This window comes from Silene latifolia, chromosome Y (assembly GCF_048544455.1).
Source record: "Silene latifolia isolate original U9 population chromosome Y, ASM4854445v1, whole genome shotgun sequence".
In the NCBI taxonomy this organism is placed as follows: Eukaryota; Viridiplantae; Streptophyta; class Magnoliopsida; order Caryophyllales; family Caryophyllaceae; genus Silene; species Silene latifolia.
This window is the reverse complement of record NC_133538.1, coordinates 342,186,478-342,258,566: the sequence shown is the minus strand read 5'-3', so window position 1 is coordinate 342,258,566 and position 72,089 is coordinate 342,186,478.

Here is a 72,089-nt window from a genome sequence, read left to right as displayed (position 1 = left end):
AATCTTATGTTGATAAGATTCTTCGACGGTTCAGCATGGACAAATCAAAAAGGGGTTTGGTACCTATGGTAACTGGGACTATATTGAGCAAGACTCAATCTCCCTCCAAACCCCATGATGTTGAACGCATGAAGTCGATCCCTTATGCTTCCGCTGTCGGATCAATCATGTACGCCATGATATGCACACATCCTGATGTCTCGTATGTCTTGAGTATGACGAGTAGATATCAAGGAAATCCAGGAGAGAGTCACTGGATAGCCGTCAAGAACATCCTTAAGTACTTGAGAATAACTAAGGATTCTATCTTAGTGTTTGGAGGAGACACTGAGCTACGTGTTAATGGATACACGGACTCGAGTTTTCAAACAGATAGAGATGACATGAAATCACAAGCTGGTTTCGTTTTCATGCTAAATGGTGGTGCCGTTAGCTGGAGAAGCTTCAAGGAAGCTGTAACCGCGGATTCAACAACGGAGGCTGAGTACATTGCAGCATCAGAAGGTGTCAAGGAAGCTGTGTGGATCAGGCAATTCACGGAAGGTCTAAAAGTAGTACCTACCGCCAATGATCCCATCACTCTCTATTGTGATAATAGTGGGACGATTTTCCAAGCTAAGGAGCCAAAGTCTAGTAATAGATCTAGACATGTACTTAGAAAATATCATGTAATTAGAGATTTCATTGAAAGAAAGAAAATTGCTATTTGTAAGGTTGGGACGGATGACAACATAGCCGATCCGCTCACCAAGCCTTTATCGCAGGCTAAGCATGATGGACATGTTGCGTCCATGGGACTTAAACGTGTACCAAGTTTATGTTAGATTTTGAAATGAAATAAAAGTGTTGTTTTTGTTCATGTTCATAATCGAATTTGTCTTTTATCTTTTCATTATACATTGTTACATCCAGACGGATTGTGGAGACAATTGAACCCCGTTAAAGTGAACGCGGATTAACATTGTATTTGCCCATACTCACTTGTATGAGGTGACGTCTCGAAGTGACTAGAGTGTGATGCGATTGATGGCAAGTTCAAGTGCCATACAGTCATGTGAGATGACTAGTCGATCATATAGGCAGGCTGTTAGGAACATTTTGTCGGGCCTTATGACCGGTTATAGAGTTCTGGAAAATTTATATAGCCTGGTCGTGGCGAGAGCTACTATAGTTTTCGAATGAGTCGATTCTTTTGACTAAAGACTATTCGCCTAAGATAGCACAGTTTCAGATTAACCTTGATTTGTGTTACTACGACCTTCGTAAATGGGGTCAAATGGGCATATTTTGGGTTATGATGGCTGTGGCTAGTCGAAGGGAATGAGTGCGATAGGAATTTTCCACCCCTAGTCAAGGTTATAACAATATCTCAGGGCCACTCGAGGAGTAATGAACTGGAAATGTGTGGCCACACTCGGAATGAATCCATGGTGGATAAATCCGGTCAATCAGTTATTCTCCAGATCGAGGAAACCACTCCCGATATGATCACTTGCAAGTACGACCTGAAAGACACCTTGCATTGAGTGGGAGATAGTAATAGGACAAGAGAATTGGTGACGCACACTTGTCGAGGACAAGTGGGAGATTGTTGGAATATGTGTCCTCCGACAATAATGCGATCACAACTGTTGATCATAATGATAACATGTTTAAGTCTCATTTTAAAGAATACAATTGGGATGTAATATTTTTTGTCAATGGTCCACACATATCGGTAATGATTGGTCGACTAGAGTTTGACATTATTTGTCATGAGACGGTGGTGACAGATTGATCCCTTAGGTCATACCTAAAGGGTAACACTCTTAATTGATCATTTAATTGATCGTATGACGATACGGGTCAATTAAATTACTTAAAATTGACGGACGATTTTGGAAGTAATATTTACGTGTCTCATTGTAATTTGATTAAATAAGATACGGTCTAAGTAATCGAATTGTTTTATTACTTAGATGAAATTATTGTTTAAGGAAACAATTGCATTTGAATGAATAAATTAATTATAAATACAAGATATTGTGATTTATAATTGGTAAAATATTTTGGTACAATTAATTATGAATTACCAAGTCGATTTTGTATATAACGTATTTTTATTAATGCGTTGATTTTTAATATGTTAAAAATACATAACAATTTTATGTGACATGTGACATGTGACAAATTGACAAATTTGACAAAGATAAAATGGAATCCATTTTATCTATTATGACCGAAATATTGGAGAGGATTAGGAAAATATAAGGTTAATTATATTAGTGGTAAACATAATCATGTTTGCCTAATACTAGCCTTGCATGCCTACTTGTTCTTGTGAAGGCAACCTTGTGCATGCATTGGCTCCCTCTTTTTCCCCCTCTTCCACCCGGTTTTTGAGAAGAAAACCACCTTGATTTTTCTTCTTATTTTACCTAATATACACTATCATATACTCTAGTGTATTATTCATTCACTATCATCTAAAATTAGAGTTTTAGAAAGATAAAAACTTCCTTCTACTCCTTCTCTCTTGACCGAAATAATAGAGAGACCAAATAATATTTTTGGGTTAATTTTTATTTAAAATTAGTATTATTCTAGTAATAATAATATTAATTTTATTAAGTTGTTATCTTGGGTATAATAATTTTGGGAGGGATTCTCTTCTTGAATCCTTGTTCATCCACTAAGGAAAGCTCAAGAACAAGAGAGTAGGAGAACTCTCTTGTGCCCATATAAACCGAAATATCAATGTGAGATGATGATTTCTTCTTTATTTATATTATTGTTTGCATGCATAAGATCACCTTTTAATTTTATGACTAAATTAAAATTATAACATATATGAATATGTTGAGTATAGAGATCTAGATATCCAACACAAACATGTTGTTTTCCTCACACTCCCCTTTTGACATGTCTTTCTTGTCCTTTTCATTCTCATCTTCACATATTTCAACTTTTTTTTTTCATCATTGTTCACATCCTTTTTATCATTAGACATTTTGTTTTCCTCACACTCCTCTTTTGACACCTCTTTCTTGTCCTTTTCATTGCCATGTTCACCTATTTCAACTTTGTTTTTATCATTCTTTCCATATTCAACTTCCTCAACTTTAACTTCTTTTTTGAATGGACGAGCCTTCTGAAATAGTCGAAATAAAAAAAATTAAAGTACAATTAATGGATAAACATATTTAGCTTTCTATATGTATAAAAAATCCTTCCCATTACATTAATATTAAAATTAAACATATTTAGCTTTCTACATGGATAAACAAATTAAAGAACATGTTCACCAATTAGGCCTTGGGTTGAATTAACATCCCATACAATTTTAATGTACATACTTAATAGATCAGATGCACATTAAATGGAGAAATTAGGCCATGGCATGAATGAACGTATTTACCTTTCTATATGTATGAAAAATCCTCTTCTTCAATGACATCCTTTCAAAAGGGATACTATTTTTGGAAGTTATGTTTACATTCTTCAAACTTCAACAACCAAAGGATGATTGCTAAGATCAGTCTCTGCAGAACCATCTGCGATATCAGTAACATCACTACCAGCAGAACTCTCACTATCAGTGGAGCTGTTATAATTTGGTAAATTGAGAAAACTAAATGCATGATCACAAAGCTTCTTAGCAGTCTTGCTCTTCTTAATTACTGATGCTCCATTTTCTATCTTAGCCTTGACTTATGATATGCTCTGATCTAAATTAGTTATACATTTCACAAGATCAATAATATAATCCTCAACATACTCCTTTTTTGTCCCATACACTGAGTTCACAACTGTGTTGTCAACCACCTCCTTTATTGGTTCATTCAACTTACCATTTCTAAACATACTACTTTTCATCTCGTCCTTCTCTCTGGTTGAGTGCAAACTACTAGTCAAACCTACGAGGGTATAATAGTCTCTTTCAACTTTTCATTCCATATGAACAGCACGATCAACATAAACAAGCACCAAAAACAACAGAGGACCGCCAAAGTGAGTCTCTTTTTCCTGCCACTCAATCTTGCTTTTCTGCAGACTTTTTAACAAAAAGGCACACCAATTATAATCTTTTATTTCTTCAACATTCATCAACTATTTCAACACATGATAATTAACCAAAGGCTTTTCGGTGTTTCTCATTAGCAAAGAAAGAGCTAAGACAACAAAGTTAACCTTAAATTCATCACCACCATCATCGTGATTATCATCCAATTCTCAAGCGTCTTGAGTGGAACTTGTCCATCTTTTATACCAAATTATTGTTTCCATTTGCGATAAAACTCTTGAAACTCTTCTGATTCAGTGTGAGTTCTAGACATCTCAACAGTTTTATGGCCCATTGGAAATCCAAACGTTGATCTAACATCAGAAACCTTCAGGAACAAATTTTCACCCTCAGGAAGAGTAAGGCAGTTTTGGTATGGGTTATACTACTTAAGTAACCAGTAGCCAAGCTTTAAGGGAATGAACCGAACCCTTAACTAAAATAGTCCACTAAATCCTATCTCTTCTAGTGCGTACCATTGTTCATATGATAGATGTTCAATAACCTCTACCATTCCCATAGGTGACATCCTAGTATATGCACTCTTAAATGAAGAGAAATCAAACTTGTGGTTACCCTTTTCACGACTTTTTTCCTTCACATCAAAAGTTTTTTTAATGTCATCAATTTCATCATTCATCTTCTTGCAAGAAGCTAATATAGATTTGGATTTAGTGCAAGATGGCTCCGTGATGTGACTCGTATTTATGCACATTTAGTTCCCTAACTAGCCTCGTTCCTATACTTTCTAGCATCCATTAGGGTCGTTTCTTATCTTTAGCTTTCTATTATGTGTATTCTATGAGGTTTTGTGCCCTTAGTAGGAGACGAGTGCTAGCCTTGCTAAAACGGAGCAAAACGGAGCTAAATTAATCGCATCTAACGACAAAGCAACAAGGAGGAGACCAATACTAAAGGCCTAAGTCAGTAAATCAAGTAAATGGGCAATGATGAAGGACCCCCACGACCTCTGAAGGACACCCATGAGTTAGGGGGCAGCCAAATGAAACAAGAAGGAAAACTGCATTTCAGCACGTGCGTCCTAGAGCGAGGACGGGCATCCCAATGCTAAGAACGGGCGCCCCAAGCTTAGCCCGAGCGTCCCCAAGGCAGGACGGGCGTCCCTCATTGCACGATGAGCGTCCATAAGAATGAGGTCGTGCGTTCCAGGCAAGGACTTGCAAGGCGTTGGACTTCAGTTAAGGAGCTTAGTCGTCATTTAAGCCCTTAGTTAACCTAATACTTGTACTTAGTATAAATACTTCGTTGTAAGAAGTAGATTAAACAAGTAGATTAGAGGAGACATTAGAGATTAATTAGAAATCTATTGACTTAATTACACTTTAATCCTTCCTTAATTATTGTTCAAGATTTCTTAGATCTAGTTGGGTAATTGAAGATTATTTGGGTTTTATTGGAGGATTGACAACTCTTCATCATCAATCAAAGTTTTCTTCTGTTATTATTTCCTTTCCATTTGCTCGTCTTAAGATTTTTATCATTTCTTTACTCCTTACTTAATTATTGATTATTGATTTACTCTTCCATCATGTTTGTACTTGCTAAGATGATTGACATCATTCTTAACATGCTTTCCATGATAATGAGTGACTATTTCCATAACTAGGGTTAGTGGGTGATTAGGGTAGTAAATCATGGGGTAGATCTATACTTAATAAATTGATATGAATGCTTGTTTGTTGTAATTTCAACTTATGCACATGTTATGCTTGATAAAATGCTTGAATGACAACCTTGCATGATTCTCTTATCCTTTCAACAAGGCTTGTAAGACATAAACTAACTCAAGGCTTGTTAGACCATGCATATAGTTGAATAGGGAGAACCAAGTCGATGTAGGTGTTGTAAATTTGTGACCAACTCGGCTCCGAGATCTAAGTCTCCCTAGGAATTGTAAGATATAAACTAACTCGATTCTATTACAACAATAATTACTTACATCTATGTAACTTATTTATGTGATCTCATCATAATTCCCCTATGAACCCATGACACCCTAATAGTTTTAATCAATTGTTTACATCCCCATTTACTTGCCTTGCTTTGCTTTCCATTTGTTTACTTGCATTTGATATCTTTATCCAATACCCATCCCTTGGGATCCGACCTCTACTTGTTGCTCTACTACGAGTAGTTTGTTGAGATTATAAATATTATTTTAGAGTATAGACGACACGCTCATCAAAATGGCGCCGTTGCCAGGGATGGTGTTCAATTGAATTGTTATCAATCATTGTTTTTAGTTGTTTCTTTCTTTGCCTTGGGGAAAAACATTTCCTCAAGGTACTTCTCACCTTTTTTTCTTAGTTTACATTGCAAGATGGACTTTATAGATTGTCGTGTAGAGGACCATGTGAGCTCTACTCTCATCAAAGAGCCTTTGGAAGCATTGGAGGCCTTGGAAGTAAGTGAGGCCAAAGATAAACATTGGGCATTGGATGTAGATCTCGTTGAAGCTGCTCTAGCCAACAAAGAGCTCACCTATAAGCAATCCATGAGGATAGATAGCCTTCTCAATAAGCCATCACAATCCATCAAGGTGGAACAAGCAATGAGGTTGGAAAGTGTAATAGAGGGGGAAAGTGTTCCCAATGAACCATCAAAGGTAGAAATTGAGGTACAAATCCCATCTTTAAAAACTCTTCCCCTAAATTTGAAGTATGCTTACCTTGATGAGTCTAAAACCAAACCCGTGATTGTCAATGAAAAACTTGATGAATGTCAATTAGAGAATTTGCTTGATGTGATAAAGAAACATGAAACGGCTTTAGGTTATAGTCTAGATGATCTTAAGTGAATAAGCCCCGAATTTTGCATGCATAGGATACATTTAGAAGATGATCATATGCCTACCATTCAAGGCCAAAGGAGACTAAATCCCCATATGCAAGTGATTGTAAAAGCGGAGGTTATAAAATTACTTGATGCGGGAATCATTTACCCTATATCAGGTTCATTGTGGGTTAGCCCCAATCAAGTGGTACCCAAGAAAAAAGGTACCACATTGGTGAAAAATGACAAGAACGAGCTAATATCCACAAGGAAGATCACCGGTTGGCGAATGTGTATTTATTATCGTAAGTTGAATTCCGCAACAAGAAAAGATCATTTCCCTCTCTCAGTCATTGATCAAATTCTTGAGAAGCTAGCCTCTAATAAGTTCTTTTGCTACCTTGACGGTTATTCGGGATTCTTTCAAATCCTGATACACCCGGATGACCAACACAAGACCACTTTCACATGTCTCTATGATACCTTTGCCTATAAGATAATTCCCTTCGGGCTATGCAATGCTCCCGCCATATTTCAATGTTGCATGATGAGTGTCTCTTTCGAATACATAGAAACAATAATGGAAGTATTTATGGATGATTTTAGTGTCTATGGGAAAGATTTTGAGTCATGTTTGCATAATTTGTCACTTGTCTTGCAAAAATGTGAGGTTGTTAGCCTTGTTTTAAATTGGGATAAGTGTCACTTCATGGTCAATAAAGGCATTGTCTTGGTTCATTTGATTTCGGAAAAGGCGGTAACCAAGCTCTTAAGGAAAGTGATCTTTCCATGGTTTGGAGTACCTAGGGCTATCATTAGTGATGGTGGAACACACTTCCATGAGAAGAAACTTGCATCTCTCTTGACAAAATATGGAGTTCAACATAGAATCAGCTTGGGATATCATTGTTGGAATATGTGTCCTCCGATAGTAATGCGATCATAATTGTTGATCATAATGATCACATGTTTAAATCTCATTTTAAGAATACATGTGGGATGTAATATTTTACAGTCAACTGGTCAACACATATCGGTAATGATTGGCTGACTAGAGTTTGACATTACTGTCGTGCGACGGTGGTGATCAGTTGATCCCCTTAGGTCATACCTATAGGTAAATACTCTTAATTGATTATTTAATTAATCGTATGCCGATTCAAGTAAATTAAATTGCTTAAAAATTGACGAATGATTTTGTGAGTAAAATTAACGTGTCTTATTGTAATTCGATTATAGATACGGTCTAAGTAATTGAATTGTTTTATTACTTAGATAAAATTATTGTTTACGAAACAATTTGGAATTGAAATTGAATGAATAATTTATTATAAATACAAGACGTTGTAATTTATAATTTGATAAACCGTTTTGGTACAAGTAATTACGAATTACTAGTCGATTTTGTAAATGACATATTTTATGAGTATGTTGATTTTTAATATGTTAAAAATACATTACAAATTCACATGTCAAGTAACATGTCACATATGTCACAATTGACAAATGACAAAATAAAATGGACCTTCCATTTTATTTTGTATGTACCGAAAATTGGAGGGAGTATTAGTGGAAAAATTATGTTGATTATTTTAATAAGAGAAAACATAATTATTAAAGCCTATTCTCTAGCCATGCAACCCAACAAGCTTTTGAGAAGAGCAAAAATAAAATGCATTGGGCATGCTACCCAAGGCCAATAGTTTCGGCCACCATAGGGGAAAAGAAAAGAGTTTTTCTTTTCATTTTATTCATTCATCATTTTACATATAATTTTTCTAGTGTAAGAAAAATGCACTCTCTACAATTCGTGAAAATTCTAGAGAAATAAACTCCAAATAATTCCTCCTCTCCACCGAAATAGTAGAGAGACAAATTAATATTTTGTGTCAATTTTTAAGTTAGACTTTTATTATTACTAGATCATAATAATATTTGTTATTGAGAGGTTTCCTTGGGTATTCACTTTTGGGAGAGATTCTATACTTGAATCTTTGTTCATCCATTATTTGGAATGCTCAAGAACTAACAAGAAGGAGATTTTATTGGTGCCCTTTTAATCCGAAATTATAATAAGGAAAATGATTTCTTCACTTATCTATTTTAGTTTGCATGCATAAGATTTGTATTTAATTTTATGACTAAATTAAAATGTAACATATATGAATATGTTGTATTATGAGATATAGATTTCTAACAAGCGGTATCATGAGCCTTAGGTTGTTTGCATGCAAATCGGTTATACTTTTTCCGAGTTATACGATTAACATATAAAACTTATAAATTTGTGTTATTATGATATATCACGAAATAAATTATGCATGTTAAAGTTTCTGGTCCTAAAATGTATTTAGGATTTTTTGGTTAATTTATGGATTTTTATTGTTCATTTTATATAATAATGGCATTAAAATGTGATTTTATGATAAAAATGTAATGTTCGGACTAAAAATAGCTAAACTTCGAATTGTCCAGTTGTTTTTGGATATGTTTTCACATATATTATTTTTAGATGACCTGTAAATTTTCAGAATTTTTGGAGCTTTTATGCTCGAAATATGGATTTTTCATGATAAAAATCGAATTTAAATGAAAAATAGGTTAATATGAGAAATATTTCGAATCTGGTCATAGAAATTTGGTATGTTGTCACAAGCAATTTTAAAATATGTGTGTAAAATAATAAGCTATAATGAAGTCTTTATGCATGATTTATGAATTTTTGATGAAAAATAGCATAAATAGTGACTTTAATTGGTGAATAATTGCTAAAACATACTTCATGACTAAGGAAAAACGTCACATGTTTCATTTTATTACCTATTTCAGATCTAAAATTGAAAAGTTGATAAATATGATTTTTCTCATGTTTTTATGATTATTATTGATAAATCCGATAAACAACAACATTGTTTTTCCGATAAATTTTCGAAATTTTAACCTAAGTTTTTGAATATTATGAGTGTCATGGTATTTTTCCAGAATGTTCATGAGTTTAAATTTCAAATTTTGAATTTATTTGAAATTTTTATGATTTATTTGGAGTTTTTGGTTTTTTATTGTAATTTTGAGTCCATTAATGAACAAATTTTAAGAAATAAACTTAATTATTGTCAATATGTTAGTGGAGACTAATTTTGAGTCCTAAGTTGGTTAGGGTAATTAACTTGTGCATAAATATGATTTTATGTAATTTATTGTGATTTTTAAAAGGTTGAATCACGCAAATCCGTAAAAACCGTTTAATATACGATATTGGATCCTTAAAGGCGATTTAGCATAAAATTGGGCATGTTCATACATATTATAATGCTGCATTTTATTTATGACTGTCATAATTTTATTTTATGTAATTTTGAATTATGTAATTTTACTTAGTATGGCCTTAGTTTTTTAATTGGTATTACCCGAAATGTATGGGAATATCGATTCGGTTGTAATTTATTGTGATCTCGTATCACCGTTTTGTAATTTAATAGATTTATTTTTATTTTAATTACAAATGTATAATAGGAAATTATGTAATTTGTTATGTATTTTAATTATTCCGGAGATCCTTGAAGACGGTGTCACTCGAAAAGGAAATCCATTAAAGACGGTGTTACCTCGAGGATGCGTGCCTTAACCGAAGTTCAAGGGACCAATGGAGTTGGTTTCCGAATATGTAATAGTTAATTAGATTTTCTATTTTAGGAAGGCCATACTAGGATTTATTTTTATGCTTTGCATTTTATTTATATGTCGCATGCATCGCTAAATCGCCATAACTAAAACATGCATTTTCTTTTTAATCGAGTTTATCGACCGTGTCAATTACAATTATCGTAGTTCACCGCTTTAGTTCACTTAAAACGTGATAGATAATAAATTGACATGACCTCTCGCTAAAAATAAACAATTGAGACTTAGCCTTACCAAAAAGTAGAAACCATAAAAACCTATTTCGTGAGGGAGTGCACTCGGCCACACCGGGGTACAAATCTTGTTACATAGGGGAAGTGGGTGATAAATGTCTATCCACCGAATTCATGTTGATGAGGGTTTCATCGGCCACACCGTGCCCAAGTTAATGTGGGTTTGGATCATGGACACATTTATTCGAAATTTGGATTGAACTCAACAAAAGTTTTTGATAAGGGTTTTATCGGCAACACCGTGCCCTTGTCGGATGTGTTTTGGGCTAAAGATAAATGTTAATGTAATTTTATCGACCAAGAGTTCTAAAAGTATAATCGATTAAAGAGTTAATCCACCGAGTTATATTGATAAGGGATTCATCGGCTACACCGTGCCGAAGTTAATATGAATTTGGATCTTGGAATCATTTATCATAGTTGGGTAGAGGTCAATATGTAAATGCTTTATTTGTCATTTACAAGTATTAATAAAACGATAAATGTTAAGTTTTCCACTATTCCGTTATTATATTGTTCTATTTCTTTACCACAATTCATATACGATATCATTTCGATTTTAATTCAAATCTCCATTAAAACATCGTAACTAAAGACAAATATGAATTTTCTTCTAAAACCTCATATGAACCATTGCTAAGGATCTCTTGTGAAGAGTATAGATAAAAGTTATTCATTATCAAACAGGTTTTTAATTCTTGACTAACACATCTAATTACAATGGATTGTTTTTCATATACTTAATTGAATTAAGTACCTTGAAGCGATAAATTGTTTTGGTAATTAGAATTGTCGAAAATCGTAATAGACCAAAATACCGCAACCACTTCAATAAAATTTTTAAGACTAAACAAACGAATGAAGAGTAGTCTTCATGAATATAATTTTGCTTCTCAAAGCAAAGACTCATTGAAATGAGTGGGAGCATTCTCTTAAACCGTTAAGAAAAGGATAAGATTTTAAAGAAGTAAAATTAGAATGGAATTGATACAAGGTAATGTTAAAAGTAACGTTATTGAGAATAACAATACTAAACCTATCAATCCCGACCGATAAAGTTTTCATTGTCTTAATTGTTGGACGCTAGAAAGGAAACTATCCCAAATTATTGAAAAATCAACAAGTTAGTTGTGGGACATCTAATCGGACCTTCTTCTTTAAATGTTTATTTGATTGACATAAATTTTGCTAGTACTACTTCGTCAATATTAGAAACCGGTGGTGGTTTTCATCATTGTACTTGATACATAGGATGATTAGAATATGACGACTAGCAACAATGATGTTGAGAGGTAGAGTCATTTTGTACTCAATCTAGTTTTGGGTTTAGAGTTGTACTTAATTGTTACTATTAAGTGCATAAACTCTAAATAAGAATATAAACTTGTTAAGATACAAAAGAGGTTTCACTTTTGTGACCCTATACACCACGATTTGATGTATTGCTAGCCCATTTTCAAGGTGAATATATTCTAAACCATACTAGAATGATATATCATGTAGATGATGCAAGACTCAAATTGGTAACCCAAGATTAAACCTTAGATTCTGGAATGATGAACGCAAAGAGTTATCGAGTACTCTTGAAACCATTAGATCTTATGGTATATGCGTATCTTGTATTCAAAGCAAGATATCTCGTGCCTTTTGGTTGAAAAGGAGATCGAGGTTGTAAATCTTTGATCCAAAATAGGTTGATCATTTTCTTTTACCAACGATTTAAGTTGACGCTAATGTTTTCACTTAATAAGGTAAATAGAGAAATCTTTAAAGATGTTCAAAGAGTTCGAGAAATCACGATTTAGTCGTGATGGGATTATCAAAGTGAAGACTTTGATATAAGCCAAAGGATATGTGATATAGTATCACAAAATTAATCTCTCTCAGCACACATTATGGGATAATGTGTGGTTGGATAAGAAATCAAACGCTATTCGATATGGTTTGGACTTCAATCAAGTTTACTTTGAGTTACTTGATCCTTTTGGGGATTTTATCATTTTGTCTAAATTATTTTTCCACTAAATCTAAAACGAATCATATGAGATGAAATGATAGGGTACCATGTTTGTAAGCTTACAAAAGAAACAAATGCTCATTTTTCCCTTTCAATTATCACGAGTACAATGGGTTTGTGGCTCGTAAAGCTGTCTTCCTAAAATACAAGTTTATTTCTAGAAGACAGAGTGGGAGAAATTATTCAAGAAATATTTCAAGAGCCACACAGAATGTTATGTCGCAAGAAACTGGTCTTTCTTGGCTACATGAGACGTTTTGTGTAAGACGTTGTTTCTTCAAAACCTAGGAGGTTAAAGTCGTCACTTGTTGAAGATGATGAATTCATGTTACTTTAAGAAAGTAAAGAGCTTACAACTTACAATGAAATTGTTTGATTCAAGTTGATTACTTCTGGAAAGTAATGAACACATGACTTACATGAGAGTGTTTAAGTCACAACTCAATACAAGGCTTAGAGCCATGAAAATCCGAAATAAAGGCTTGATTAGTGACAAAGGGTTTTGCACTAATAAAGAGAGATTTCAAAGCTTGATTGGTTGCAAAGGGTTTTGCACTAGTTGAAATGCTTAAGTCTATTTGGATTTTCTTAGGAACTGTGTTTTATTATGAGATATATATAGCGAGTGAATCTAAAACCCACTTCTTCATAGAAGAAATATATTCGATACATGTTATGAGTTTTGTAGATTCTTACAATCCTAAGATAATGTGAAACTTAAGAGAGGGTCTTAAGTAGGACATCAATGAGTTAGAATCAATGTTTTAATCATGTTATAAAACCTTTCTCGATAAGTCGAGAAGTTGTGTTTATACATAAGGTTTAGTGGGAGTTACGGAAATTTTAATTAGTCTTATATGTGGATGACATATTAATCATTGAGAATGATTTAAAACTTTTGGAGTATTATAATACATCTTAATATCCGGATTTATGGAGATAAATCCACATAATATTAGTGTCAAATAAGAAGTCTTATGTTGATAAGATTCATGACTAGTTCAATCAAGTTGAACACATTTGATTGATTCCATTTGCTTCCGCTGCCGAATCAATTAAATAGGAAATGATGTATAACACTTCATATACTTTGAGTATGATGAATTGTTTCAAACCGAATTTAAGTAATAGTTACCAAGTAAGCCATAAAGATTACCCTTAAGTGCTTGCAGAAGCATTAAGGATGTAATGCAAAGTGTTTTTGATGCAAAATTTTGTGTAAGGGTGTTACATAAGTGACAATTCACAATTGAGATTGCGCATGGTTTATGACAAAACCATAATCAAAACACATTAGGATGGTTAAGATACCATTGTGGCTATATTATTTAAGGAATAGATTATTCTATAATTGTTCTAGGCAATAAAGAACAATGAGAAATGTTTACAACGGAAATTGAGTACACTTGTAATCATGGGATGTGCAAGAGGGATGAGTCCCGCACACTGTGAAAACAGTGGGAGCTATATTTAAGGCATGAAAGCCTATGTCTTGATTGGATCTCGACACGTACACAGAAAGTTTTGTAATGCAAATGTATACATTACAAAGGAAAATGAGTATGTAGTAAGGTTGAGTAAGGTACAAGAAGTTGATATAACCTACTAACCAAAGCCTTCTCATAGGCTTAACATGATGAGTCATGTCATTTCAATTGAATTGAGATGAACAACTACATTCAAGATCAAACTGGATTATAGAATATGAAGTAGTACTCAAGTATTGACTACTCATATGATAATCACATTTATCGTTCGAGTTTTTAAATCTGAAAACTCCTTTATACTTTGTTACATCCAAACGGGTTGTAGAGACAATATTGAACTCCGTTAAAGTGAACCCGGATTAACATGGTATTTGCCCATAGTCACTTGTATGAGGTGACGTCACGAAGTGACTAGAGTGTGATGCGATTGATGGCAAGTTCAAGTGCCATGGAGTCATATGAGAATGACTAGTCGATCACATAGGCAGACTGTTAAGAACACTTTGTCGGGCCTTATGACCTCTTATAGAGTTCTGGCAAATTTATATAGCCTGGTCGTGGCGAGAGCTACTATAGTATTCTAATGAGTCGATTCTTTTGACTAAAGACTGTTCGCCTAAGATGGCACAGTTTCAGATTAACTTTGATTTGTGTTACTACGACCTTCGTAAATGGGGTCAAATGAGCATATTTTGGGTTATGATGGCTGTGGCTAGTCGAAGGGAATAAGTGCGATCGGAATTGTCCACCCCTTGTCAGGGTTATAACAATATCTCAGGGTCACTCGAGGAGTAATTAACTGGAAATGTGTGGCCACGCTCGGAAGATATCTATGGTAGATAAATCCGGTCAATCAGTTATTCTCCAGATCGAGGAAACCACTCTCGATATGATCACTTGCAAGTACGACCTGGAAGACACCTGGCATTGAGTTGAAGATAGTAATAGGACAAGAGAATTGGTGACGCACACTTGTCGAGGACAAGTGGGAGATTGTTGGAATATGTGTCCTCCGACAATAATGTGATCACAACTGTTGATCATAATGATCACATGATTAAATCTCAATTTAAGAATACATGTGGGATGTAATATTTTACAGTCAACTGGTCCACACATATCGGTAATGATTGGCTGACTAAAGTTTGACATTACTGTCGTGCAACGGTGGTGATCAGTTGATCCCCTTAGGTCATACCTATAGGGAAATACTCTTAATTGATTATTTAATTAATCGTATGCCGATACGAGTTAATTAAATTGCTTAAAAATTGACGGATGATTTTGTGGATAAAATTAACGTGTCTTATTGTAATTCGATTATATTAGATACGGTCTAAGTAATTGAATTGTTTTATTACTTAGATAAAATTATTGTTTACGAAACAATTTGGAATTGAAATTGAATGAATAATTTATTACAAATAAAAGACGTTGTAATTTATAATTTGATAAACCGTTTTGGTACAAGTAATTACGAATTACTAGTCGATTTTGTAAATGACATATTTTATGAGTATGTTGATTTTTAATATGTTAAAAATACATTACAAATTCACATGTCAAGTAACATGTCACATATGTCACAATTGACAAATGACAAAATAAAATGGACCTTCCATTTTATTTTGTATGTACCGAAAATTGGAGGGAGTATTAGTGGAAAAATTATGTTGATTATTTTAATAAGAGAAAACATAATTATTAAAGCCTAATCTCTAGCCATGCAACCCTACAAGCTTTTGAGAAGAGCAAAAATAAAAGGCATTGGGCATGCTACCCAAGGCCAATAATTTCGGCCACCATAGGGGAAAAGAAAAGAGTTTTTCTTTTCATTTTATTCATTCATCATTTTACATATAATTTTTCTAGTGTAAGAAAAATGCATACTTACTACAATTTGTGAAAATTCTAGAGAAATAAACTTCAAATAATTCCTCCTCTCCACCGAAATAGTAGAGAGACAAATTAATATTTTGTGTCAATTTTTAAGTTAGACTTTTATTATTACTAGATCATAATAATATTTGTTATTGAGAGGTTTCCTTGGGTATTCACTTTTGGGAGAGATTCTATACTTGAATCTTTGTTCATCCATTATTTGGAATGCTCAAGAACTAACAAGAAGGAGATCTTGTTGGTGCCCTTTTAATCCGAAATTATAGTAAGGAAAACGATTTCTTCACTTATCTATTTTACTTTGCATGCATAAGATTTGTATTTAATTTTATGACTAAATTAAAATGTAACATATATGAATATGTTGTATTATGAGATATAGATTTCTAACAATCATCCCCAAACAAGTGGCCAAGTCGATGATTCCAATAGAGAGATCAAGAAAATTCTTGAGAAAGTAGTTAACAAGACTCGTAAGGACTGGAGCATGAAACTTGATGACACTCTTTGGGCTTATAGGACGGCCTATAAGACCCCCATATGAGCTTCCCCTTACAAGTTAGTCTATGGAAAGACTTGTCACTTGCCAATTGAGTTGGAATACAAGGCCTTTTGGGAAATCAAGGCTCTCAATCTTGATCTCAAGCTAAGTGGAGAAAAGTGGATATTATAAATCCAAGAGTTGGAGGAATTTTGACTTCACTCATATGAGAATGCAAAGATCTACAAAGAACGCACTAAAATGCTCCATGACAAGAGGATTAAGAAAAAAAGCATTGCACAAGGGAGATAAAGTACTTCTATTTAACTCTAGATATTGACTATTCCCTGAAAAGTTGAATTCACGGTGGACGGGTCCCTTTGTGATCACAAATGTTGGAAAGTATGGAGACTTTGAGGTAATGTCGGAAGAAGGAAATAGTTTCAAGGTCAATTGTCAACGAATCAAGCAATATTATGAAGGAGCCTTCACGGGAGAAGTGGAGGCCATCTACCTCGAGCCTCTCCCACCATGACAAAGCATTGAAATGGAGGATAGTTTGGTGGAGTCCTCCCTAAACCACCACTTGTAAATATACTAACTTACTTTCTTGCACTTAGCTTCTTTGCATTTCATTTTAATTACCTTGTTTTAAGCATAATTTTTGACATGAGAGCAAGTGATGGAGGGTTACTAATCAAATTTGAAGTGTGAAGGATATGAAATTCAATTGTGGGGAAGTTATGCCTAGGCTAAGAGAGCCCATAGCATTCAATCCATTGCTAGGAAGCTCGAAGGAGGAAGCCTTAGAAGAGATAAAAGGAGGGTCCCCACGAATTAGCCTCAACTCATGGGAGTTGGAGCCAAGAAACCTTGAAGAAAAAAAATCCTGCATTGAAGGACGGGCGTCATGGGATAGACCTCGGCGGGCTCAAGGACGGGGGGGGGGGGGGGCGTGCCAGTATGGAGACGCATGTCCCCATCTGCTTCTACAAAATTCCTGCAGCATAAGACTCACGGCTCCCTCACCAGTCCACGCGTCTTCCTCCCGTGCTCCTCTTCTAAAGACTACCAACACTCCTTTCTTTTCCTCATTTCCACCAAAATTTTTGGGATACATTAACTCCTATCTTTTCTAGCAACTAAATCTCCCTCACAAAAACACAACATCCTCACCGCAAACATCTCCAAACAAACAAATCAACCACCCTAAACATTAGCTCACCCAAATCTAGGGTTTGAGAAGATCCAAAAAGGAAAGAAATCCTACTTAGGGGAATTTGATTTAACTCTCAACAACAAAGTTCTTAACTATAGATCCAAAAAGAATCCCCAACTCAAATTCAATGAAAACAAAAGGAAAGATCATGACAAGGGAGAAAAGAAGATCCACAAGGATAATTGGGAGTTCTTCTTGCTCACACCTTAATGCAAGGAGAAGGGAGAATGAAGAAATCATTGATCACTCAGGACTCGAGCGTTTCCCCAATATAGAATTCGTCAATGATGCACAAAGGATCGTTTTCCATCGATTAATGGGTAAGAACATCCTCCCTACAAAGTTTGTTTGTCATGATACCTTGAGGAAATTAGGCATATATCACCAAAACGAGGCATTGTTTGATTTGTTTGGACTCACCACTATGTTTCACATGCATGAACTCACTTATCATTCACTTTTGCTCGAATTTCTAAGTTTCCTAAAGATTTCTACCCTAAACAACACTATTTGCATTGAATTTTGATTGGAGAATGTCACAAGGATGATGACATTGGTTGAATTTGTGGATATCTTGGGTCTAGATGTGTCGACCTCTCGGCCATACAAGCTTAAGAACTATAATGTAGCACCCCTTTGGAGAGCCCTAACGGGCCGTGACTTGACAAGGATAAAGGATTGTTCGGCTTTATACATACAAAACCCTATTCTAAGGTATATTCTAAGGTACACATACCGTTTCATCACATGTACCCTACTAGCTCGATGTGAAACGGCCGTGGTCAACGAGCTCAATCTTAACTTCTTGGAATCCTATTTGCAAATACAAGGGAAGAGCGGGCACAACTTCAATGCCCCTTTTCTGTTGTTTGAACGGTGGGCACGATTTAGAAAGGGATATGATAGTGGGATACAACATATTGTAAATGGAGGTTTGATAACAAGAATTGCCAAGAAGTTTAATCCGAATTTCAACAAAGACAACTCCTATGTCCCTCTTCTGGGCAATACTCGACTTGATAAATAACTCCTATTCCAACTACATCATTGGATAGCTTATGAAAGGTATGAGAGGCAAATTAAATGGTTAACGAAAGGGATCAACCCACTAAACCTTCCAAGAGAAGATTAACAAGAATCTCGCCAAGAAGAGGGCCCCTTTCCCGAGTACCATCATACTTAGTGCCCGGAAGGTCAACACAAGAAGATCAACCTACCCCACCTACTCAATAACAAGCAAATGAGAAACAACAAGAAGAGGGGGAGCGAATAACTATTCCTCCCTACCCCTTTCCTTACCAACCCTACAACCACCCTAACCCATTTATTCTACCAAAAGATGATTTTTCTACGTGGTTACTTCATGCTATGCATAGGCTACAATATGATGACCATGTGGATGCCTACTATGCTCTTTACCCCACTTTCCATAAATTATCCCGCCAAGGGCGAATCAATGAGGAAGGAGCGCTGCCTTCATGGGCCCAAATCGACATACTCTTCCCTACTTCGGCCCATGGGAATGAAGGAGCTAATAGCAATGGTAAAGGAAAGGCGGAAGACTCAAATGGTTGTGATACTATAGAATGGAATGGTGAGGGGGACGAATTCAGGGATGTCTATGAGAGTGATGAATCAAGGGTCAATTGGAGTGATTAGTATGGAAGGAGCAATGATGATGAATGAGAGAGTTCTTTAGCATTCACTTGGTGGAGGAAGGCAAAGTGGCACCCACCATGGCTTTTGTAAGTTCTTTCTTTCTCTCTTTTTTTCCCGTGTCAAAAATTAACTTGCATATTAGTATAATTTAGATTAATATATATTCTTTTTATTTTGGATTTTGCTTAATGAGTGGCCTAGCAACATCAAGGACTTTTCCACCTTAGCAACATCAAGGTGAAGGCAAATCTTTCTTCCACAAGGAAAATCCAAAATGACAAAATTGCATAGCATGCATGGCCTTGTGGCCAAAATCCCCTCATAGTTTTAACCGGTTTGAGAAAGTCTGATCACAAGAAACCCAAGTTAATTCAAATTAGCTCTCCAACCTAATCGAAAGCATGCATCATGTAGAATAACTTAGTTTGCATCATGAGTAATAAATATCATGTAGTATGCATTTAGTATAAAATTCATACTTTTTATATAGCTTCGCGCATTTGCATTTTCATACATTTCTTATCGTTTTGTCCATGAGGACAATGTCCACATTAGTATGGGGATGTAAAATTCTAATATCTAACCTATTTTATAAAAATGATAAAATTTGAAAAATTCCAAAAACATGTTCTTTCTTTTTAGCATAGACTTGTATATACATGTTTGTTTGTCACTCTTATCACATGGGGACGATCACGCCATATTTGAAGCATAAGGGATATAAAGAAGACAGCATGGTATGATTTTTCCTAATCTCCTTCTCCCTTTCTTATATGTTAATGACAATGTGGCTACATTTTGATGATGTGGTATGAACCTATGTGATGTTAGGAGTTGCATTTAGTTTATATAGCATAATAGTTGACAGAAGCATATGCATTAGGAATGTATATATGTTAGTTGTATCATGGCATGTAGTTGCATGGTAGAAATTTTTTGTGAAAATGCCTAATTGAGAAGCTTGACAAGTGTATATAAGGCCCTTGTAGATAATCTTTCTCCTTGAGACATTGTTTGCTAGAATACCCTCAAGACACCATAGGATATGTCATGCTAGTATCTTTTGACACATGAACTAAGGCCTAGTCAAGAGTACCTTATGGTGTGATAATTGTTTGGCTACCGTTGATTCCAAGGTGACCTTTGAAGCTACGCAACCGTTCTTTCACTTCTATCATCATTTTGTCAACCAAAAGGGAATGGGAACTATAATGATCAAATTGAGTTCAAATGCCAAGTGAGTGTCAAAAAAGTTTGCAATGCTGTCAAAGAAATAAGGAGCACAAAATAGACTCCTATGCTTTTATAGAGTACGCTTGCTACATATGGGGTTACTCTCAATGTTCAAATGCTAAATCCAAACTAAATGTCAAAGTATCAAATGCCGAACATCAAAAAATAGTACGAAATGTTTTCAATTGTCAAATGCTACGAAAATGGGGGGGGGGGGGGGGATAACCCAAAATCAAACTACCATCATGAAACTCAATGATCTTGATCCCTTTATCCACTGATGATCCTATCTTTGTTGCATGGTGGATAGGGGACGACCCTTCTTCTTGTCTAGGAAAGAGGGGGAATTCCGCGATCCTACAGTATTTTCTAACACCATAGGGAGTTTGCTCTTGACGAAAGCATTTAGAAATTGTGGACGAAAGTAGCCTAGTTTAACATGACTTGGAGGTGACTTGTTTGTATCCTCTTAGACTTTGTAACTTGGAGAACTAATATCTATGTTGGAATGTGTACCCTTAAATTGCTTCCTTTTGAGATGATTTCCGCCACTTAGATGAGGAAAGTGGCTATTCTTTTGTAGATGCATCCTTTGACGTATTTTGTGTGCTCAATGTTTGGATGCATCACCATTTTGGCAAGCCCCACCTTGCCTTACAAGAAGGCATCTTACCTCATAGATGTCTTGTTAAGAGTTGAAGGGGCGGAGTGAGACCCGCTAATTGTCTCACATCGGCTATGTTATTAGAGTAGCATAAATAAAGGTCATAGTTTTAGTCACCTCTTTACTCGGTACGAGCAAAGGTTCGGTTTGGGGATATTTGATGTGACTCGTATTTATAAACATTTAGTCCCCTAACTAGCCTCGTTCCTATACTTTCTAGCATGCATTAGGGTCGTTTATTATCTTTAGCTTCCTATTATGTGTATTCTATGAGGTTTTGTGCCCTTGGTAGGAGAGGAGTGCTAGCCTTGCTAAAACGGAGCAAAGCGAAGCTAAATTGATCACATCTAACGACCAAGCAATAAGGAGGAGACCAATACTAAAGGCCTAAGTCAATAAAACAAGTAAATGGGCAATGATGAAGGACCCTCACAACCTCTGAAGGACTCCCACGAGTTAGGGGGCAGCCAAATGAAAGAAGAAGGAAAACTACATTTCAGGACGTGCGTCTCAGAGCCAGGACGGGCGTCTCAATGCTAAGGTAGGGCGTCCGGCCCCAAGCTCAGCCTGAGCATCCCTAAGGTCAACCCAAGCATCCCCAAGGCAGGACGAGCATCCCCAAGCTCAGCTCGAGCGTCCCCAAGGTAGGATAGGCGTCCCTTAGTGCAAGATGAGCGTCCATCAGAAGGAGGCCGTGCGTCCCATGCCAAGACTTGCAAGGCGTTGGACTTCATTTAAGGGGCTTAATCGTCATTTAAGCACTTAGTTAACCTAATACTTGCACTTAGTATAAATACTCCTTTGTAAGAAGTAGATTAAACAAGTAGATTAGAGGATCCATTAGAGATTATTTAGAAATCTTTTAGTTTAATTACACTTTAATCCTTCCTTAATTATTGTTCAAGAATTCTTAGATCTACTTGGGTAATTGATGATTATTTGGGTTTTTATTAGAGAATTGATAACTCGTCATCATCAATCAAAGTTTTCTTCTATTATTCTTTCCTTTCCATTTGCTCATCATAAGATTGGTATTATTTCGTTACTCCTTACTTAATTATTGCTTATTGCGCTACTCTTCCATCATGTTTATACTTGTGAAGATGATTGACACCATTGTTAACATATTTTCCATGATAATGAGTGAGTAGTTCCCTAACTAGGGTTAGTGGGGGATGAGGGAAGTTAATCATGGGGTAGATCTATACTTAATAAGTTCATATGAATGCTTATTTGTTGTAATTTAAACTTATGGACATGTTATGCTTGATAAAATTCTTGAGTGACAACCTTGCATGATTCTCCTATCCTTTCTACAAGACTCGTAAAACATAAAATAATTCAAGGCTTGTTAGACCATGCATATAGTTGAATAGGGAGAACCAAGTCGACGTAGGTGTTTTAAAGTTGTGACCAACTCGGCTCCGAGATCTAAGTCTCCCTAGGAATTGTAAGATATAAAATGCATTTCAGGACGTGCGTCCCAGAGCCAGGACGGCATCCCAATGCTAAGAACGAGTGCTCCAAGCTTAGCCCGAGCGTCCCCAAGGCAGGACGAGCGTCCCTCAGTACAGGATGAGCGTCCATCAGAAGGAGGTCATGGGTCTCATGCCAGGAATTACAAGGTGTTAGACTTCATTTAAGGAGCTTAGTCGTCATTTAAGCCCTTAGTTAACCTAATACTTGTACTTAGTATAAATACTCCTTTGTAAGAAGTAGATTAAACAAGTTGATTAAAGGAGGAATTAGCGATTAATTAGAAATCTATTAGCTTAATTATACTTTAATCCTTCCTTAATTATTGTTCAAGATTTCTTAGATCTAGTTGGGTAATTGAAGATTATTTGGGTTTTTATTGGAGGATTGACAACTTTTCATCATCAATCAAAGTTTTCTTCTGTTATTCTTTCCTTTCCATTTGCTCATCTTAAGATTGGTATTATTTCGTTACTCCTTTCTTAATTATTGCTTATTGCGCTACTCTGCCATCATGTTTATACTTGTTAAGTTGATTGACATCATTCTTAACATGCTTTCCATGATAATGAGTGAGTATTTACCTAACTAGGGTTAGTGAGGGATTAGGGGAGTTAATCATGGGGTAGATCTATACTTAAAAAATTCATATGAATGCTTGTTTGTTGTAATTTCAACTTATGCACATGTTATGCTTGATGAAATGCTTAAGTGATAACCTTGCATGATTCTCTTATCCTTTCAACAAGGCTTGTAAGACATAAACTAACTCAAGGCTTGTTAGACCATACATATAGTTGAATAGGGAGAACCAAGTCGATGTAAGTGTTGTAACGTTGTGACCAACTTGGCTCCGAGATCTAAGTCTCCCTAGGAATTGTAAGATATAAACTAACTCGATTCCATTACAACAATAATTACTTACATCTAATGTAACTTATTTATTTGATCTCATCATGATTCCCCTATGAACCCATGACACCCTAGTAGTTTAATCAATTGTTTACATCCCCAATTTCCTTGCCTTGCTTTGCTTTCCATTTGTTTACATTTCCTTTCTTAAGTAGTTTAGATTAGATTCTCAACTCAAACCAAATTGTAACACAAAGACATAGCTACTTGCATTTGATAGCTTAATCCAATACCCGTCCCTTGGGGTCCAACCTCTACTTGCCGCTCTACTAAGAGTAGTTTGTTAAGATTATAAATATTGTTTGACAGCATAAACGACACGCTCATCACTCCGATTTACGCTTTTTGCAAATTTTCCCTTCGTTTTTTTAACTATTACTTGATCATTTGGTGTAGTATCATTTCGACTTTCAGCTGGTTCCAAAACAACATTAACTTTTCTGCGCTTTTGAGATTTTTTCTCTTTATCCTCCATAGTCTTTAATTGTTAAATCATCCTACAAAACAACTACATATAATTACCACTTCAACTAAATAACCAAAATGTACATTAGTAACAAACAAAATCTACTTTCAGCTTATTCATAGTAATTTCAAAATTAAAAATAACAGGCACATTATATTAATCAGTTGAGATAAAAATCCTAAATTAAAATCAAATAAAAACTAAATGTATAAAGAATACTTCAACCATCAAGTTTACAATGGAGCAAAGAGAATGCAAATATATTCCTAAAATTGACGAGTGGCAAATAGAACAATGCGAATGTATTCATAAAATTGAAGTAGTATAAATACCTAAAATCAAAACATCAAAATTATACTGTTCTTGAACAATTAATTGAAGCAATGTAAACATACAGTTAGAATTAAGCTAGAGACTCAACGAAAACATAACTAATCAAAGAAAAGAGATCGAAATTGAATCGAAAATACCTTAGTAAAACTGACAAAATTGGGGGTTATTGAGGAGGAAGAATAATATCGTTTTTAAATTTTTAAAAAAAAAAAGAAAAGAGGAAATTATATTAGCGCCAAAACAAATTAATTATCAATTGGCCTCTTTTAAATAAGCATATCTGTCTTAAACGTAAATGGGTCAAATATCATGAGTAAACAAATGATTATCTTATCTAACTAGCAATCATTAATAAATTTTTGCTTGCGATATTTGTACTCTTATTAATTTTTTTTAATACTCCTCCATTCAACTCCACTCCGCCACTTTACTTTTTCACGTTTGCCAATAAGTGTTTTATGCGCTAAATATCGTTAGCTACGAATTTGCAAAAATTAATAAAGTTAGATAATTTTAATTTATTTGTTAAAAAACTGTATTGTGAAATTAATAAGATTTTTTTAATTAATAACATTAGGACGGGAAGGGTTTAGGGTTGGATTAGCCAGCTCCGGGCCTAATCCAACCCTAAAACCTGTCCCTTATTTCTCATTCGAACGGCCGCAAGACCAAAAGACACACGAGAGGGATAGAGTAAACCCTTCATGGGGACGGGATTAAAACTAGGGGGCCGGGTATTCTAAAATTAGGACGGGAAAGGGTTTAAGGTTGGATTAGCCGGCTTCGCAACCTAATCTAACCCTAAATCCTTTCCCTTATTTCTCATTCGAACGGCCTCAAGAATAAAAGACACCCTAGAGGGGCAGTGTGAACCCTTTTCGGGGACGGGATTAAAACTAAGGGGCCGGGTATCCTAAAATTAGGACGGGAAAGAGTTTAAGGTTGGATTAGCCGGCTCCGCGGCCTAATCCAACCCTATACCCTTTCCCTTATTTTCTCATTTGAACGACCGCAAGGCCAAAAGACACCCGAGAGGGACAGGGTGAACCCATTTTGGGGACGAGAATAAAACTAGGGGGCCGGGTATCCTAAAATTACAACGGGAAAGGGTTTAGGGTTGGATTAGCTGGCTCGATCTGTAGCCTAATCTAACCCTAAACCCTATCCCTTATTTCTCATTCGAATGGCCGAAAGACCAAAAGACACCCTACAGGGGCAAAGTGAACCCTTTTTGGGGGCGGGATTAAAACTAGGGGGGCGGGTATCCTAAAATTAGGACGAAAAAGGGTTTAGGGTTGGATTACGCATCCCTCTACCGCGGAGCCGCCTAATCCCACCCTAAAACCTTTCCCTTACTTATCATTTAAATGGCTGCAAGACCAAGAGACACCTTAGAGAGGCAGAGTAATACCTTTTTGGGAACGCGATTTAAACTAGGGGCCGAGTATCTTAATATTAGGACAGGAAAGGGTTTAGGGTTGGATTAGCCGGCTCCGCGCCCTAATCTAACCCTAAATCCCTTCCCTTATTTCTTATTCGAACTGCCGTAAAAACATAAGATACCCTAGAGAGGCAGAGTGAACCCTTTTTTGGGACGAGATTAAATCTAAGGGGCTTGGTAACCTAAAATTAGGACGAGAAAGTGTCTAGGGTTGGATTACGCAGCCGCTACCGCGAGGCCACCTAATCCAACCTTAAAACCTTTCTCTTATTTCTCATTCGAACGGCCGCAACACTCAAATATAACCTAGAGGGGCATAGTGAACCCTTTTTGGGGACGAGATTAAAACTAGGGGGTCGGGTATCCTATAATTATGACGGGAAATGGTTTAGGGTTGGATTAGGCAGCCCGCTACCGCAGAGCCGCCTAATTCAACCTTGAACCCTTTCACTTATTCTACCCTTTCACTTATTCCAAAGATGAATGAGGGTAAAAAAAAAAGACATCCCTAAAAAACGGGTATTGTGAACCCTTTCTAAAGTCATCACTTTTATAATGTCGCACATAAGATTTTCGCACAATGAACATTAGGGTTCTTCTGATAGGACATAATACACTTCATTAATAATCTTCATTAATATTTCTTGCCAAAGCATATTACGTATGCATAAAATGTGGAGTATACTAATCTAACCCTAAAACCTAATTAGGGGATTTGTGAATCCTAAACTATTATAAATGCATAATAGGGATAAATGCGGTTTACCAGTCTTAGGTACATTGTAATGTAATACTGCGGACATTGTTTAAAACTTAAAGGGACACTTTGGTTTCGTTCTCTATCTGCTCATGATGATGGATCCTCACCCCCCTGTCTCAACATACACGTTTGCCAATTTTCATACCAGTTAAAGTACATCACAGTATTGCTCTATATTTACACATCATGATTAGGGATTTACCCATTTTCAAACTCTCAAACTGAAATCGTCTTAGGAAGATGAAAAATGTTTAAATTGATTTGACATTACTCATGAGATTTGAATCTGAAACTTGATTCTAATGGACATTCCAAATAAACTGCAAATATATTTCTACAAATACGAAATAAACAGCAAATGTTTCTTAATTTATCGACAGTAATATAATTCTAAATAAATTGACATCAAAGTTATTATTCCCTTCTTGGTCGACGGCAAACATAGCTTTGAACACTGTTCTCACCCTCGAGCAATTCGTCCCTAAGACATTTCTTGTAACCGTCCTTTAGTTCCATAGCCTTGGCCACCGTTGGCCAATTTTCAAGATTTGGACCGTGGACAAGAGCATAAGACTCTATTTAAGCTCTAACGCCAGAGAGGAATTGACAGTCCATGTCAGCCTCTATGTATTTATTTTGTTTATTTGCTTCAACTTGCCGGGCAATGTTGTCTCGTTCAGCCGTGATGAATTTCATTTGTGCTTCTGCAACGTCAAACCTCTCTTGTAGTGACTCCGCATTTGCTTCAGAATTGACCAGTCTCTCATACAATTCTGTTGGAGTATGTGTTCACAACAATAGTGCGATCACATTTTTAAATCTCATATTAAGAATACACAAGGGATGATTCAATATATAGTCAACTGATCAACATTAATCGGTAATGATTGGCTTACTAGAGTTTGACGTTACTGTCGTTTGACGGTGGTGATCAGTTGATCCCTTAAGGTCACAACTATCAGACAATTTCCTTAACTGATAAGTTAATTGATTGTATGACGATATAAAATAATTAATTCCTTAAATTAAACAAATTTCATATGTGAGTGAGAATTATATATCTTATTTTAATGTGATTAAATAAGATTCAATTTAGTAATTAATTTGTTATATCACTAAAATTGATTAATGTTTATGAAACAATTGAGATAAGAATAACTAGTTAATCATAAATTAAAAATGTTGTAGATTATATTAGCTAGACTTAATGTGACCCATTTTATAAACATGTAATTGTGAATTACTTGTTAATTTGTTAAATGTAATTTATTTGTTCCAAAATGATATTTAATTTGTTAAATATGCATTAATATGTCTAATGACATGTTACATGTCACATGTCACAACATATTACAAATGACAAATTAGAAAGACAAAATAGAGGTCCATTTTAGTGAAGAAAACCGGTTTTTGGTAGGATTTTTGGTGTTGATTGTTTTTAATTGTAAAAACATAATCATAAGACTTATGACCTAAAAAAGCTACCCTAGTTTTTGGGTAAGACAAAAAGCAAACCACCCACCCTAACCAATGTATGAAAAACCGGTCTCCCCTCCCCTTTTTATGAGCATGTGATGTTCTCATTTCATTACTCTTATTTTTATGCTTATCTCTCTAAAAAATGACCTTCTCACATAAAATAGTTATATACTTGAATTTGTTCTAAAAATTCTAATATCTCAAAAACATTACTAGTATAGTAATAATAATTTAATAAATTTAAGGTTACTAGTTATATTATCTAGTTAATAATATTATTAGTGTTAAGCGTAAGTCTTGGGTGCAACTAAGAGGATGAAGTGTTTCTATTCTTGAAACTTGAAGATCTTGGAGGATCATCCCAATGTTATTAAGCTTAAGAAAAAGGTAAGGAAGGTGTCCTACCTTGTGCCCAAATAAATCAGTCCACCATTTAGTAAGGATAAATCCGTTTTCTCCTTACTTCATTTATTTATATATTGCATGCACTAGATCTTGTAAATCTAAATTAACAATTAATTTAGAGATTAATTAGATGAGTCTAATTAGGGGTTAATGAACCTAAAAAGTGGTATCAGAGCTTTGTTGATGCATGCAAATCGTTTTTTAAGTTTTTTACGAGTTATTTGATGACTAAAATAAAAACCGAAAAAATTTGTGTCTATATATTATATGCACGAAATTTTTCATGCATGAATACATTATAGTCCTAAAATGTTTTAGTTCATTTTAGATGATTTATGGAATTTTATTGCTCATTTTTATAATTTATTGGATAATAATAAACATTTTAATGATAAAATGGTTATTTAATAACTAAAAATAGTTATATGTTGTTTCTGGCCACGAAATTTTAATATGATCTCACATGCATATTTTACTTATTGTATGTAAAATTTGAAGTTCATGTGATTAATTTTGCACGATTTATGATTTTAATGGTTAAAATGGAATAAATCGAGATTATATAAGCTAAAAATTAGCTAAAACAAAATTTATAGCATGAAACTTTTCCCCAAAGTTGCACACATATTTAGAACATCAGATGTGAAAAAGAAAAAATTAATTTTGTTAATTTTGTGTGTTTACTGATTTTTATGTGATAAAATCGATAAAAGGCAACTTTGTTAGTCATAAGATTAAATTCAAATTTTTTAGTTGGATTTATGTTTTTTCAGGATCTAGAAATTATTCTAGTATGTTCAAAAATTTATTTGAATTTTTTCATAATTTTTGTGATTAATTTGGAATTAAGTTGTAAAAATTATGATTTATGCTATTTATTCATGAAATAAATTAAAAATGCCTTGTGAGAAATTTTTATTGAATTTTTGGGATCTTGGTGATATTCCAGTATATATAAAATTTTGAGTTCGAATTTTTCCAAATTTTTATGATTTATTCGAAATTATTTCTTAAATGTTAAGATTAATAAGATTATAATGAGCAATAATGTAAAACCAAAAAATGTTCGCTATCTGGGGCTTCCCCTGTTCAGCTCTCGGCTCACCCAAAAAATGTTCCTCCCCATGCTTGATAAAATACGGGAAAAAATTTCTCATTGGGCTAATCATCAACTTAGCTATGCTGGTAAAGTCGCCCTCATCAACTCAGTTATATTTGGTCTTCATAATTTTTGGGGTGCAAGTGTTCTCTTGCCCAAAGGCATTGTTAAAAAAATTAATAGAATGTGTAAGGATTTTTTGTGGGGGATTAAGGAGGGAAGCAGGCGGATGGTTTTCAAAAGCTGGGAAAGCTACTGTTTGCCCAGACAGGAAGGTGGTATGGATATCAAAGAAATTCTCAGCTGGAACAAATCACAGCTCATGGTTTAGGTTAAAAAGCTCATCTCTGATACTCCGAATATATGGGTTAAATGGGCCAAGGCCTACTTGCTCAAAGGGGCAGATTTCTGGGAATTTCGTATAACAGCTGCTCATTCATGGTTTTGGAGCAACGTTATAGCCATGAGGGATTGTTTGCTTCAGGTCACGGGTGGGAAAGCTCAAGCACTATCCTTGCTGCAAAAGCCAGATTATAAGCAGAGGGTGTACCAGCTGCTACGAAAGAAAGGCTCGCCATTTTCTATGCACAAAACACTAGGTGACTCGTTTACATATCCTAAGCATGCAGTAATTGGAGTCTTGGCAATTCAAAACAAGCTTCCTACTATTGATAACATTTGTAGTAGGGGTCTGATGCTTGTTAACAGATGCGTTTTGTGTGAGCAACAGGCTGAGACGGCAGCTCACCTGTTCTTTGAGTGCTCTTATTCGCAAGAGGTTTGGTTAGGAGTGGCAACCTGGCTTAGATGTACTTCCTCTATTGCACTGCGTTTTGTCTGCTCCTGGTTCAAACGTCATAATCGGGGTCGTAGTTTGCTCAAGAAGCAAAGGAGGTGTGCCTTGCTTAGTTCCATCTATCTCATTTGGGCTGAGCGTAACAAACGGATCTTTCAGAATTTGGCTCGTCCTCCCTCTTCATTGATCTGGAAGGTCAAGTACTTGGTTTTTGTGCGATCTCAATGTAATGACAATGCTTATGATAGCATAGTTTCTTAGACTTAGCTTTTTTATGGGTTCCTTGTACGGTTTGAGGTGGCCTTCCTGGCCTTCCTTGTAGAATTTATAGGATCTGTACCTCTTAACTTTATATTTTAATATAATGATCCTAATCTTTCTGCAAAAAAAATAATGTAAAACCAAGTTAGACTAATGTCAAATCTTAGTGTAGACTAATATTTTAGTCCTAAGAAAGTTAGGCTAATTAACTTGGGCTTAAATTTGATTTAAGTATTATTTTGTGATTTTAATAAGTTAAAAGTCACGCATTTCCATAAAACCAAAGCGTTATACGATATAATCTAGTAGGGGGATTTGGAACATTCATTTTTGCATGCTGAATACATATATAATGCTGCATATTTTTATAGATATATGTCATTTAAATTTATGTAATTTTGAATCAAGTAATTTGTCTTAGTATGGCCTTAGTTTTTAATCGGTATTACCCGTAATGTAAGGGAATATCGATTCGGTTGTGATTTTATTGTGGTTTTGCATGACCGTTTTGTAATTTAATAGATTTAAATTTTTATTACCAATGTATAATAGGAATAGCTATGTATTTTATTATTACTTTTGTAATTCCGGAGTTTCCTAAAGACGGAGCCATTCGGAAATGAGTTCCGAACAAGACGCTGATTCCTTGGGAGGCGTGTCACATGAAGTTCAAGGGACCAAAGAAGTTGTTTTCCGAATATGTAATAGATTATTAGATTTTCTATTTTAGGAAAAGGTCATACTAGGAAATTGCTTTTCTTTACATGTTCTGTTTTTATATGTTTGCATGCATGCCAAATCGCCATAACATCTCATGCATATCTTTTATATCGAATCATCGACCTTGTCAATTATAATTATCGATAGATCACTAATTTTGTTCACTTAAAAGAGACAGATAATAAATTGACAAGACCTTCACATTTCTAAAAATTGATACTTAGCCTTACCAAATAGTAGGAACTCATGAATCCCAATTTCATTAGAGGTACAATACGTTATTAAAATATTATACCGGGGTGCTTTCTTTTAACGTTGGGTAAGTGGGGTAATAAAATGTTATTACATTTCGAAATTTGGTTGATCTCATCGGAAGTATTAGAGGGACCGTTGTCTCAATAGATCTGGGCTAAAGATGAACTTAATGTAATTTCATCGACCGAGAGTTCTAAGTGTAGAATCGGTTAAACGAGTTAACCTACCATAGTGTATTAGTAAAGGTTGTAGAAGGACCGTTATCCCACAATCGAGCTAGTATGAATTTGGGTCTTGGAATCGTTTATATAATTGGTTGGAGGTCATTATATAAACGCTAAACTTGCTAAAAAATTTCATATATTACGATGAATGTTAGTTTTCCCACTATTTCGTTGTTTAAATTTGTTCTATATCTTTGCTCCTAGACATATACGATGTCGTTTCGATATTAACTTATGTCTCCATTAAACCACTATAGCTAAAGACAAATAGAATCTCCTTTCTAAAAGCATTAATTGAACCATTTAAATAAGGTATGGACTAGCTCTATAGGAATCGTTCTATTCCATAGAACTCCATAGGAATTGTCCTATGTCATATAACATTAGCATCTTAAATTCCTAACATACCTATGTATGATTTCTTGTGAAGAAGTATGAATAGAAGTAATGATTAGTCAAAATATGTTTTGATGATATCTTCTATGCATCCACGGTTCAAAAGTCTTATTGCTCAACCTAAACACTTGTCATCAAGCACTTAATTAGCTAAGAACATAACAATGTTAAATTGGTTAATTGATTCGTTAGAAATTTTGATTAACCAAATACCACAATAGAGTTAACCCTTGTGAAAGATTAACTAGGAATTAATATGAAGATAAGTTTTCATCAAGTAGAAATTCTTGAAGTCAGTGGGAGCGATAAGAAGTAAGTACCTATCTTAATTGTTAAGGATAGAACTAGGCTCAAAAAGGAATGTATGAGATATTAAAATAGATAAAAATCCCAGATAAGTAAAGATCAAGGAAGTTGGTTGTGTGACCCCAACATATTCCTTCTTAAATATCTATGGCATTGACATTGCATTCTTGCTATTTACCACATCATGAGTATTTGATACATATTTGTAGATTTCATCATAATATTTGACATTATCGTGTGACGACTAGCAAGAAAGTTGTAATGTACTCATTTTAGTTTTGTATTTAGAAATGTACCTCAATAATTGTTATGATGTATACTAACTCTAAATAAGAATATAACTTCAGTTTTGTATAAAACGCAAAGGATTTCACTATTGTGCAATTAAAACAAGCGTTGTGCCCTTACATACCACTATTAAGTTTATGGTGAGACCATACAAATCAAGGTAATTATATTCAAACTAGAAATAAAATGTCATATATAAAAGACTCAAGTAGGTGACCCAATCATTTCTTAATTCTCGATTGAAAATCGCATTTAGAAACTAGTTTTGACTAGTGTCCCGAACCATTTGGTTGGAAATCTCTTGGTTTGTGCGAATCTTATATTCAAAGCAAGATAGTCCATGATCTTCTTCTTGAAAAGGATTATGAATAGAGCAAGATATTCGCCCTATTTACATTTTGAAGTGTATGGTCGAATACAATTTCAATCAGAAAAGATTATTACTTCTTCATCTCTTTTACCAATGTACTAGGTAGATACTTGGTATCCACCTAATTAGGTAAGAAGCGAAATTCTTTGAATAAGTTCAATGAATTTTTTAAAAAGTATCAAAACCTAGAAATTATAAAACCAAAGTATTAGTACTTTGTTAAGGTGGGGAACGATAAACTAATGACTTTGATTTGCACTAAAAAGAGTGTGATATGGTATCACAAGTTCACCTTCATAAGCATATAATATTAGATAAGGTGTGTTAGAAAGTGACAAAGAATCCTATATGATATGATTGAATCTTTACAATAGAGTTGGAGGTAGTTTCTATTATAAAATTTGTCTGGCATTTAAATTTTCCACTAAAACAAAACATAGTCAAAGCAATCATCTACGTTTCATATGAGATATGGTTAGGCATGGTATCTAAATTGTAGCTTGTTTCGATAGTAAACATGTGCTCATTTTTCCCTATATGATGACGAGAATGAAGGGTTTGTGGCTCGTGATGCTGTCTATTAAGAAAAGAGGATTTTTTTTTAAAGATAGAGTGGGAGAAAATGTTAAAGAGCCACAGACTGATCATAAGACGTAGAAAAATTTTCTTTCTTGGTCAATATCAGTAAATATTTCTTCGAAACCGAAGTGGACAGAGTGATGCAATTTTTGAAAGTAACAAACCTGTGACTTATTAAGATGCTTTATCTAGTTTCAACTCCGCAAAAGTCCGAACTGAACATAAACATTAAGATGTTTCCATGACGTGGTTGATTGGTGGTAAGATATTTACACCAATTGCAACGCTTCGTTAAATTCGGATTTCATAATATTATTTGACTGTTGGATTTTAAAATCATATTGCATGAGTTTTGTAAATCACAACTACCCTAAGGTAGGATGCGAACTTCAGAAGAAATCTTAAGTAGAAGTCAAGGAGTTGAATGATATGTTTTAGTCATGTAATAAACCTTTCTCAATTTGTCGAGTAGTTTTGACTATACAAGAAGTTTAGTGGGAGTAGGGTGGTATTATTAGTCTTATACGTAAATAACATATTAATCACTATAACTGATGAAAGACTTTGGAGAAGAATAATACATCTCTAAGATATCCAGTTCGATGGATATTAGCATAAAGTTAATATTCTTATGTTAATAAGAATCTTGACAAGTTCAAAAGTCTTGAACATGTAGAAATTGAGTCTATTTGCTTCCGCTGCCGGATTAATTCATTATGCTAAGATGTATCACTATTCTATTACTTCGTATACTTGGAGTATGACGAGAAATTAAAATCGAATCTTTGTGGAAGTCACTATATAACCATATAGTTCATCCGTTAGTACTCAAGAAGGACTAAGATATGAAGCTAAATGTTTGGAAATATTTGTTGGATTTATGTGCAATGAGTTACACAAAAACTATATTCTAAACACATAAGGATGGTTGGAGAACCACCTTGCCTATGATTATTTGAGGAGTAAATCTGCGAGGAACATTCTAGACAGTTGAACAATGAGAAATATACAATGTAAATTATATTGTCAACTGATCAACATTTATCGGTAACGATTGGCTCACTAGAGTTTGACGTTACTGTCGTTTGACGATGGTGATCAGTTGATCCCTTGAGTACACTTGCAACTGTGAGATATGGAAGAAGGATGAATCCCACACACTGTGAGGACAGGGGGAGCTATCCTAAGGCAAGAGAGCCTATGTCTAAATTGGATCAAGACACGTACTCAAAAGGTTTTATAATACATGATTATAAATAACGAAGGGAAATAGTATATAATGAGGTTAAGTATGGTGCAAGATGTTGCTAAAACTTGTTGACCAAGGCCTTCTCATAGGCTTAAAATGATAACTCATGCCATTTCAATTGAATTGAAATGTACAATTATATACAAAATTAATTATGGATTATAGATTATGTAGTAATTGATATTCTATTAATTTTACATATGTGATAATACATTCATCGTTTGAGTTTTATTTTAAACTCTTTTACTTTGTTATATCCAAATAGGTTGTAAGGACAACGTTGAACCCTATTAAAGTGAACTGGATTAAAATAGTATAAGCCCCTAGTTGCTTATATGAGGTGACGTCTCCAAGTGACTAAAGTGTGAGTCGATTAATGACAAGTTCAAGTGCCATGGGGTCATGAGAGATGACTAGTCGATCACATAGGCAGACTGTGTGGGATACTCTGTCGGGCATTGACCACTTATAGAGTTCTTGTAATTTTTATATAGCCTGGTCGTGGCGAGAGCTACTATAGTATTCTTTTTGAGTCAATTCTTTGACTAGAGACTGTTCGCCTAAGTTGGCACAATTTCTGATTGGCTTTGATTTTTGCTCTACAATTTCCGAAAACGGAGTGCAAATGGGCATCTTTTGGGTCATCATGAACTGTGGCTGAACAAAGGGAACAATGCGATAGAAATTGTCCACCCCCTTGTCAAGGTTATCTAAATCTCAGGGCCACTCGAGGAATAGTGAACTGGAAATGCGTGGCCACACTCGGAAGGTATCTACGATGGATAATTCCGGTCAAACAGTTACTCTCCAGATCGAGGAAACCCATCTAGATATGATCACATGCAAGTACGACCTGGAAGACAACTGTCATTGAGTGAGAGATGTAATAGGACAGGAGAATTGGTGACGCACACATGTTTCAGACAAGTGGGAGATTGTTGGAGTATGTGTCCTCAACAATAGTGCGATCATATTTTTAAATCTCACATTAAGAATACACAAGGGATGATTCAATATATAGTCAACTGATCAACATTAATCGGCAACAACTGGCTGACTAGAGTTTGACGTTACTGTCGTTTGACGGTGGTGATCAGTTGATCCCTTAAGGTCACACCTATAGGACAATTCCCTTAACTGATAAGTTAATTGATTGTATAACGATACAGATTAATTAATTCCTTAAATTGAACAAATTTCATATGTGTGAGAATTATATATCTTATTTTAATGTGATTAAATATGATTCAATTTAGTAATTAATTTGTTATATCACTAAAATTGATTAATGTTTATGAAACAATTGAGATAAGAATAATTAGTTAATCATAATTACTAAATGTTGTAGATTATATTAGCTAGACTTAATGTGACCCATTTTATTTACATGTAATTGTGAATTACCTGTTAATTTGTTAAATGTAATTTATTTGTTCCAAAATGATATTTAATTTGTTAAATATGCATTAATATGTCTAATGACATGTTACATGTCACATGTCACAACATATTACAAATGACGAATTACAAAGATAAAGTGGAGGTCCATTTTAGTGAAGGAAACCGGTTTTTGGTAGGGTTTTTGGTGGTTGATTGTTTTTAATTGTAAAAACATAATCATAAGACTTATGACCTAAAAAAGATACCCTAGTTTTTGGGTAAGACAAAAAGCAAACCACACACTCTAACCAAGGTATGAAAACCCGGTCTCCCCTCCCCTTTTATGAGCATGTGATGTTCTCATTTAATTACTCTTATCTTTTATGCTTATCTCTCTAAAAAGGGACCTTCTCACATAAAATAGTTATATACTTGAATTTGTTCTACAAATTCTAATATCTCAAAAACATTACTAGTGTAGTAATAATAATTTTATTAGAACAAATTTAAGGTTACTAGTAATATTAACTAGTTAATAATATTATTAGTGTTAAGGGTAAGTCTTGGGTGCAACTAAGAGGAGTGTTTCTATACTTGAAACTTAAAGATCTTGGAGGATCATCCCAATGTTATTAAGCTCAAGAACAAGGTTAGGAAGGTGTCCTACCTTGTGCCGAAATAAATCGGTCCACCATTTAGTAAGTACATCCGTTTTCTCCTTATTTCAATTATTTATATATTGTATGCACTAGATCTTGTAAATCTAAATTAACAAGTAATTTAGAGATTAATTAGATGAGTCTAATTAGGGGTTAATGAACCTAACAAATTCCTCTTCACGTTCTTCTAATGCTTCGTTCTGACCAAGCACCTCAATAAGATGTTGTTCATGTGAATCTCTTTTGCGTGTCATTTCGTTAAGATCAAACTCTGTGTCAGCGAGTTTTTGCTCAATTTCTGGCATTATTTGCACGTTGGTAATGGAACTCATTATGCACCTGTTAAACATAAACGTGATTTGAAACATCTTTTAAGTTATTTTTACACTAAAAGGTCTAGCATTAGCCATACCAATTAAATGCAATGTATGAAGTTTGTTTGCAAAAAAAAAAAGGAACATTAATCAGAGCACCTTTGCAATAGACTAGTGAAACATTAGCCAGAGCACCTTTGCAATAGATCTAGCTTTCAAACTGCTTTACAATTTTTTTTTCTCGAGATTACGTATATACATCAGTTTTTTAGATACGAATAAGAGAAGTTGACTTTTGAGTGTGTTGTATTGTGTTTATATAGGGAATGAATGTTTATAATCACATTAATTATCTGTGTTTTCAACACCTCAACAGTTGCGCCATTTCATGAAATTAAGTTTGACAGTCAGTCACGATTCCATGAACAGTGGTGTCGTTTCACATGGCTTAAGTTGTTACTGCCATCTGAGAGTGTCATTATTACATGCATTATTACTTGAGTTGAAAGGGACATTGTAAATAAACTTAATGTACATTGTAATCAAAGTGACGGGACATTTCTTTGCATGATTTATTTAGCACAAAATATTACAAGTCATTATTTAGTTGGCTTATTTAACAACCCTCTATGTAAATATATTGAAAGAACATTAACACATAATACTATGTGCATTTAGAATTTAATTAGATGAATAACATAATTTGTACCAAAGGTAAATTCTGAAAGATTAAATGTAAAACATATGAAATGGAAATAATTCAAGACCATAGCAGGATATTGTAATATTCGAAATGGACATTTAAAATTAATAGCACGTACAACGCACATTAAACAATACGATTTAATAGAATAAAAGCAAGTTCGACTGCTGGTCGGAAAATTGATGAAGAAATAGAGTCAAAATCTTATTCTTCGCCGTCTACAACGATAAGGTTTCCTAACTCAGGTGCAAAATGATATTGAAACAGGTGCAATGCCCTGCTTGTTAATAAATTGTCTGTCAAGTAGCAAAGGCACCTTCTCAGAACCACCTCATTGTCTCTGGTAGTCGTCCTAACCCCGAATGAAATACTAGTCTGTAATTTCCTTTCATATTCCTCTGATAAACGGACTACGTCGTTGTGTAAGAAAAACATTCTTGCCCAGCACTTGCATACTACTTCCATGTTAGCTCTGTCAGCCTCATTAAGTTTTTCAAAGATTTGTAGCATGTAATGTTCATGTTGTAGTACTGTGTTTTTGGCGTTATTGTCTTGCGCTTCTGCGTTTATCTCATCCTTCTGGTTAAATAACCATCATAGAATTGTCTTCTTTTGCTCAATATAATGTTCAATAAACTATTTCCTGTCTTCCTCTTCATAATATCTTACCCATCCCAAGCAAAATAATGACATGTTTCTAACTGCATACACACGAAGAATGGGTTACAATAGAACACGCAATTACAATCATTTCTTCAACATTCATACCATAAACTCCAAACAGCATATCAAAACACACAATTATAATCAGTAATTTACAATTGTAAGTAGCATGTATATTATTTTTTTCCCTTGAACACAGAAACAAATTCACTGCAAATGTTTAGTCGACTTAAAATGATCATCCCATTAAATTGAAAACGAAAAAACAGACAAAATACAGGCGAAGGAATTTAACCTAATTTTGGCATTCAATTAGATGAATGAAATATAAAAACCAAACAACAACTCCAAACTAATGGACAAAATTAAGTACAGCTTACTAAATGAACGCGATTAGCAAAAAATGTTATGAGATGGAAGTGGAGAATAATCGAGATTTCCAGAGCAAATTATAGAGTGTGAAAGATAAAAACCAAACAAAATTCCAAAATAATGGACAAAATTCGGTAAAACTTACTAAATCAACGCGATTAGCAAAAAATGTTGTGAGATGGAAGTGGAGAATAATCAAGATTTCTCAGCAAATTATAGAGCGTGAAATAGAAAATGTACGGCGAAGTTATATGATGGTTGAAATATGTATTCTAACCGACTCTTTGCTTAGTAAGTTGGAATGAAAGAAGTATGCCTTTTATCTATTTTAGGTCTAATTGTGTATAATAATTAAACATAAAATATTAAGAAACATATATCATGGGGCAAGTAGGAAAATTGTGGTAAAGATATGAAATGCTGGTGAAATTAAAAAGATTATATATTTACTCAATTCGAACATTGGTATCTGCTTTCTGCCCTCTTCTCACATAATCGTTTTAAATATTACTGTATATATTTTGCGTCATCCGGTTGTCATCCGATTAAACATGATTTATATTAATTGAATCGATTGTCAGAGGCTAAAGGGTGTAAATAAAACATGATGTACATTTGGATTGCTTGAAATGAACATTGTGCTATCTCAGCAAGCATATCATCAATTACTTTAGATGAAAATACTGAAGTATTGAAGAATACACCGTTGAATGATTTTTATAACATTGTAATATATTTTTTGTAATTAAACACATCTATTGAATCACTTTAAATGGCATGGACAATTTAGAAATGTAGAATGAACATTATACCAACTACGGATTTGCTTTTAGTAAACAAGGTCGTGTTTTCAATGTACCTTGAAATGATATACTTCAAAACTAGGGAATTTTTTTACATAACGAAACCAAGATATTAAAAAAACAGGAATTAATTGTAAATATCAACAACACACTGATGGATGTTTAACAATGCTATTACGATGTTTGTTATGCTTGAATGTTATTAGTGCGCATAGGTACTTAAATCTCAGCACAGACAACGGTCTCATCAGCAAAAAAAAGAATAAAAAATTTAAAAACCAGATAGACGAAATTAAATTGGTTGGTTTTAATAATTTACAAGTGCAATTTAGAACTCACATCAATATTGGAGAGGCCACATTCCCAACTGAGTATTCTTTTAAATGTTTCCATGTGCCCCATTTTGTAAACACCACATTCATACATATTTTTGTTATTTCTCCATGGAAGATTTACAATTGAAGGATCCATGTCCATGACTAAATTACTTTTCTCCATGGTTGATTGGTTTTCATCCAAGAACCTTGCAAATTCATCGCCTTGTAACATAACCACATAAGTTAGCCGACATGAACCATAAATGTACCAATTAAAATCAAACAAACAAGTCGTATGTGAGGGGCATTTTTTTGGAGTATATGTCCTCGACAATAGTGCGATCACATTATTGAAACTCATAATAAGAATACGTAAAAGGGATGATTCATTTTATAAGTCACCTGGTCAACATAAATCGGTAATGATTGGCTGACTAGACTTTGACATTACTGTCATTTATGCGGTGGTGATCAGTTGATCCCTTAAAGTCACTCTTAAAGGACGATTCCCTCAATTATAAAGTTAATCGATTGTATGATGATACAGATTGACTAAATCCTTAAATTGAACAAATTGATATTTATAAGAGAGAATATTATATCTTATTGTAATTTGATTAAATAAGATTAAATTTATTGATTAATATGTTATATTACTAAAATTGATTAATGTTTATGAAACATTTGAGATAAGAGAAATTAGTTAGCTATAATTACAAAATGTTGTAGAGTATATTAACTAGACTTAATGTGACCCATTTTATATACATGTAATTATGAATTACTTGTTAATTTGTTATTTGTAATTTATTTAATACATAATGATATTTAATTAGTTAAATATGCATTATTATACCTAATGACATATTGCATGTCACGTGTCACATATATTACAAATGACAAATTACAAAGATAAAATGGAGGTCCATTTTAAGTGGCCAAAATCGGTTGTATGTAAGGGGTTAGTGGGTGATTATTTTATGCTAATTGGAACTTCATAAAGACACCTACTACTAGCCCTTACACACCTAGCTTTTCTTGTGAAGAACAAAAGCAAAATTGGGAAGAAAAATTGGACTACCCCATGCTTCATAACCGGTGCCCCCCTTTCCATTAAGAACATGTGATGTTCTCATTTTTCATCTTATCTTTTGATGCTTATCTCCCATAAAAACCTCTCACACATAAAAGAGTTTTAAGCTAGAATTTGTTCTATAAAATATAATATACAAATTACATTACTAAAGTAGTAATAATAATAATATTAGAATTAAATTTATGGTAAACTACTTATTTTATCTAGTTAATAATATAAGTAGGATTTTGGGATAGTCTTGGAGTAATTGAAAGGAGGTTCTCATACTTTTGGGACAAAAGGAATCATACATTTATCTTGAGCTCAAGAACAAGTAAGAAAAGTGTTCTTACTTGTGCCCTAAAAGCCGATTTTATATATTGTAAGGATCATTTTTCTTACTTTCTATTTATAATTTGTTATGCATGCATAAGATCAACATCTTTTTTAAAGAGTAAATTAGATCATCAATTAAAAGAGTTTAATTAGAGGGTTAAACAATCCTTTCAAGTGGTATCAGAGCTTTGGTTGTTGCATGCATAATCGGCTTAGTTTTTCCGACTAAATTAAAACTAGAAATTTGTGTTTTATATGATTAAGCCACGAAATTATTTTTCATGTTATGTATTCTGGTCCTAAAATATATTTAGGTCATTTTGATGATTTATGGTAATTTTTGGCTCATTTTAATGAATTTTAGTAAATTTATTACATTTAAATGTATAAAATGGTAGTTAAAATGCTAAAAATAGTTAAACTTTGTTTATGACCTTGAAATTTTTATTTGACCTCACATGCATATTTTACTTATTGTATGTAAACTTTCGTATAAATTTGAATTATTTTGCATGATTTATGATTTTTATGAGATAAAAATGGAATAAATGGAGGTAAAATGGTTAAAATTATTTATACTTCGAAACAGGCCATGTAATTTTAATATGTTGTCACATGCACATTTTAATCACTGTGTGTAAATTTTTAGATGAACGTGATTCATTTTGCATGATTTATGAATTTTTAGTGTAAAAATGATATAAATAGTGACCATTTTAGCATAAATAGCTAACATAAATTACATGGCATGAGAAATTATTTAAGGTTGCATTATTATCCCACATATCAGATCTAAAGTTAGAACATTGATTAGATTAATTTTCATATACTTTAGATGTTTTATTTGATAAAACCGATATATATCAACTATATTTTCTCAATTTAAATTCGAAAATTTTAACCTTGATTTTTGACATTATGAGTGTTAGGGAATTATTCCAGAATGTTCAAAAATTTAAAATTAAAATTTAGAAATTATTGTAATTTAATTTGGATTTATTTCATAAAAGGTTATGATTTTAAGGTCAATATGAGCATAAATATTAAATCAAGTTGAATTATTGTCAAAAAAATTGAATAATGACTAATTTTTGAGTCCTAAGCTGGTAGAATAATTAACTTGGACTAAAATTAGATTTTAGTATTGTTTTGTGATCTTAATAAGTTAAAGATCGCGAATATCCATAAAACCGGACTATATTTTCGGTATAAATTAAATAAGGCGATTTGGCACATAATTTGGCATGTTAGATAAATATTTTAATGTTGCATATTTCCCTCGGATGAATGTCATATTTTATATAATTTTGGAATTATGTAATTTTATCTTAGTATGGCCTTAGTCTTAATCGATATTACCCGTAATGAAAGGAAATATTGATTCGGTTGTAATTTATTGTGATCTCGTATCACTTTTATTTTATTTTATTTCATTAGATTTTATTTTAAAAATGTATAATTGGAAGTACAATGTACATTTTATTATTTAATTATTTGTAATCCCGGAGTTTCCTAAAGACAGTGCCATTCAGAAAGGAGTTCCGATCAAGACGGTGTTTGTCCTTGGGAGGCGTATCAAATGAAGATTCAAGGGACCGGAGGAGTTGGTTTCCGAATATGTAATAGAATATAAGATTTTCTATTTTAGGAAAGGTCATACTAGGAAATTTACTTTACTTTATTTGCTTGCTTTATATGTTTGCATGCATTGACAAATCGTCATAACATTACATGCATATATATATATATATATATATATATATATATATATATATATATATATATATATATATATATATATATATATCGATTTTTTCGACCGTGTCGATTATAGTTATCGTAGTTCACTAATATAGTTCACATAAAAGGTGATAGATAATAAATCGACAAAACCTTTCACATATTTAAAATTGAGATTAGCCTTTCCAAATAGTAGGACCCATGAATACCTTTGACATTTGGGGTAGATTCGGTTTCTCGTGGTACTTTCATTTTTCATCGAGTAAGTGGGGTAATAACAAGTTATTATACGCGAAATTTGGTTGGTCTCAACGGGACATGAAGACTAGTCTTATGTTCCGAGGCTAGAGATGAACTTAACGTAAGTTCATCTACCGAGAGTTCTAATTGTAGAATCGGTTAAGGAGTTAACCCACCGAGTTATATTAGTGAGGGATGTATCGGTTTCTCGTGCCCGAGTTAATATGGATTTGGATCTCGGAATCATTTATATAATTGGGTGGAGGTCATTATATAAATGCTAAAACATGCTAAACTGTTTTTCATATATTTACGATGAATGTTGTTTTTCCCATTATTTTGTTGATTTATATTGTGCTTTATCATTTCTCCTATTAATATATGATATCCATTCGATTGTAACACGAATCTCCTTTAAACCACTATTACTAACGACAAAGAATCTCTTTCTAAAAATGAACCGTATCATAGGTTGTGGACTAACTCCATAGGAATTGTTCTATTCCATATAACTCGATAGGAATCGTCCTATGCAAATATAAGATTAGCATCTTAAAATTTCTTACATACCTATGATTTCTTATGAAGAAATATGAATAGAAGTAATACTTGGTCAAAATTTGTTTTGATATATCTTCTATACATCCATGGTTTAAAAGTCTTATTGCTCAACCTAAACACTTGTCATCATGCACTTAAGTTGTTAAGAACATGACAATGTTAATTTGGTAAATTAATTTGTTAGAAATTTTGATTGACGAAATACCACGATAATGTTCATTCTTGTGAAGGTTTATCTAGGAATTTATGTGAAGATAAGTCTTCATCAAGTAGAAATTCTTGAAGTGAGTGGGAGCAATAAGAAGTAAGTACCTATCTTAATGGTTAAGGATGAAACTAGGCTCAAAAGAGAAGGTATTAGACACTAAAATAGAGACAAACTCCAAATAAGTAAAGATCTAGGAAGTTGGTCGTGTGACTCCAACATATTCCTTCTGAATATCTATGACATTGACATTGCATTCTTGCAAATTATGACGTCATGAGTATTTGATACAAATCTATGAATCAAGTTTGAAATAGTCACATTTCATGATTATAAAATATGGCAAAAGGATGTCAAAACCACCTTTCTAAATAGGTATTTAGAGGAGAATGTGTTCATAACACTATCCGAGGGTTTTGTAAATCTTTAGAATCCTAACGTTGAATAATCGTATGACGACTAGCAAGAATAAATTTAGAAATTTACATGAATGGAACTAGGGTAGTTGCCATTTTATCCATGGAAATATAAGTGTTATAGTGTACTCATTTTAGTTTTGTATTTAGAAATGTACCTCAGTAATTGTTATGATGTACAACAACTCTAAATAAGAGTATAATTCAAGTTCTTATATAAAACACAAAGGGTTTCCCAATTATGCAATTAAAACAAGCGTTGTGCCCTATCATACCACGATTATGTTTATGGTGAGATGTAATACTACGGTTTTATGAGTCTCTGGGTACTCCATCGAGTGGGCCTTACTCTGTCGAGTAAGGGTGTGTTGCGTTTTAAAATAGTTTTTGACCTGTTGGGTACTCGATCGAGTAGTCTTGGTACTCGATCGAGTAGGCGGCACTCGATCGAGTACGTCAGTTACTCGATCGAGTAGCCGGTTTACGGGGGGATGATTTGTCGGGTTTTGTTAATAATGCGATTTAATATATAAACACCTCCGTCACTTTCATAATAAACTTTTACAAACCTAATTACTTTCAAAAGATATTGCAACCTACGTTCCTCGCACTCATCGCATTATTGACAAATCCCAGAGCTTGGAAGGTCGGAATTCGTCTTTATTTACACCTTTGTGATCCTTGCGTCGAGGGTAAGATCTACGTACTGTTTTTATGGTATTTTGTTAAAGTTAGTTAAACCCTAATTTGGGACTTGGGGGTTTTGTTGCCTTTCTTGATTGGTAGTAATTGTATGATCGTATGTTAGGAGGAGGATGCGTAGAAGAGGCCTTTTGATAACAGCTGTTGAGATCATCTGACTGTATTGCATTCCAGGTAGGGTTTCCCCACTCAGTATTAGTCCCATAATGTGTTGGTGATGATTTATGATTGTTGATTGTTATCATACGAGTATTATGACGGTTGTTGGTTTTGATTGTTGTTTAGTAGTTGTGATTGTTTGTATCTGTCTGTGTTCTTCGGGGCGTGCCCCTGGCTGAGTGGAGCCACTTGCGGAAGTGGCTTCACTCCCATTATTCGCCTTCTGTGGAATCCGCCACAGAAGGGATGTGCACATTAATGGATTTGGGTTTATCGCTCGACGGAGATGAGCGGGGATTAGGTGGGAACGGCTGCGGCCCCCCACTGGCGGCGTGGAGTGACCTATTGCGATGGACACTTTGGCAGGGCTACACACTTTAGTGTGTAGTCCGTATTGTGGAGTTGGGAATGGAGTTCGGAGTATATCTGTGATGATTGAGCTGTGTTGTTTGTTGTGTTGTTGAGTTATATAAATTGTGTGATTAGTACTGACCCCGTTTATTGTTTTAAAAACTGTGGTGATCCATTCGGGGATGGTGAGCAGTTGTTGAGCCGGTATGAGTAGAGATACATGGGCTAGCTGGGATGAGTCATCACCATATTAGAAGAGTCTTCCATTTGTTGTCAGACATTATGTTTAGCTTTTAGACATTTGATTTTGGAGAACATGTATTCACATTTTATCAGTTTGGTTTCCGGATTGTAACCTTTCACTTAACTTTATACTATTTAAATACTATTTCGTTATTGTCTTATGATTATCATTGCCTCGGGCAACCGAGATGGTAACATCTTTATACCTGAGTGGTCCTGGTAAGGCACTTGGAGTATGGGGGTGTTAAAAAATGGTATCAGAGCGATGATCCTGAAACATGTAACCAATGAATCTAATGAATGTAGGGAGTCAATTAAAATGAACCCGGGGTAAAGGTTGTAGGAGCTAATGGAAAGGCTTGGGAGACGTCCTAAAGTCGCGAACTCGCCCTACAATTTTGAACCGGTCACATGGGGGGTATATGTCAAAGTTGTATGTGGTGTTTACTAGTTTGTATGTGATGTGACGATATATGTTATGAATTGTTGGATGTTGGGAGTAGAGATTGAAAACATGATTGAAAAAATTTGGTGGGGTGTGTTTGTATGTTGGTTGCATAAAGAAGCATGATGGATGTTTACTATGTGGCATTTGATAACATGAAGTAGTGTAATTGTTGATCATATGAAGAGTTGTGTAGAATTGCATGCTTAGTTATATTATAATGTTGAGTTTATAAAGTTGCATAGTATGTTGGGTTATGAGAGATAACATGCGGGTAGTATGTACGAGTCAGCATGACTCGATCGAGTAGGGGGCACTCGATCGAGTAGGTGAGGTACTCGGTCGAGTGGGTCTGACTCGATCGAGTGGGTATGTAACGTTTTTATAACCAGAATCGTGTTTTTGGGTACTCGGTCGAGTATATAGGGCACTCGATCGAGTAGGGGGTCACTCGAACGAGTGGATGTGCTACTCGGTCGAGTATGTTAGAGATCAGATGGTCTGTTTTGGGTCTGAGGTCGGGGCACTCGATCGAGTAGCCTCTACTCGATCGAGTAGGTTTAGGCACTCGATCGAGTTTGTTCTGGGCAGTTTGTCTTCGTGTTTTGGGGTTATAGTGCGTATGTTCATATCTACCCTTTTCTTATATAGTTTCAAGATGTCGCCTAAGAAAACCGCGTTGTATGCGAGAGCTGAGAGCATGAATATCGATGATATAGTTAAGATGTTGGAGCATCAATATGCTCTTACGGAGGTCCTAAAGAGAGTGGGAAAGGATAAGGAGGTTGATCACTATAAGATCAGCCTTTATATAGCGAGGTTTAACCCAAAAGAGTACAAGGGGACCGGGGAGCCAATTCTTCTTGACAATTGGCATCGTGATATGGAGAACATACTGGACCTGGTACATTGTCCTGATGAGATGAAAGTAGAACAAGCTACGTTCCACTTGAGGGAGGCAGCTGGTGAGTGGTGGGACATGGTGAAAGTGAGTGCTAGAGAGATGTATACGAAGCAGAGCTTACCTGCTATAACTTGGGAAGAGTTTCGGAGGGCTATGAGGAAAGAGTTTGTACCTGAGCATGTGAGGAGTAAGCTAAGGGAGGAGTTTGATGGTTTTAGGATAACATCTGATATGTCAGTTGCTGAGTACTACAAGCAGTTTAATGAGAAGTCTAGGTATGCTGAGGACATGGGTTTGAGTGAGGAGAACCTAGCGCTAAGATTTGAGAGGTGGTTGACTCCCAAGATCATGGACAAGTTACCCGTGGGAGTCCTTACTGATGTTAAGGAAGCTTATGAGAGGGCCGGGAGAGCTGAGAGGTTGGTGGAGATGGCCCGGGAGAGAGTGGGTGAGAAAAGAAAGGTTGAGAGTGAAGGTGGTGGCCAATCTAACTACAAGAAAGGCAACCACAATCAGGCTAGAGCATTTTCTTCTAGTTCAGGGTTCAGTGCTGGGGCTTCCTTTGGGCGTGGCTGTGTGAGTGGTAGTGGTAGTTGGGGGATGACCTGCTATGGCTGTGGCGGTGTAGGCCACAAGAGATATGAGTGCACGAGTGTACCTGGAGCTTTTTAGAGATCGACTCAGGGGAGCTATTCTCAGGGACCGACACAGAGTTATGCGAGTAACAGACCAGCTGGGTCATGGTCTAACTGGGGAGGTCAGAGCAACCAGGGTGGAGGTAACCGCAATGGCGGTAATTCCTATCAGAAACCAGCTACGAACAACAATAACAATCAGGGGTCGGTGCTAAGCTGACCACATAAGCCAGTACTGTCCAGGGAGGTGGACAGAAGACTAGTGGAAGGCTGTTCATGATGGGCAAGAAAGAAGCTGAGGACGATGCACATGTTATCACTGGTACTTTTCTTGTTAACGGTATTCATACCTTTGTTTTGTTTGATTCAGGGGCGTCTCAGTCATTTGTATCTTCGAGTCATGTTAAACGGTTGGGTTTGAGGGCATATGAGTCTGTAAGTGAGAAAGTTTTTATACCTTCAGGTGAGTCTGTATCATGTGGGAGGTTGTATAGTGATGTCTCTATGATAGTTGGGCAAGTTGATCTACCTGTAGCCTTGCTAGAGTTTCCTTTAAACGGTTTTGAGATGATCGTCGGGATGGATTGGTTGGGAATGTACAAAGCTAAGGTAGACTGTCATCAAAAGAAAGTGTCTTTGAGAGGTCCTAAGGGTGTTAGCGTGTCTTATCGAGGGTTTGTGGTCAAACCCAAAGTTAAGTTGATTGCAGCTGTGACCTTAAAGTCTTATCTGAGGAAGGGATGACCTTTGATCTTGTGCCATGTGAGAGATGACCAGATAGAGAGTCCGACGGTTGATCAGATACCAGTGGTGGGTGAGTTTGCAGATGTCTTTCCAGTGGAGATTCCGGGGTTGCCACCGAAGAGGGAGATAGATTTCACGGTTGAGTTGAAACCGAGGACGGGGCCAATCTCTAAAGGACCGTACCAGATGGGTCCTAAGGAGATGGAGGAGCTTAAGAAGCAGTTAGATGATCTGATAGAGAAGGGATACATTAGACCTAGTGTATCACCATGGGGAGCACCCGTTATTTTTGTGAAGAAGAAAGATGGGAGTTTGAGGTTGTGCATAGACTACAGGGAGCTGAACCGAGTGACGGTGAAGAACAAGTCTCCTTTTCTAAGGATAGATGACCTGTTTGATCAGTTGAGTGGTGCATCAGTCTTTTCCAAGATTGATTTGAGGTTGGGGTACCATCAGGTGAAGATTAGAGAGGTAGACATACCAAAGACAGCTTTCACGTCTAGGTATGGCCATTATGAGTATGTGGTGATGTCTTTTGGGATATCTAATGCACCGGTTGTGTTTATGGACTTGATGAACAGAATCTTCAGACAGTTTTTGGAATGGTTTGTGGTGGTGTTTATCGATGACATCTTAGTCTATTCCAAGACTAAGGAGGAGCATAAGGAGCATCTGAGGATTGTGTTGCAGACCTTGAGGGAGCATGAGTTATATGTTAAGCTATCCAAGTGTGAGTTCTGGTTAGAGAAAGTTGCTTTTCTGGGGCATGTGATCTCTAAGGATGGGGTAGCTGTGGATCCGGCAAAGATTGAGGCAGTGATAAAGTGGGAAGAACCAAAGAATGTTGCTGAGATCAGGAGTTTCTTGGGTTTAGCTGGATACTACAGATGGTTCGTGATGGATTTCTCCAAGATTGCTAGACCTATGACAGCTTTGATGAGACAAGAGAACAGGTTTCGTTGGGATGAGAGTTGTGAGATGGCGTTCCAAACATTAAAGGAGCGTTTAACCACAGCTCCTATCTTAGCATTGGCTGAAGGGATCGAGAACTTTGAGGTTTATACAGATGCCTCAAAGAATGGGTTGGGATATGTGTTGATGCAGAACGGTAAAGTGATTGCTTATGCTTCTAGGCAATTGAAGCCTTATGAGGAGAACTATCCTACACATGATCTAGAGTTGGGTGCAGTGGTGTTTGCTCTCAAGATATGGAGACATTACCTTTATGGGGCGACCTTTAAGGTATTTTCTGATCACAAGAGTCTCAAGTACATCTTCACTCAAAAGGAGTTGAACATGAGACAGAGGAGGTGGATGGAGCTGATTAGCGATTATGACATGGATATTATCTACCATGAAGGGAAATCCAATGTTGTTGCAGATGCTTTGAGTAGGAAGAGTGTACATTCTTTGTGTACAACGTTATCTTTGATAAGGTTGAGAGATGAGGTGGGGAAGTTTGGGATAAATATGATGCAGAGAGAGGATGCCATGGGAGATTTGAAAGTGCAGCCTGATATTTATGATGATATTCGAGGTAAACAGGTGTTGGATCCTAAGATAGTTGAGTGGAGAGCTGGAGTAGAGAAATGGATAGTGTCTCGATTCTCTATTCATTCAGATGGTAGTTTGAGGTTTGATGGTAGGTGGTGCGTCCCTAATGATGAGGAGCTGAAAAAGACAATCATGATAGAGGCACATTGTACACCATATTCAGTACATCCAGGTGGTGACAAGCTATACAAGGATTTAAAGAACACGTTCTGGTGGCCCGGGATGAAGAAAGAAACAGCTGAGTTTGTGGCCCGTTGTTTGATATGCCATGGAGTTAAAGGGGAACAACGACGACCACAAGGTAAGATTCAGTCTTTAGAGGTACCTCAGTGGAAGTGGGAATCCATTTTCATGGATTTTATCGTAGGTTTGCCGAAGAGTCAACAGGAAAACAACATGATATGGGTAATAGTGGATCGACTGACCAAGTCAGCTCATTTTGTGCCAATGAAAGATACATGGACTAAGGCACAATTAGCGATGGCTTATCGGAAGAATGTGCTAAAGTTTCATGGGGTCCTTAAGGACATAGTATCTGACAGAGATGCAAGATTTATCTCAAGGTTTTGGAAAGAGTTGCAGGAATCTTTGGAAACGACTTTAAAGATGAGTACAACATTTCATCCTGCGACAGACGGTCAGACTGAGAGAACGATCAAGACTCTTGAGGATATGTTACGAGCTTGTGTGATGGACTTTTGTGGTAGCTGGGAACAGAGGTTGGATTTGATAGAGTTTTCTTACAACAACAACTATCACACTAGTATTGGCATTACACCGTTTGAGGCCTTATATGGGAGGAGATGTTGGAGTCCGATTTGTTGGGACGATGGTGCTGAAGCAGTGGTTATAGGACCAGAGATAGTACATGAGATGGTTGAACAGATTAAGATGATTAGGGAAAGGATGAGAGCGGCTCAGGATAGGCAAAAGAGTTATGCAGATCTACATCGCCGGGATATAGAGTTTTAGGTTGGGGACAAGGTTCTTCTGAAAGTGTCTCCTATGCGTGAGGTTATGAGATTTGGGAAGAAAGGCAAGCTGAGTCAGAAGTTCATAGGGCCTTATGAGATCTTAGAGCGGGTTGGAGAGGTTGCATATCCTTTGGCTTTACCAGTTGCGTTAGAGAGGGTGCATAATGTGTTTCATGTATCTCAGCTGCGGAAGTATGTGAGTGATCCGTCACATGTGTTAGAGACAGAGAGCTTAGATCTAGATGAGTCCTTGTCATACCTTGATGTGCCTAAGCGATTCTTGACCAGGAAGGTTAGGAAGAATAGGAGAGGAGAGACAGTTTTGCTCAAAATCCTTTGGTCTAACCACGAGACTGAGGAAGCTACATGGGAGGCAGATTAGGCTATGAGAGAGCGTTACCCTTTCCTTTTTGATAAGGTATGTATGGTTACGGGGATGTAACCTTGTTTCTTTTAGGGGGGTAGGAGATGATCGCGAAGAGTTTTTAAGAGTTTTTACATCTTTTTGTGTTGTGTCGGTATGGTTAATAATGGTTTGAGTTGGGTTGAGTTTGGTTAGTAGCATGTTTTTATGTTGAGTTTTGTTTTGGTTGTTGTGTCGGGAGTGTATGAGTATGTCTTTGTTTTGTTGTGGTTTGAACTTCGGGAACGAAGTTTGTGGACAAGGCCCTCGGGAGCTGCGTCCGAGGGATCCACACCCGGCATAATCGACTCGAGGTTCTTTCGAATCGAATTAAGACATATTAGAGTCGCCACCAAGTTTTTTGGGAACTTGGAACCGTTCAAGTCAACTTTACACCTTTCATCGAAAAGCATAAAGCCAATCGACTACGAGTGATTAAAGATAAAGACTTGTACCCTATATCACTCGATTTGAATGACTCTCGTAATCCAATGGTATTTAGACGGATCCACAAACCATAGATCTTGAGTAAGGGGTGAGGGTACGTGTTGGGAAGCCCATAAGGACACCCAACCCCGCCCGTCGATAACGGCCTCTACTAAGTCAAGTGTCGGATTTCAAACAAGGTCATAGCTACGTACGATGTATGATATGCAAACGTTGTTTTAACCCTATCATGTGACAACAATTTCTATGTCGTTTTAGATGCAACTAAACTAACTTTGTCAAAGTTGTAATTTAGCATGTGGGTTGATTGATCTAACAACATGTAAAGCAAACAAACAAGGCTTAAGGGGGAATGGGGGAGCCGTTGGGATCTACCTATTACAAACCAGGCATTTCATGCCGACACAACGATAAATAAATTACAACTCGATCTAATTACAATTGCTACATACAACTCAAAACACGACACAAAACACACGGCCATTAGGCCTTGAAAACCGTGCACATGAGGGTGGCCCACGGCTCACATGACCCACGGTCCTTGGGTCACTCCTCGTAATGCGTGCTCGCGCTTAATCTCATCGAATTAGACATAAGGCTATGCACCAAAGCATGCATTAGCATAAACCGGGCCATGTTGCTTTAAACAACATGCGGTTTACTACGCTCCTACAAGCATTGGGGAACAACCGTCTAACCAAACAAGACCAAGGTTTTTGAAGAGGTTTTGACTCAAAAGAAGTAAAACAAACTCGAAAATTACAACTCAATAAACAACGATAAATTACAAGCTAACAAACGACAAAGAACGAAAGGTAAGAAATAAAGCGAGACAAAGAAAGACGTGGCCAACCCCACGGCCTAAAGCCACGGCCCAAACCAACGGCCAAAATAAGGTCAACCTAGTTCCTAAGTTAAATTCATTGGTTAGATCGAATGATTGCGAAAAGGGATAGGAAACAAGTTAGAAAACGAGTTAAAAACGATGTCGATTGATTGTCGCGCGAGGGTGCATTCTACACGGCCTAAAGGGTCTAATTAGGTCAAATTCGCTAATTAATTTAACTCATCGAGTGTCAATAAGAAGGTGCTAATCACGCACTCTTATACTAGCGAGAAATTAGGTGGAAGAGAGAGATGCATTCAATTAATTACAGAATCGTCGATTGATTTTATAACTTACGTCGAAGCCACCTATCGTGTCTAATTAGGTTATTAAATTAAATTAAAGTCATCTAAATACGTCATAGGTTAACAACCAGAGGTTAAACTAACATGCAACGGGTCCTAGGGTCCATCGATTTGGTCGAAACAAAAGGGGGTCGAAAACGAAGAACAAAGTTAGATAATTCGTTTTATTTATGCCCTACCTTGAACACGAGGATATGTAAATGAGACGGGGGTGTACGACCGACAGATGTAGCGGTTTCTTTTCCCATCTCAAGTCAACGCGGGTGTTCATGGTGGTACTTTAACTCATACTCGGACTAACTAGTTTCATAGTTAATTAAAACAAACGATAAACAAAACGAAAACAAACAAAAAACAAACTATAAAAAAAGCATAAAAAAACGAAATAAAAAGAGAAAAGAGAAGGGGACTTGATGCACCCTCAACCTACATGTATCGTTGACACCGTCTTGGGTCGTAATCGATGGTAGATTTTATCTCGAGAGGCCGTCGTCGACGAAGAACAAAGCAAACACGGGTTTTGGAAAGTTTCTGGACAGCGATTTTAAAACAGTGATATCTCCCTCGTTTCACGACGAAAATTCGATCCGAAAGATGTTTTGGAAACTAGAAAGAGAGGAGAACAAGGATCTTAAAGAAACCCCGGCTCGTTTTGGGTTATTGGGCACGAAAAACGAGCGCAAACAGAACTGGACAGACAAGAGTAAACCGCGAAAACAGAGTGTTATTTCACTCTGTTTTTCGAGGGATCTCGTGTACTCTCAAGGGCAATTTGGCTCGTAATTCTTTGTCTAATATGTAGATGGATGTTATGTGGTTAATTAGGAACAAGAAACTCGAATTTTTATGGAGTTTTGATGGAGGAACGAAAGGGTTTTCGAAGGAGACACACAAACAGTTTCAGTTTGTGTGTCGGTTTTGGTTAGGGTTTTTGAAGGATGTTTAGGGTTTGTTTCTGAGGTTTAAAGCTTGTATGTGATGCTTGGATGTATGGAGGACTTAGAGGAATGATTGTATGGTGAAGGGGTGGTATTTATAAGGAGTTAAAGTAGGTTAAAAGAGAGGAGGAGGCAGTCGGGCTCAATCCCGTATGGCTGCTGTCCATCGGTTTTTGTGAGGGTTTGAGGGGGGTTTTCTTGGTGATTAAGCTAGGATAATATGGTTAGGATACTAGGGTATGGGTTAGGGTTAATGGGTACGGGTCTTGGTAGTGTTTGGAGCGGGTTTGGGCTCGCGAATTGACACGCAAAAACAGGGGACTGCATTGGTGTTTTGCGGGCTGCTTGTGGCCTGTTTGGGACGAGAATTTGGGCTGCTTGTGAGGGGGTTCGAACATGGGTTGATGGGTATTGGTCTAGGTGGGTTAATGTACTCGAGATTCGTGCCAATTCGCAAAGGAAACGGGCTTAAAACCCGAGCTAAAATCGAGCTCAAAACACACGGTTAAAAACGAGTTCTTCGCTTTTAAAATTGATTTTTCAAATCAATTAATAAATTAAAATAAATGACTTTTCAAATCAAATATACTCATAAAATGATTTTTCAAATCAATTATTTATTTTATTTTCAATAAAATAAACTTGGGAAAATAAATTCAAAATAAAATAAAATAAATTGAATTTACCTAAAAAACCATAATTTAAATATCATTTAAATTAATAAAATGAACTTACTAAAAAACATTAATTTAAATATCATTTAAATTAATAAAATGAATTCACTTAAAAAACATTAATTTAAATATCATTTAAATTAATAAAATACTTCATCGACGACGCCCGTTCTACCTCGTAAAACGAGCTCCAAATAATGACAATGACAACTAAAGAATACATGTGTCCTATCATCATCGGGTGTTTGTCGGGTTCTCTATAAATTCCAATATCGACGGATACGGGTATCTACAGAGCCCCCACTTTGACTGAGGCTTGGACAAGGCGAAAGTCAAAGTATACCCCAGGTCCCTCTCGACCGAGGATTCTTTGGTCGTTTATAGTCCATTAGACTTGCGTATATAAGCTACTTGACCATAAGAAGAGATCATACCTGAAACTTCGTTGGGGATTGACTCTTGCTTCATGTTGCGTCGAATTATCATCGTTAGTCATCGACCCATAAATTGCATATATGGTGGATTGAGCCTTATCCTTAGGCGCCTACGTATCCGCTTTTCGACGGAATCAAACCCGCGTCGTAGTTCGGCAACCGCCGACACATGCCCAAAGTTTATCATCTTGGCGTATGTCCAAAATTCATCATCTCATTGACATTTGCCCAAAATTTATCATCTCACTTGGCACTTGTCCGAATGGGACGGGACTTTCCAAGGAGGTTGCCGCCGCTTTCATCATTTGCTTTCACCTACGGAATTCTTCCATTTCATACTCTTGTATTGAATTGAATTCTTGGTGGATGTCATCCTTTACATCTGGATAATGGTCTCTCGAAGCCAACGGCCAGAGTCCCCATTTGCTTTTGTAATGGCTCTAAAGTCGAAGACTTTAGAGCCCCGATTGAAGCATATCCCTGCTATATTTGAAACATAAAAACGTACAAGCAATAATCATCACATAAGCACATTTGGATCATCGATCCTAAAATTAGATCATTTGAAAGATTGGGTCATCGACCCGAAAATTGAATTTGAAAATTTTGAATAATTGGGCCATCGACCCGAATTTTGAATTTGACATCACTTGGAATATTGGGCCATCGACCCAAAAAATTGAATTTGAAAGACTGGGTCATCGACCCGAAATTTGAACATGTTGAAAATTTTGAATAATTGGGCTATCGACCCAAATTTTGAATTTGAAATGAATCACTTGGATGTTGGGTCGTCGACCCAAAATTTGATTTTGAACTTTGAGATTTGAACCTTGACTTGAAATGTACCACTACTTGGATCATCTATCCCATAATTCGCAAAAAGTTTTTGAAATTTCGGAATTCTGAAATCTTTGGCATTTTGAAATCGAACCTTGACGGGTGAGCAGGAAATACGACTCAGACACTCAGTATGACTCGTAAACAACGTGGGCGTAGCCCGCTACCGCAAAACAAAAAAAGAAAATAAAACCGTAAGTGTGCACGGGCTTTAATTCAAATATGGACTTGTCGAGGGTAGAAATGTAAATCGGCCGTTCCGGCGCCAAAAGATGGCAAATGGGAATCACAAGGTCGTCGAACTTGGGACGAAGATATCGTATGGCATGGGCGTGCTCCCGAGGGCACATGGGAATCAAGATCACTTGGCATTGACAAGGTGGATTAAACTCACAGAGGAACAACGTTGGCTTCGCCCAGACACTAAACACAGGTTAATTTTATGAGAACACTTAGACATCACGTGTCACTCTTGTTGGGAACATTCTGTCACTCTTCTCCTCGCCTCCTTTCTTTTCAATGAGTATTCATCATTTCTTGCCACCGCCTTCTTTCTTTTCAGCGGGCTTTTACTATTTTTCTTCCACGCCTTCTTTCTTTTCAGCGGGTTTTTACTATTTTCTTCCACGCCTTCTTTCTTTTCAGCGGGTTTTTCATATTTTATGTTCCCAACACAAACCTACATCTATATGACTCGGCATCTTTGCCTAAACCGTTAGATAAAGCTCATTCCGAGACTTGACACTACTCATCTGAACCTATATCCTCGTCCTAGCCTACGTCGAGTGCTAAGACTGAGAAGACTCCTAAGACTGACTCACAGGCGACAGGTGTGTGGAAGCGGTTGGGTTCAAAGGCACACTCGGGCTCAGCCTTAGAAGGGAGGCTTGGTCCTCGCTTGAGTGTAAAAGATAGGCTGGGCCCTCGGGAGGAAATGACGATTCCTCCTAAGAAGCGCGCTAGACAGAACGCAACTACCCCTCCTCTGCAGGAGCCTCGGTCACGTGATCCAAAAAGCAAAGGGAAAAAGAAGATGTAGGAGCCTTCGACTCCAAATATATTATTTAATACTACTACTTATTATTTGTTGCTAGCTGTTTTCTGTTTTTTTCCTTTTGAAGGATGTAATGGGCATCGCCCGATCTTTAATAAGACTTACTATCTATTAAAAATTCCAGTTTCTGCATAAAATTTCATTTTATTCAAAGAAGGGTCGGTTGTACTCTTTTAAAGAGTCGCCACGTATCTGTTATCAACGAGAATCAAACCGAGCTCGTAGTTCCACAGACGCGCTACAATCATCGATTTATAACGCACAAAAAAAGCAGCGAAGCAAAAGTGCCGAGGCCTAGACTCGCTCACGAGCACTGCAATTCAAAATTTTATTTTATGACATTGAGAGTGAGTTCTAAGGATAGTATTTCTTGATTGATCCAAATTCGTCGGATTCGCAAAGTCATTTCCATCTAGATCTCGTCGATCCTGATTGCGCCTCCCGATAATATCTTCTTTACCATGTAAGGACCGGCCCAATTCGGCTTGAATTTTCCCCTCGGGTCGATTGGTAGTAAAGCGCGCACAGACTTTAGGACCAAATCCCCATCTTTTATTCCTCGAGGTTTCACCTTTTTGTTAAATGCCCTTTGTATCCTTTTCTGATAGAGTTGAACATGGTGTAACGCATTTAACCGTCGCTCGTCGAGCATGACCAAGGAATCATACCGCTTACAGCCGATCGGCCAGGTGGACCGACTTTCTAACAGGATCCTTAAAGAAGGTACCTCTAATTCGATAGGCTGAATCGCTTCCATCCCATATGTTAAATAGAACGGAGTTGCTCCGGTGGCTGTGCGAATAGACGTTCGTATCCCCCACGGTGCGAACGGTATCTTTTCCGGCCACTCGCGATAATTGTCGGTCATCTTTCTGAGAATCACAGTGATTGTCTTGTTAGCGGCTTCTACTGCACCATTTGTTTGGGGTCGATACGGTGACGACTTGTGGTGTTTGATTTTATACTTTTCAAGTATTATGGCAGTTTCAGCCTGGAAGTGAGTGCCATGATCGCTAATGATCTCATGCGGCACCCCATATCTGCAAATGATTTCATTCTGAATGAACTTTGCTACCTGCTTTGCTTGTAGAACCTTGTACGATTTCACTTCTACCCACTTCGTGAAGTAATCGATGGCGACTAACATGAAGCAATGCCCACTGTTCCCGGATGGGTTGACCTTTCCAATAATGTCGATTCCCCATGTTGAGAAAGGCCATGGTGATGTCAAAGTATATAATGATGATGGCGGCACATCGTACATTTGCGAAGATTTGGCAATTATGGCAATGTTTGACATATTGGCGACAATCTGTCTCCATCGTGGTCCAATAATACCCTAATCTCATGATTTTACGAACCAGCATATGGGCGTTCATGTGTGGGCCACACTCTCCGTCATGGACTTCTTCCATGACTCTTTCGCATGATTGGTGAGTCTATGCATCGCAGAAGGATGTTCTGCGCAGTCTTCTTGTACAATTGTCCGTCATTGGTTCTAACGAACTGAGCGGCTAGCGTTCGAATAGCGCGCTTTCCGCGGTTATCCATGTCGGGTGGATACTCTCCTGATTCTTTAAATTTCAGAATAGCATGATACCAAGGTTCGGCCTCGGTTTCTTCTGTGTCTCCGATCGCATTAACATAGGCGGGCGACGATCTTCGTTCGACACATATCGGCATAGTATCCATATGATCAGGTATGTTGATCAGAGCAGCTAGCTTTGATAGTGCATCCGCAAACTGGTTTTCGTCTCTGGGGAGGTGCACGTACTTGACCTCGGTGAACAACTTTTCTAGTTCTTCGATTTTTGCTTGGTACGGAGCCAAGCTATCACTTCGGGTTTTCCACGTCCCGGCTACTTGATTGATCACTAATGACGAGTCCCCATGTACTACAAGCTTTTTGATGCCTAACTCGAGAGCACTGTGCAAACCGAGTAGGCATGCTTCATATTCAGCCGCGTTATTAGTGACGTTAAAGTCCAACTTGATCGAAATAGGAACATGTTCACCTTCTGGCGAAATGAGTAGAACTCCTATCCCGTATCCCCTATAGTTCGATGCTCCATCGAAATAGAGGTCCCACGTATCATTGTCTATGTGAACGATATCTTCGTCGGGAAACGACCACGTATCCAAAACCTCAGTTTCTTCTATCGGGTTATCCGCCAGGAAGTCTGCAACCGCCCTTCCCTTTATCACTTTTAGCGGTATATATTTCAGGTCAAACTCGGAAAGCATCAAGGTCCATCTTGACACCCTGCCGTTCAGAACTGGTTTTTCAAACAAGTATTTGATCGGGTCCATCTTCGAGTGGATGCAGACACTATGACTGAGCATGTAGTGCCGTAACTTCTTCGTCGCCCATACTAAAGCCAAACATGTCTTTTCGAGTTGAGTATACTTGATTTCATACTCCAAGAACTTTTTACTAATGTAGTAAATTGCTCTTTCCTCTTTATCGATTGTCTCATACTTGAAAGATTGCCCCCATTGCGATATCCGTGACTGTAAGATACAACAAAAGTGGTAACCCAGCCGTTGGTGGGCTAAGTACGGGAGGGGAAGATAGTATTTCTTTGATCTTATTGAACGTAGCTTGACAGTGATCATCCCATACGACGTGTTCCCCGACCTTCAATTTCTTGAAAATTGGCTCGCATATCATAGTTAGCCTTGCTACGAACCGACTTATATATTGGATTCTTCCCAGGAAACCTCGAATTTCCTTCTCGGTTTTCGGGTGAGGCATTTCCATTATGGCCTTTATTTTCGATGGGTCCACCTCGATGCCACGGTGGCTAACGATGTGACCCAACTGTTTTTTGCGGATGTGACTCCGAATGCGCATTTTTGTGGATTCAACCTCATGTTATATTTGCGTAATCGCTCAAGAATTTGCGTAAAGTACCAAGGTGGCCATCACGCTCCTTTGACTTGACAATCATGTCGTCGACATAAACCTCGACTTCCTTGTGCATCAGATCATGTAACAATGTTGTCGCGGTCCTCTGGTATGTAGCCCCTGCGTTTATCAACCCAAAAGGCATTTGTGTGTAGCAATAGGTTCCCATTGCGTTCGAACGCAGATCTTATGCATATCTTCTACCGCCATCTTGATCTGATTATAACCGGCGTATCCATCCATAAAGGATAGTAACGCGTGTTTTGCCGTGTTGTCCACCAGGATGTCGATGTGAGGTAGTGGGAAATCGTCCTTCGGACTTGCCTTGTTTAAATCCCGGAAGTCAACACAAACCCGAACTTTACCATCTTTCTTTGGTACTGGAACGACGTTAGCCACCCAGTCCGAGTATTCTGACACCTTGATAAAACCAGCTTTGAGTTGCTTGTCGATTTCTTCTTTGACCTTCAGAGACCAATCTGTATGCATTTTGCGTAGCTTCTGCTTGACCGGCTTATATCCCGGCTTGATTGGGATCTGTGCGTGCTCGCAATTTCCCTATCAATGCCTGGCATGTCTTTGTAGGACCATGCGAAAACATCTTGGAACTCATGCAACAGATCAATGAACCCCTGTCTTTCGATGGGACTTAAAGTAGTTCCTATTTTAAGCTCCTGTGGTTCTAAGGTTGTACCTACATTGATGGTTTCGGTATCTTCGATAATCGAAGTTTTCTGTTCGTACTCTTCCAACCCTTTTATCAACTGTAGAGGTGGTTCCACTTCTTCTTCTTCTTCTTCTTCTTCGACCAATTGTTCATCCTCGACCTCAGTCTCAATGTCATTATTAAAACAGTCATTTTCAAAAATTGAATTGCAATGTAAGTAAGACGAGTCATAAGCAAACTGGTTCATATTATTATTGATTTGAAATTTCGCGAAATGCGCTAACATTTGAGCCAACTGATCAGAACTCAGTGGCGAGATAGGGGTATTCGGGACAGGCCCCGGAATACCACCATTAGGAAAAGGTGCATAGGAAGGGAAAGCTAGGGGAGGGGTATTTTCAACACCTGACTCCTTAGACTCGATCTTAGGACCTATCTCAGACTCAGACTCCGACTCAGACTCAGACTCAGAATCGGTAACATCATTTGGCTTGAACATCTCTCCTTCTCCCGTTGTCAACTTGAAAAGAAGTCCTTTGTTGTCAGTCCACTTGATTGTTTTCCGCCATCCCGTGTTGGTCCTAAGAGGATCCACATCGGTGATGAGGGTAGATGGGTCGAACCGCTCGCTTCTCAGGATCATGCTTACCAAATCTTCGTTTGGTATTGGTGATTTCTTCTCTTCACCGAAAAGGAGACCCATGGCGTTCTCGTCATCTATTGGATCCGGTTTGGTTTCTATTGGCATCACGGTCAGAATGTCTTCGGGGATGTAGTAGCAATCTTGGAATACTTCGATTCCTGGGACCATAAGGTTCTTCTTTGGGTCAAAGATAGGTTCGGGGAAGTCCATGCAAGGGAGTTCTTCCCCAGCTTTCACGAAGTGACCGTTTAGAGTTAGGTGATATGGTCCCATTTTAATATCTCGATCTTCGATCGTTCTTCCCCTCTTTTCCCGTAGATCTTTCTCAGTGGGCTCATATCCAAGCCCGAAAGTTACTCCTTTGGCTACGGGTGGTTTCAACTCGAAAGCCTCCTCCTTTCTAGGATATAATGAGAAACCGAAGTACTTCCCAGTTTTGAGAATCACCTCGCAGACATGGCTTCCCGTATATAGATCCATATTTTCGGAGTTCAGCTCGATCATGTTGACAATCTCGAAACCACATGCGTCATTAGTAGCTTCGACCCTTACTTCAGAAGTAATGTCTCCTCCTGCCACAGTAATTGGCGTGGCGTCAATGGTGACGGTCTTGCCATTGAGTGGGACCTTGATTTTTCGATGCAGCGTTGATGTTACGGCCTTCGCAAAGATGGATCCGGGCCTTCCCAACAATAAGTTGAAGGATGAGCATATGTCAATCACTTGGCAACTTATTTTCTTTTCCACTTGCCCAGTCTGTACTACCAGGTCGATAAGTCCACTCACTCGACGCACAGTGCCATCGAATGCCCGAACTGTCTGCGTAGTGGGGATGAAGTCATTCTTCTCCAGGCCCAGAATATGCGCCGTTTTCAGAGGGAGTACGTTGACGGCCGATCCGTCGTCAACCAAGGTCATAGGGATATGCTTGTTGAGACACACAGTAGCAATATAGAGGGCCAGGTTATGTCGAGGCCCGAACGGTGGCAGATCTTCGTCGGAGAATGTCACGGCGTTGGTAATCCGAGGCCGATTCTCGGGCGATGTGAGTGACCATGTCCGCAGGAGTAGTATTTGACGACACGGTCATGTTCATCAAAGCTTGTAACAAAGCTTGACGATGTTCGAAAGAGCTCAAGATAAGTTGCCAGATAGATACGTCGGCCTTAGTCTTTTGGAGTTGCTTGATGAGGGAAGCCTCGGAGGTCGACCCTTCACCAAGAACTTCGACCACTACCGGCTCTTTGAGAGGTGTCTTGTTCGGGGTATCTTTAGCTTTCTCCACACGATACGGGCGTCCGGATCTAGTCAAATGGTTTGACTCTAGGGCGTCTTGCCTCACCTTTAAGATTTCTTCTTGGGTGTGAGGAATTGTCGCACCTTTGACGAGGTAAACATCATCCTCGTCATCGGCCCAAACGCCATTGATTTCATTGCCGCTTCGGAGTAAGTAGGGAGTACAATCGACAACAAAATCCCCGAATGTAATCTCGTTTCTCGAGTTTGGTAGGAATTCGGAGCAATCTACGAATATTCTTCCGACGAAAACCCCTTTTAGGCGACATGGTCGAATCAAGTGAGAGTAATCGACACTATCTTCGGTAGAGACAAAGTTAGTGTGGTCGCCAAACGGATTGGTGACGTTATTGGGCTTTATGGCCGGGATTGGGAGCGTTCCGTTCTCAATCATATCTTGAATTTCGTGCTTTAGTCTAAAGCACCTTTCAGTATCGTGTCCCTTCCCCTGATGAAAGGCACAGTAGGCATTTGGTTTGTACCATTTGCCTTGTTGTTCAGCAGGTGGATCCGGAGTTGGACCAATAGGCTTCAGCTTTCCTTGGGCTATGAGCCTTTGGGAGAGCGTATGTATAAGTGCATCCGATATCGGTGAATGCCCTCGGAGCTTGGCGCGGAGGCCTTTTTGACTGTCCATCTAAGAGATTGACAGTTTCAACAAAGTGGGCCGCTGCGGGCGCTTTTGCTTTAGATGACGAAGCCCCTTGGTATCCCTTTGGCTTCTCAGCTTCAGCCATTCGGACATCGTCCTCTACCTTTATCCCGATCCTTATCAATTCTTTGAAAGAACCAAAATTTTGGTATTTCAGAGCATTACGGTAAACAGGTCGTAGATTCTTTACGAACTTATCTACCATTTCGACTTCATCAGGCTTCTTAGCTAGCTTCACGCTTTCAGCGCGCCATCTTGCGAGGAATTCAGTAAAACCCTCCTTCTCCTTTTGTGTCATAACCTCCAAAGTTCTTATGTTGGTTTGAATCTCAACATTGTCAGCATAGTGCTTACAGAACTCCACCGTAATATCTTCGAAAGTGGGGAAGTTCTTAAGGTCCAGATTGTAGAACCACGCCTTCGGATGTTCATCCAGAGATTGAGCGAAAATTTCAGAGAGCATGTCAGCAGGCACTCCCTTCAGTGCTAAGTACCCCTTATAGGCCTTAACATGGTGGACTGGATCTTCTGTGCCCTTAAACTTTGGGATATCAGTGAGTACCATGTTCGTGGGCAACTTATCCTGAACTGGGGCATAGGCCCAAGCATTTTCGTAGTGGATGTTCTTCCCCTGGGAGAGTTTCAGACGGTCTTCAATGAACTTGAACCGTTTCTCCAGATCAGTCAGAGGTGGGGTAGATGAAGAGGAATCTTCACCCAGCTTAGATTCGATTGCATCCATTCTGGTCATTATGAGTTTCACGGCCTCAGTAAGCTTGTTAACAGCATCTTCCATTGCTTGACGTCGGGTTTTTGGCGGCCTTTCTACAAGAAAACCCCGTACTGAGTCAATATTTAAAGTAAGAGCCCCTGCACACTTAAGGACACGACCCCAACTTGACTCAAACAAAGACTCGACTTGAGATTGACTAACCAGAGGTTCGACTCACGGTTGGATCTAGACCTTGGTTCATTTTAGACTCGACAAAACGACATGACTCAAACTGTCATAAATCGGTTATAAACCGGACTCAGTGTGACTAAACCCGTGATTGGGCTAACATAGCCCATGGGTTCGAGTGAAACGTCCATAAGGCCTAGCTTGGATGTTTTTTTTTGTGGACTATTCTAGACCAAAAGGTCGACCAACATGACTCAAAGCCCAAGAGGTGAGTTTGGCTGACCCAACAAGGTCGTGTTCTAGACTCTTGAAACAAGCCCGGCCTAACACGGCCATGACCCGGACACGACTCGATGCATTTCATGCTTGGTTGAGGTTCGGGAAACATTTTGGATTGATTTTGAAAAAACGAAGGATTGATTTGAAAATGAGATTTGAAATGGGCAGCATGCCGGCTATAAAAGCTCATTTTGGGCCGAAATTTCTAGTCCTATTTGGGCAGCATTCCGCGTTTTTAAAACCATGCTATTTTGAAAGTAAGTTGTTCAAAAGTTCGGTTTTGAAAAGGACATGGGAATTTTCGAAAAACAAGACTCGGGAAAACACATTGCACATTGTCATTCTCATGTTATAAGGATGTATGCTCCTAGACATCTCTAAGTCTCGGCAAGTCTTCTATAAGAAGGCCTTATATGGGAGGAGATGTTGGAGTCCGATTTGTTGGGACGATGGTGCTGAAGCAGTGGTTATAGGACCAGAGATAGTACATGAGATGGTTGAACAGATTAAGATGATTAGGGAAAGGATGAGAGCGGCTCAGGATAGGCAAAAGAGTTATGCAGATCTACATCGCCGGGATATAGAGTTTTAGGTTGGGGACAAGGTTCTTCTGAAACTGTCTCCTATGCGTGAGGTTATGAGATTTGGGAAGAAAGGCAAGCTGAGTCAGAAGTTCATAGGGCCTTATGAGATCTTAGAGCGGGTTGGAGAGGTTGCATATCCTTTGGCTTTACCAGTTGCGTTAGAGAGGGTGCATAATGTGTTTCATGTATCTCAGCTGCGGAAGTATGTGAGTGATCCGTCACATGTGTTAGAGACAGAGAGCTTAGATCTAGATGAGTCCTTGTCATACCTTGATGTGCCTAAGCAGATTCTTGACCGGAAGGTTAGGAAGAATAGGAGAGGAGAGACAGTTTTGCTCAAAATCCTTTGGTCTAACCACGAGACTGAGGAAGCTACATGGGAGGCAGATTAGGCTATGAGAGAGCGTTACCCTTTCCTTTTTGATAAGGTATGTATGGTTACGGGGATGTAACCTTGTTTCTTTTAGGGGGGTAGGAGATGATCGCGAAGAGTTTTTAAGAGTTTTTACATCTTTTTGTGTTGTGTCGGTATGGTTAATAATGGTTTGAGTTGGGTTGAGTTTGGTTAGTAGCATGTTTTTATGTTGAGTTTTGTTTTGGTTGTTGTGTCGGGAGTGTATGAGTATGTCTTTGTTTTGTTGTGGTTTGAACTTCGGGAACGAAGTTTGTGGACAAGGCCCTCGGGAGCTGCGTCCGAGGGATCCACACCCGGCATAATCGACTCGAGGTTCTTTCGAATCGAATTAAGACATATTAGAGTCGCCACCAAGTTTTTTGGGAACTTGGAACCGTTCAAGTCAACTTTACACCTTTCATCGAAAAGCATAAAGCCAATCGACTACGAGTGATTAAAGATAAAGACTTGTACCCTATATCACTCGATTTGAATGACTCTCGTAATCCAATGGTATTTAGACGGATCCACAAACCATAGATCTTGAGTAAGGGGTGAGGGTACGTGTTGGGAAGCCCATAAGGACACCCAACCCCGCCCGTCGATAACGGCCTCTACTAAGTCAAGTGTCGGATTTCAAACAAGGTCATAGCTACGTACGATGTATGATATGCAAACGTTGTTTTAACCCTATCATGTGACAACAATTTCTATGTCGTTTTAGATGCAACTAAACTAACTTTGTCAAAGTTGTAATTTAGCATGTGGGTTGATTGATCTAACAACATGTAAAGCAAACAAACAAGGCTTAAGGGGGAATGGGGGAGCCGTTGGGATCTACCTATTACAAACCAGGCATTTCATGCCGACACAACGATAAATAAATTACAACTCGATCTAATTACAATTGCTACATACAACTCAAAACACGACACAAAACACACGGCCATTAGGCCTTGAAAACCGTGCACATGAGGGTGGCCCACGGCTCACATGACCCACGGTCCTTGGGTCACTCCTCGTAATGCGTGCTCGCGCTTAATCTCATCGAATTAGACATAAGGCTATGCACCAAAGCATGCATTAGCATAAACCGGGCCATGTTGCTTTAAACAACATGCGGTTTACTACGCTCCTACAAGCATTGGGGAACAACCGTCTAACCAAACAAGACCAAGGTTTTTGAAGAGGTTTTGACTCAAAAGAAGTAAAACAAACTCGAAAATTACAACTCAATAAACAACGATAAATTACAAGCTAACAAACGACAAAGAACGAAAGGTAAGAAATAAAGCGAGACAAAGAAAGACGTGGCCAACCCCACGGCCTAAAGCCACGGCCCAAACCAACGGCCAAAATAAGGTCAACCTAGTTCCTAAGTTAAATTCATTGGTTAGATCGAATGATTGCGAAAAGGGATAGGAAACAAGTTAGAAAACGAGTTAAAAACGATGTCGATTGATTGTCGCGCGAGGGTGCATTCTACACGGCCTAAAGGGTCTAATTAGGTCAAATTCGCTAATTAATTTAACTCATCGAGTGTCAATAAGAAGGTGCTAATCACGCACTCTTATACTAGCGAGAAATTAGGTGGAAGAGAGAGATGCATTCAATTAATTACGTAATCGTCGATTGATTTTATAACTTACGTCGAAGCCACCTATCGTGTCTAATTAGGTTATTAAATTAAATTAAAGTCATCTAAATACGTCATAGGTTAACAACCAGAGGTTAAACTAACATGCAACGGGTCCTAGGGTCCATCGATTTGGTCGAAACAAAAGGGGGTCGAAAACGAAGAACAAAGTTAGATAATTCGTTTTATTTATGCCCTACCTTGAACACGAGGATATGTAAATGAGACGGGGGTGTACGACCGACAGATGTAGCGGTTTCTTTTCCCATCTCAAGTCAACGCGGGTGTTCATGGTGGTACTTTAACTCATACTCGGACTAACTAGTTTCATAGTTAATTAAAACAAACGATAAACAAAACGAAAACAAACAAAAAACAAACTATAAAAAAAGCATAAAAAAACGAAATAAAAAGAGAAAAGAGAAGGGGACTTGATGCACCCTCAACCTACATGTATCGTTGACACCGTCTTGGGTCGTAATCGATGGTAGATTTTATCTCGAGAGGCCGTCGTCGACGAAGAACAAAGCAAACACGGGTTTTGGAAAGTTTCTGGACAGCGATTTTAAAACAGTGATATCTCCCTCGTTTCACGACGAAAATTCGATCCGAAAGATGTTTTGGAAACTAGAAAGAGAGGAGAACAAGGATCTTAAAGAAACCCCGGCTCGTTTTGGGTTATTGGGCACGAAAAACGAGCGCAAACAGAACTGGACAGACAAGAGTAAACCGCGAAAACAGAGTGTTATTTCACTCTGTTTTTCGAGGGATCTCGTGTACTCTCAAGGGAAATTTGGCTCGTAATTCTTTGTCTAATATGTAGATGGATGTTATGTGGTTAATTAGGAACAAGAAACTCGAATTTTTATGGAGTTTTGATGGAGGAACGAAAGGGTTTTCGAAGGAGACACACAAACAGTTTCAGTTTGTGTGTCGGTTTTGGTTAGGGTTTTTGAAGGATGTTTAGGGTTTGTTTCTGAGGTTTAAAGCTTGTATGTGATGCTTGGATGTATGGAGGACTTAGAGGAATGATTGTATGGTGAAGGGGTGGTATTTATAAGGAGTTAAAGTAGGTTAAAAGAGAGGAGGAGGCAGTCGGGCTCAATCCCGTATGGCTGCTGTCCATCGGTTTTTGTGAGGGTTTGAGGGGGGTTTTCTTGGTGATTAAGCTAGGATAATATGGGTAGGATACTAGGGTATGGGTTAGGGTTAATGGGTACGGGTCTTGGTAGTGTTTGGAGCGGGTTTGGGCTCGCGAATTGACACGCAAAAACAGGGGACTGCATTGGTGTTTTGCGGGCTGCTTGTGGCCTGTTTGGGACGAGAATTTGGGCTGCTTGTGAGGGGGTTCGAACATGGGTTGATGGGTATTGGTCTAGGTGGGTTAATGTACTCGAGATTCGTGCCAATTCGCAAAGGAAACGGGCTTAAAACCCGAGCTAAAATCGAGCTCAAAACACACGGTTAAAAACGAGTTCTTCGCTTTTAAAATTGATTTTTCAAATCAATTAATAAATTAAAATAAATGACTTTTCAAATCAAATATACTCATAAAATGATTTTTCAAATCAATTATTTATTTTATTTTCAATAAAATAAACTTGGGAAAATAAATTCAAAATAAAATAAAATAAATTGAATTTACCTAAAAAACCATAATTTAAATATCATTTAAATTAATAAAATGAACTTACTAAAAAAACATTAATTTAAATATCATTTAAATTAATAAAATGAATTCACTTAAAAAACATTAATTTAAATATCATTTAAATTAATAAAATACTTCATCGACGACGCCCGTTCTACCTCGTAAAACGAGCTCCAAATAATGACAATGACAACTAAAGAATACATGTGTCCTATCATCATCGGGTGTTTGTCGGGTTCTCTATAAATTCCAATATCGACGGATACGGGTATCTACAAAGTTCTTTTTAAGGAGGGAACACTGTAATACTACGGTTTTATGAGTCTCTGGGTACTCTATCGAGTGGGCCGTACTCTGTCGAGTAAGGGTGTGTTGCGTTTTAAAATAGTTTCTGACCTGTTGGGTACTCGATCGAGTAGCCTTGGTACTCGATCGAGTAGGCGGAACTAGATCGAGTACGTCAGTTACTCGATCGAGTAGCCGGTTTACGGGGGGATGATTTGTCGGGTTTTGTTAATAATGCGATTTAATATATAAACACATCCGTCACTTTCATAATACACTTTTACAAACCTAATTACTTTCAAAAGAGATTGCAACCTACGTTCTTCGCACCCATCGCATTATTGACAAATCCCGGAGCATGGAAGGTCGGAATTCGTCTTTCTTTACACCTTTGTGATCCTTGCGTCGAGGGTAAGATCTACGTACTGTTTTTATGGTATTTTGTTAAAGTTAGTTAATTCCTAATTTGGGATTTGGGGGTTTTGTTGCCTTTCTTGATTGGTAGTAATTTTATGATCGTATGTTAGGAGGAGGATTCGTAGAAGAGGCCTTTTGATAGTAGCTGTTAAGATCATCTGATTGTATTGCATTCCAGGTAGGGTGGTTTCCCTACTCAGTATTAGTCCCATAATGTGTTGGTGGTGATTTGTGATTGTTGATTGTTATCATACGAGTATTGCGACGGTTGTTGATTTTGATTGTTGTTTAGTAGTTGTGATTGTTTGTATCTATCTGTGTTCTTCGGGGCGCGCCCCTGGCTGGGTGGAGTCACTTGCGGGAGTGGCTTCACGCCCATTATTCGCCTTCTGTGGAACCCGCCACATAAGGGATGTGCACATTAATGGATTTGGGTTTATCGCTCGACGGAGATGAGCGGGGATTAGGTGGGAACGGCTGCAGTCCCCCAGTGGCGGCGTGGAGTGACCTGTTGCGATGGGCACTCTGGCAGGGCTACACACTTTAGTGTGTAGTCCGTATTGTGGAGTTGGGAATGGAGTTCGGAGTATATCTGTGATGCTTGAGCTGTGTTGTTTGTTGTGTTGTTGAATTATATAAATTGTGTGATTAGTACTGACCCCATTTATTATTTTAAAAACTGTGGTGATCCATTCGGAGATGGTGAGCACATGTTGAGCAGGTATGAGTAGAGATACATGGGCTAGCTGGGATGAGTCATCACTGCAGTTAGAAGAGTCTTCCCCTGTTGTCAGACATTATGTTTAGCTTTTAGACATTAGATTTTGGAGAACATGTATTCACATTTTATCAGTTTGGTTTCCGGATTGTAACCTTTCACTTAACTTTATACTATTTAAATACTGTTTCGTTATTGTCTTATGATTATCATTGCCTCAGGCAACCGAAATGGTAACATCTTTATACCTGAGTGGTCCTGGTAAGGCACTTGGAGTATGGGGGTGTTACATGAGACCATAAAAAAATCAAGGTAATTATATTCAAACTAAAAATAAATGCCATATATACAAGACTCAAGTTGTTGACGCCAAATCATTTCTCAATTCTCGATTAAAAATTGCATTTAGAAACTAGTTTTGACTAGTGTCCCAAACCATTTGATTGGGAATGTCTTGGTGTGTGAGAATCTTGTATTCAAAGCAAGATTAATTCATGACTTCTCTCTAGGAAAGGATTATGAATAGAGCAAGATATTCGCCCTATTTACACCTTGAAGTGTATGGTCGAATATAATTTCAATCAGAGAAGGTTATTACTTCTTCATCTCTTCTACCAACGAACTAGGTTGATACTTGGTATCCACTTATTGAGGTAAGAAAGGAAATTCTTTGAATAAGTTCAAATGAATGTCTAAAAGTATCAAAACCTAGAGACTATAAAACCAAAGTATTAGTACTTTGTTAGAATAATGAACAATAAAGTGAAGACTTTCATATGCACCAAAAGGACTGTGATATGGTATCACAAGTTCACTTTCAGTATGATATGATTGAATCTTTACAATAAAGTTGGAGGAAGTTTCTGTTATAAAAATTTGTCTCGCATTCAAATTTCCACTAAAACAAAACATAATTAAAGCAATCATTTGCATTTCATATGAGATATGGTTAGGCCTGGTACCTAAATTGTAGCTTGTTTCGATAGTGAACATGTGGTCTCTCTTCCTACATAATCACGAGAACAAAGGGTTTGTGGCTCGTGATGCTGTCTATTAAAGAAAAGAGGATTATTTCTTATAGACATAGTGGGAGAAAATGTTCAAAAGCCACAAACCGAGAATAAGACGTAGGAAGTTGTTCTTTCTTGGTCAAAATCAGTTAATATTTATTCAAAACCTAAGTGGACAGGAGTCATGTTAGGTTTTGAAAGTAACAAACCTGTAACTTATTAAGATTCTTTATCTACTTTCAACTCTGCAAAAGTCCGAAATGAGCATAAACATTAAAATGTTTATTTAGCTTGGTTAGTTGGTGGCAATGGTTTTGCACGCAACAACAACGCTTCATTGTATTCGGAT